Genomic DNA, 71,876 nt, shown 5'->3' with positions numbered 1-71,876 from the left:
TACCACTTGTTTCCCGCCGGCGCCGTCTCTTCCCCTGATGATGCCGTCTCAGGAGTGGACCACCCAGTCCCGCTGCATCCTACTGCTGCTGCCCCGATGCCTTTCCGTGGTCGATCAGGGACATGCCGTCCCGGGGTCTTCAGGGCCCCAGCGTCTGCCCGGGGTGTAACCCCATCTCACTCCGTCGGGCATTGCACCACCCAATGGCCTCGCCCCCCACACCAGAAACAGAGGCTGGATTTCTTCGGAGCCTCCCATTCCACTGCGGGTTGCCTTCGGCTGTTCCACCTCTCCTCTGCAGCTCCCTCGCCCAACTCATCTTTAGTCGGCTTTAGGTTCCTCGCTGTCTGCTTGATATGCTGCCATGCCGCCTCTGCCATCCCGGCCAGCCAGATCCACTCTTTTAGTGTGGTTGGGTCGTCCCGACCAAGCGCTCTCTCGAGAACCTCCAGACTGAGGCTGTTTTTGAAGTAGTCCACCCTCAGGGACTCCGGCCAATCAGTCAGTTTTTCAGTGAGGTGCTGGAACTGCAAGGCATACTTGGCCACCGACTTCTCCCTCTGCCTCAGGTATTGGATGTCGACTCTGGCCCACCTGGCACTCAGCATGTCTTCAAATCTATCCTGGAGTGCCTGCAAGAACTCCAGGAAACTCTTTAGCTCTGCCATGTCGGTATGGTACAAGCGGACCACCCAACCAGCGACTTGGCCCTCCAACAATTCCGCCACATAGGCGACTCTCCCCTCGTCGTTGGCAAACAGGTGCCTACTCTGCTTCATGAAATTCCACACTTGCATCAGGAAGCAGGGTAGTTGTTCGGGGTCTCCCGAGAACTTCCCGGTTAGACCCCGGAGTCTCAGTGCGTCTGCTGCCCCTCAATCTCCTGCTCTGAGGTGCATCCCCGGAGTCGGCTGGGTCGCAGGGCCAACGCTGGCATCGCCTGATTCCTCTTCCACCTGCGTCTCTGCCGTAGGGGCCGTGCCCCCCCAAAGTATGGCCTGCAGCATCGCCTGGACGGCGTCCATCCGCTGTTCGAACTTGGCCTCCAGTCGGGTGAGTCGTCCCTCCAGCTCCCGGGTCTTGGATCCCAAGCCACGGCTTGTTGTGACCCCCAACCCTGTCGACCTGTCAGGGCCCATGCCCACGGTAAATGACCACCTGTCCTCTGGAGCCTTCTCAACTACGTCCGTGCGCCCCTCACCCTGGGCCAGTCCTGCCATCGTGCCTTCGGGTCTGGGCTTCTCGTTGCCCCACTGGCTAGCACCTTCCCCGTCACTGGCTATCTCCTGGTGCCGTCAATTGGTTCTTCTCCAGTTCTGGCTACAGGGGAAAAGGTGAGCGCTCCTCGGTGTGTACCTGTTAATCAGTTCGCGGTTTCTCACTTCCCCTTTTCCTTTGCTGGTGCTCAGGCGGTGAAACTGACTAAGTGCAGCGGGGCAAGTCCCTAGCCGTGCCGCGCCGGCTGAATCTGACATACTTATGTTCTTGTTATCTCTTGTTCTTATATTAATTGCAACATACTGTATACAGAGCCTTAATCAACACTGGGTGATTTTTGAGCTTGCAGAGTAGTAACTAAGATCAAGTACATGGAATAGAAAGTATGCATCTTTAATCTTTTTTGACCCCTGCTTTCCATTTGCTCCTAGTCCAATATTGTCTTCTGTAGTACTTGAGGGCATTTGTATTTATGTCTGATTGTGTGTGTGTGTGTGTGTGTGTGTGTGTGTTTTAATGTTTTTTTAATCCATTCGATTCTGTCTGATTCTCATAGACTGCCTGGACAAGACTCTGCTGTTTTGTTAGCAAAATGTTTCAGAAGTGGTTTGGTGTTGCTTCCTTCCTAGGGCTGAGAGAAAGTGACTGGCCCAAGGTCACCCCATTGGTTTGTGCTTAGGCGGGACTAGAACTGTCAGTCTCCTGGTTACTAGCCTGATGCCTTAACCACTACACCAAACTGGCTCGTGTGTGTGTGTGTAAAATCTCACCCCTATAGGTAATATGTGTCTTCATCAGTCTCTGGTCCTCTACCAGAGGCCTGGGAGTTTGGGGGTTCTGTGCAGTATCTTAGCTGTTCCTAGCACTGCACTCTTCTGGACAGAGAGCTCTGATGTTGTTCTTGGGATCTGTTGGAGCCACTCTCCCAGCTTAGGAGTCACAGCCACGAGTGCTGCTACCACCACTGGGACCACATTAGTCTTGACTTTCCACGTCCTCTCTAGTTCTTCCTTCAGGCTCTAGTACTTCTCTAGCTTCTCATACTCCTTCTTCCTGATGATGTCACTTGGCACTGCTACATCTATCACCACTGTTATCTTCTGGCCCTTGTCTACTACCACAATATCTGGTTAATTGGCCAGTACCTCCCTGTCCGTCTGGATCTGGAAGTCCCACAGGATCTTGGCCCTGTTATTCTCCATGACTTTTTGTGAAATCTACCATCTGGACTTGGGAGAGTCTAGCCCATACAGTGTACAGATGCTCCTCTACACAATGCCAGCTACTTGGTTGTGCCATTCAGTGTATGCTGTTCCTGCTTACATCTTACACCCTGCCACTATGTGTTGGACTGTCTCTGAGGCCTCTCTCCACAGTCTGCACCTCAGGTCCTGTCTAGTGTGGTAGACCCCTGCTTCTATGGAACTGGTGCTGAATGCCTGTTCTTGTGCTGCTATGATCAGTGCCTCGGTGCTGTCTTTTAGTCCAGCCCTTTCTAGCCACTGATAGGATTTCCCAATGTCAGCCACCTCAGCTATCTGTTATTGGTACATCCCATGCAGGGTCTTGTCTTGCCACGGCCATTCCTTTGCTTGATCTTCCTCAGGCATTCTCTCAGCAGCTCATCTTTGGGTGCCGTCTTACTGATGTACACCTGGATGCTCTGGGCTTTGTCCAGAACAATGGCTTTGACAATCACCAGACCCCGCCTGCCCTCTTTCGGGCTGGTGTACAGTCTCTGGGTGTTGGACTTGGGATGGAAACCTCCATATATTGTGAGGAGCTTCTAGGTCTTCACATTGGCAGCCTCCATGTCTTCCTTTGGCCACTCACTATATCATCAGCATATCTGATGACTAGAAAGGCATACATATTGATGGCCTGGATCTTGTTCTTCTGATTGAGCTGGCTCTTCAGAACATGTCTTACCCTTTGGTGGTACTTGGGTGTTGCTGTCTTCCTTGCCTCCTCATTGTGGTTCCCATGTGACTGTGAAATACCAGGGTACTTATAGCTGGTCTGTATGTCTGCTATGTGGCCCGCTGGTAGTTCCACCCCATCCGTCTTAACTACCTTCCCTCTCTTTATTACCATCTGGCCACACTTATCCAGTCCAAATGACATCCCAATGTCCTTACTGTAGATCCATGTCAGATGGATCAGCGACTCAATGTCTTGTTCACTCTTAGCATACATCTTGATGTCATCCATGTAGAGGAGGTGGCTGATGGTAGTTCTACTCTTGAACTTGTATTCATATCCAGTCCTTGTGTTTATCTGGCTGAGGGGGTTCAGGCCTATGCAGAACAGCAGCAGGGATAGTGCATCACCTTGGTATATGCCTCACTCGATGGCCACTTGTGCGAGCTGTCTTGAGTTGACTTCCAGTGTTGTCTTCCACAGTCCCATTGAGTCCTTGAGGAAGGTCCTGTTGACTTTGTATAGTGCCAGGCATTCACACATCCATGTTTGTGGCATTGAGTTATAGGCTTTCCTCTAGTCAATCCAGGCTGTGCTCAGATTCGTCTGTCTAGATCTTGAGTCATGGGTGACTGTTCTGTCTATGAGCAACTGGTGTTTTGAGCATCTGGTGTTTTTCCTAATGCCCTTCTGAGCTGTGCTTGTGTATTGGCCCATATGGTCCTGTAGCTTGGCGGCTATGATGCCTGATAGGACTTTCCATGTTGTGGGGAGGGAGGTTATTGGCCGGTAGTTGGACAGTGCTGTTCCCTTGTGGGGGTCTTTCATGATCAGCACTGTCCTTCCTTGTGTTAGCCAGTCTGGGTGGGAGCCTGCTGCTAGCAGGAGGTTCATCTCTGCTGCTAGTCATTCATGCACTGCCTAGTTAGTTAGTTTCTTTAGCCAGTAGGTGTGGATCATGTCTGGGGCAGGTGCTGTCCAGCTCTTCATGTTTTGGACCCGCTGTTGGATGTCTGCTACTGTGAAGGTGACTGGTTCCTGTTCTAGGAGATTGCTGTGGTCTGCTCTCAGATCCTGCAGCCACTTTGCACTGGTGTTACACATCTTCTCTTTCTCCCATATGTTCTTCCAGTATGTTCAGTTTTTGCTGTTGGTGGCTTTGCTTGTTGTATTGCAGTTGGGAGTATACCTTGGATGGTTCTTTGGAGAACAGGGCATTTATTTTCTTGGCCCCCACTTCTCTAGTGTGTCTCCTTAGCCTGTTAGCCAACACTGTGACCCTTTGTTTAGCAGTCTCCAGGGCTTCAGTTGGAGTCAGTCTCTTGTATTATTTCAATAGCCAAATCTTATCCTTAATCTACACACCCTTCTGTAGTTCCACCAGCTGACTAGCTTCTCTCCGAGTTGCCTTGATCTTAGCCTCCAACATCATTTTCCGGGGAGGTGGAGGTTATGTACTGCTGTTCTTCTTGACCGTGTAGCCAAGCATCTCCAGGATTACAGCAGCTGTAGCATATTCCAGTTCATTGGTTTGAATTATGGTGGTTGTAGGGATTGTCGTAAGTGCTCTGGTGGCATCTTCTGGTATACTATCTGATGGTACTTCTCCACTGAGCCTTGGTAATCGCTTCCGAGGGTTGACTGTAGCTAGTTTATCCCTGATCTTATGCCTCATATCAGCTGCTGTGCTTTGAAATGGAGGGGCTGGCAGTGATGTTCCAGCTTCAGGTGTTGGTTGCACATCCAGTTGTTCTTCAGGATCTTCTTGAGTCCGGGATGTAATGTGTAGAAAGGGAAAAAAAGTAAAAGAAAAATAGAAAAGAAAGAAAAAAGATACAAAGAAGTAGCTTCCGATCTTCTTTACAGCGTATAAACGTATAAAATGTATTGAAATTTGAAGCAGAAGAATAAATGAAAGAATGTATGATAAAGTGGGCTAAAATTTTGGTTATGAGTACAATCATAAACTTACCTCTTACTCTGTGGTTACAACATAACTCTCTTCGTTCTATAATCTATCCTGTCTCATCATCAAAACCACAAATCACATGTTCATTTGTTTCTGTTTTATGGAAAAAGTCCATAAGGGGTTTCTAGTCAGCAATAAACATAGATATTGTCTTTTCTCTCATCAAAGAAGTCAGTTTAGCCATCTCAGCAGACTCCATCCTCTTCACCAGCCTTTCCTCCATTGTGGGTACTGCCGAATCTTTCCATTTTTGTGCATACAACAATCTTGCTGCAGTTATCACATACAACAACAAAGTTCCATTACTTTTTTCCAACTGTTTGTCCATCAATCCCAAAAGAAAAACCGCTGGTCTCAATAGTATATGAATCTTTAAAATCCTCTGAATCAGTGTGTGTATTTGAATTCAGAATTTTCTAGCTTTTTTACATGTTCACCAAACATGATAAAATACCCCTTCTTGTTGTTCACATTTCCAACATAAATTTGAAATGCCTTTATACATTCTAGACAATTTCTCTGGTGACATATACCAATTGTACATCATTTGATGAAAATTCTCTTTAAGATTATAACATACAGTACTGTAAATTTCAATCGTTTCAGCCATGTATTTTCCCATTGCTCCATCTGTACCTTATAACCAAAATTTTAGCCCACTTTATCATACAGTCTTTCATTTATTCTTCTGCTACAAATTTCAATACATTTTATACATTTTAGCAATTACATGTTCATCATTTGTACACAGTTCCATTTCAAACTCAGTCTTACAATGCTCAAAACCATGAATTCCTTTCTCTACTTTAAATCTTTCTAATAATTGTAAATAAGAGAACCATTGACAACTATATCCCTCTGCTACCCTCTTTTCTCTTGATTTTATTTTGTATTCCCCTTTGCAAATTTTCTAGGATCTCATGATAAGTTAGCCATTTGTGTTCGCCTATTATTTCTTGTCCATAAAATGCTTCTTGTGCTGAGATCCACAGAGGTGTTTTCGGGCACAACCTGGTTTTGTATCTATTCCATATTCTCAATAGGGCACATCTAACATAATGATTGTTAAAATCCCATTAACCTTAACTTATCATTCCACAAATATCCATGCCACCCAAATCGTTGGTCATGTTCTGTTCCTCAGCAACACCCACTCTTTCATCCAAATGAAACAGCCAGCTGCAAAATACAATTTCAAATCAGGTAGACCCAATCCTCCTCTTTCCTTTGCATCTTGTAACACCTTATATTTGACTCACGGTTTTTTCCCCTGCCACACAAATTTAGATGTATCCTTTTGCCATTGTTTCAATGGTGTATCAGTTGTCAAAACAGGTGTTGTCTGAAACAAAAACATCATTCTAGGCAAGTCATTCATTTTTATCACTGAAATTCACTGAAATACCACTGAAACGATCTTCCAGAACCTTTGCAGAAGTCATCTGCAAAAGCCCTTAACTTAAAAATTTGGGTACAATAAAGATTTTAAAATCTTTATTCCCATAATCCTCTCATCTTGTCTTATAAACAAGAGAGGAGACAGTGGGCATCCCTGTCTTCTTCTGTGAAGTATAAATTGATGTTATCCATTTTATAAAGCTCTCTCCAAAATTCCTATCTTCCAGAAACTTGAACAAGAAAGCCCAGTTCAAATTGTGAATGGTCTTCTCTGCATCTGAGAAGATCAACGCAGCTAGTTTTTCATTCTGTTGTTCCAAATATTCCAAAATGTCCAACACACTTCTAACATTGTCCTTTAACTGTCCTTTAGGTAAAAATCCTCATGAATACATTCCTGCAAAATTATTTTCAGTCTATCAGCTAGAATCGTTGTGAATAACTTGTGGTCATTATCCAATAATTATATCAGCCTACAGTTTCTTGTTAAAGTCAAATCTTGTCCCTCTGAGTATTATTGCTATATTGGCCTTTTTCCAGCTCTCTGGCATCTTTCCTCCCTGCAGGATAGAGTTCATCGAGTTTTCTAGAGGTTGTAAAAGTTCATCCTCCAAACATTCATAATAAGAACCTGATAATCCATCTGGTCCAGGCACCTTTCCAGGTTTAATCTTTTTTATGGCTTCAGAAACTTCCCTTATTGTTATAGGGCCATTCATGATCTGTCTCTGTTCCTCTGTAGTCTTCGGTAACTTTTGCTTCTTTAAATGTTCGTCTGTTCTCTCTAGAGAGGTGTCAAATCCTTTATTTAAATTGGAATAATATTGATGAAATGCTTTTTGTATGGCTGCATTGTCCATTAATGCTGTATCTTCTGCTTGTAATTTCAATATCATTTTCTTTTCTTTTTCTTTTTGTAATTTATACGCTAGCCACTTCCCTGGTTTATTTGCAAACTCAAATATTTTTTTTCTGCTTTACTTAACTCATGCTTATTTCCATTTTTCCTACTATTAACATACATAATTGTTGTGGTAGAAGCTTAATTTGTTGAGAAATAAATTCAAAATCTTCTCAGGAAATTTCTTTCATTCTTCTTCTTTTCTCTTTATTTCATCCAAAATAGCTGGTGTTTTCTCTTGACTCTTCTTTTTAAGTTGACTATTATGTTGTTTAAAATTACCTCTAATAAAAGCTTTTTCTCAGAAGTTCTGTCAGTTGTGGGGAATCACCCCATTCCAATCTCCTATCAAACACGAATTTTCATTAAAAAAAAAACCAACCTATTAATCCCTCCATAAGTCATTTATTAAACAATACGTTGTCCTTATGTGGGGCATAAATTCCCAGTATCAAAGTCTTAGTCCCATCCATATTAACTTCCACCCTATCCAATCTCCCATGCTCATCAGTCAATACAAGTTCTGGTTTAAGTTGGGGATTTATATACAAAACAACTCCTTTTTTTTTCTTTTTTTTCTTTTTTTTGTGCCTGCTGAAAAAAATTCTTCACCCAAATTTTTATAAATCAAATATTTTATGTCCTTTTTTTCTAATATGTGTCTCTTTTAGGCAAGTTATATCTTGTTTTCAAGATATAAATATGAAAATAATGAAAAAAATTAAGAAACTTTATAAAACCTTTTTTCTTTATTCCTTTTTTAATAATATTTTGTTAGTTTTCCATAGTTAAAAGCAAATACAGAATTAGAAAAGATATACAAACAAAGAAGAAGAAGGAAGAGAACAAGAGAAAGAGAAAGAAAGACATATAAAACATGACTCCCCCCTCCCTCCAAACAAGTATAAGCATTTACAGTAACTTCACACCTCCTCTGATATTACAGAAGAAAAAACTCCTCTTCCCATTTCTCATCGCTCAACAATAACCAAATTATAGAAAGACATATTGATCAGTCTTACTCAGCAAAAGCATTAAGAATACCAGCAGTAATAACCTATTTGTTTTCATCTTAAGCAAATAAATCTATTTTTCATTTTCACTTATAACTTTTTCTAATATGTAAAACATAAAAGACTTATGCTAGGTCTTGGATGGCGGTCAAAGAGATCCCAATTATCTTTTCTGCTGCTCTTACTACCCTCTGCACAGACTTTCTATGCGAGGCACTACAGCCCCCAAACCAGATGGAAATACAATTTGTAAGAACGCTGTCTATAGTGCCTCTATAGAAAGTAAGGAGAATGGGGGATGGAAGATGTACTTTCCTCACCCAGCGCAGAAAATGCAATCGTTGCTGTGCTCGTTTTACCAGGAATGTGGTCTTGAGGGACCAAGTCAGACTGTTCGTTAGCTGCACCCCTAGAAATCTAACAGTGCTGACTGACTCCACAGCTATGTCATTTATGAAAAGTGGAGTGTGGCTACACCGGTTCTTCCTAAAATCTATAATAATCTCCTTAGCTTTTTCTAGATCTAGAACAGGCTGTTTTTGTAACACCACTCCACCAAGCCCTTCACCTCCTCCCAATAAGCCCACTCATTGTCATGCCTGATAAGACCCACCACTGAGGTATCATCTGCATATTTCACAACGGAATTGGTGGTAGACCTAGCACAACAGTCACAGGTCAGCAGGGTAAACAACAGTGGGCTCAAAACACAGCCCTGTGGGGAGCCAATGCCCAGAGAGATAGCGCTAGAGACAGTATCTCCCACTCACACTGCCTGAGGCCTCTCAGTAAGGAAGTCGAGTAACCAATTACACACAGGAGTGCTGAAGCCAAGAAAACCCAATTTGTCCACCAAATGCTGGGGAACAATCATATTGAATGCTGAGCTGAAATCTACAAACAGCAGTCGCATATAACTCTTCTTCTCCTCAAGATGTGCCAGACTCGTGTGAGGAACAGAGCAGGCTGCATCCTCCACAGAGCGATTCCGCCAAAAAGCAAACTGGAATGGATCAAACGAAGGAGGGAGTCTGGAAACAATGTAGTCCTTCATCAGCCTCTCAAAACATGCCGTCACAATGGGCGTAAGTGCTATTGGGCAATAATCCTTTAGACCCACGATTGTAGATTTTTAGGTACAGGTATAATAGCTGCAGTCTTAAAGCCTACCGGGACCATGGCTTGGTGCAAGGACATATTAAATATATCTGTAAAGACACCATCCAGCTGCTCAGCACAGCCCCTCATTATTCCCCCACTCTGGAATGTTATCTGGGCCCGCTGCTTTCTGAATATTAATTTTTCTCAGGGTTCTCCGAACATCAGCTGTATCAGAGGTAGGTGCCTGCTCGTCAGGCTGAGATACAGCCTTCCTCGCAGGAGTATTGTTCAGTGCTTCAGACCTACCAAAGAACCTATTTAATTCATTAAGAAAATCTATATGCTGCTCACATGATGTGGGGTAGCCTTATAATCTGTAATAGTCTGGATACCCTGCCACATACGCCTGGTGTTTGTAAGGTCAAGAAAACGTTTCTGAGCGTTCTGACCATACGCCTGCTTTGCTGTTCTTGTAGCCCGGTTCAGGGCCGCTCTGGCTGTTCTACGAGCCCCCATATCGCCAGACTTCAAAGCGGCATTTCTCGCTTTCAGCTTCACATGTACTTCATGTGTCATCCAAGCTTTCTGATTCGCCTGTAAGATGATATTCTTAGTAACACTGACATCTTCCATACGCTTCTGGATATATGCAGTTACCGATGAAACGTATTCCTCCACATCCGTATGTTGATTATTCGTTGCAGCTTCCCTAAACATGTCCCAGTCTGTGCACTCAAAACAACCTCGTAGTGCTTCTATTGCTCCCCAAGGCCAAACTCTCACCTGCTTCACAACTGGTTTTTCTCTAGTTAACAAAGGCCTATGTGCTGTAATTAGCATTACAGTAAGATGGTCCGAGGAACCCAGTTTGGGGCGAGGATAAGCCCTAAATGCACTCTTGATGTTCAAATAGGCTAAATCCAATGTGTTTCTACTCCTGGTTGCGAAATCCGCATATTGATGAAAATGAGGGAGGACTGTTTTCAGATTAGCCTGATTAAAGTCTCCAAGTGCAATAAACACACCAAGGGGATGATCTGCAAGTCACTGATGGTGTGATAAAGGACTTTTAGGATCTCCTTTGTATTTGCACAGAGGGGTATGTACACAGCTATAATAATAATAATAATAATGGTGAATTCCCTAGGCAAATAAAAGGGTCTGGATCTGATAGTCAACAACTCCCCATCAGGTGAACAATAAGTAGAAACCACCTTTGAGTTGATGCATTAATATAGACGCATATGCCGCCACCTCGGGTTTTTCCACTGAGAGCAAAGCTCCTGTCCAGTCGGAACACCGTTAACCCCTCCATGCCAACGGCCTTCTCAGGAACAGATGACTTTAGCCACGTCTCCGCCAGCACTATAACGCGACAGTCCCTCACCTCACACCTTATTGCAAAGTCCAACTTCAAGTAATCCATTTGGCTCTCCAGAGAACAGACATTAGTGAACAAAACAGATGGAAGTGGCACTGTGTGTGAATTAGTGTCAGGCCTAGCCCAAGGAAATCCAGGAGACCATACAGAAATTATCCAGCAAGGTTTATTAGCTACAACCCATTTACAAGAATCTTCCCAGACTGAAGCCCAGTTCCCGGGCTCAGTCAGTTCACACCGATGGGATTTCTTAGGGAGGTGCCAATTTCCCCCGCTTATCTCTTCCTCGCTCCTCTGGAGATGAGAGCACATTCTTTACTCCCCTCCCACCATTCCAGTCCATCGCAATTAGCCTTCAGCCTCGCCGTTAGTCCTCCCCAGCTCCCCCACCTTCGCTTTCTATCACACCGCCTCTTCCGCCTCCGCCTCCTCCTCCTCCTCTCTCTCCTCCATCCCCTCGAAGACTAACCAATGCTGGCAAGAGACCCCACAGTCCCGCCCACAGGGACTTCAAACCCTGCCGATGCAGCAACCCAAGGCACGGTAGTCTCCCCACAACAGCAGGATGCCCGTTGTACGTCTGTAGTTCCAGTATGTGTTGCCCGTCATATATTAATCTAACTACACAACTTTGCTGCTCAGTCACTAAACTATTGAGAGCCAATGCAGCCGCAGCCAGACGAGGCACCGCCATCTTACTACTTCCTACATTTATACAATTTAACCCTGGTCAAGTAAGTCCACTTTGAACTCCTTTGTCTTCTTTTGAAGGGGGTTAATCTTCAGTCGCTTCTTCAAATAAAGTTCCTCATAGTGATTTTTTATCATTTTCTCTCTGTCTGTTTTCAGTAGCAACTTCAGAGATTTAGTGCTTCCCTTCTGTGGATCCAAAATAAGATAATTCTCCACGTCACTCTTCTGATTTATAATCAGGATATTCCCTTTACAGGTAATCCTCATCTAAGGTCCACAATTGGGACCGGTATCTCAGTAATTGAGCAAAGCGTTTGTTAAGCAAGATACCCGCATGACTGCTTTGCTCAATGACTGCAATCCAGGCATTCCCAGTTGCAGTCATTAAGCAATGTCCTGGGTTGTTAAGCAGATGGAGCGAAAGAGCTGCCTGCTGAAGGATTTCAGAGCTGACAGCTCTTTTGCTCTGTCCTCTTTCCCCTCCCCTCTCTCAGCAGTGTGCAGGAATAGAGCTCAAATCTTCAGGAAGCTGGCAGAGAGTAGAGAAGCTGGCAGAGAAGATTGCAAATGGTAATCACGTGATTGTGGGGCATTTGGCAATCAGTTGTAAAAGTGAACTGATTGACAAGTGCCCAAAATGCGGCCATGTGACCCCGGGAGGGCACGATGTGACATTTTATGATGGCCAGAAGTGCTTTACAGGCTATAAAGCACCTTTCCGAAGCCATCGTAACTTTGAAGCATCGTTAAGCAAACGGTCGTTAAGCAAGGACTACCTGTAATTGTTAAAACATACCTTGTATATCCATTGAAACTTCTTTCTCCATGTCACTCTTGTAGTCAAACTTTTTTAGGTTCATTTTCAAGTCCACAGCATCTTTTTGCATATCTTCCATTTCTCTTTTATAGTCTGCAATTCTTTAAAGTCCATTTTAAAATCCCTACTCAAATCATCCACAGCTTCTATTTTATCCAATAGAAACTTTTCTTCTTCTATAACCTTTATTAGACCCAATTTTAAAAATAAGACTGGAACACATTGTTCCCAAGCAGATTTAAATTCTTCTATAGTAAAACAACGTTCCTCCATTATATTAGGAAGTATCTTCTCTTTTAATTGCTCTTTGGATCCCTCTAGTTAAGCTTCAAAGCCCAGTCTTATCTTTTGTTTATTTTCAGAGCCACAACTTTCCCACAATGAATTTTCTTACAGTTAATTCCAAAATTATCTGCTACATTTTTATTAAATTTAAAACAGTCCATAAAAAAAGTATTCTTTCAAATCCATCTGGCCTCTTAACCGCCCACAGCCAACTTACTTGACTCCTTTTTGCTGTTTTCCAAAAGTTAAAATTTTTCTTTTTAATCTTTAAACTAACTTAATGCTTCTTTCTCCCAGAACCGAAGGAAATTGTCCCGTACACCAATTTGCCTTTCAGAATGTTTTTTAATTTCCAAGTAAATTACGAATAAGTAATTTCCTTGGTTAATTAAAAAAGGAAGTAAAAGCAAATCTAGTGTCTCTTTGGAGGCTCCAAACCGTGGCTTGGGCTGTGTGATTCCTAAGACTCCCAGAGCACTCAACCCACTAAATTACAATCTCATCACAGGGAGCCTCTGTAAGGAGTACTTGTGGGTGATGCGGTCATCTCCTTTGTCTGGAGATGGTTCTGAAGAGCCAGACTTTTCTCCAGCTCCTCTTAACTGCCCCGGTTGTTGGCTCCGCAAAAAACAGCCATCTTCAATCCACTCTTACTCACCCGGAAGTCCTTTCCTTATTCCTTTGTAATCCAGAAGAAGTAATAACTCAACAAGTGGAATTTTATCCTGCCCCTCAGAAAATCCCTCTTTAGCTATCAATTAGTTACATTCAAAAGTGGATAAGAAATGAGGCTCAGTGAATCTTATGTCCATATAGGCTGCATTATGACTGTGAGCGTAATTGAAATCCCTCGACTTCCAGCCACTCGACTCGCAGGTCAACCACAAAAACCTCAGTTCCTGCAGTCTACTCATGAGGCGCACCTCTCCAGAGCGCAAGTGGGCAATCTCACCATCTCTCCTTTTTCCAGAGAGATTTTGCCGGCCAGAATTTGCTGTTTGGCCACCGATCTCTGCCCTTCAGGGATGTCTAATTTGCCATCAATCCTCACCAGAAGCCAGTGGAAATTACTGTTTCTGACGATACGTTTTCTGTGGAATGCTACTATGCTCTTGCCCAATATACAGAAGCCAGGATAAAAAATTTATATACTGATATATTCTATTGTTTATTTAAAAACTCCACCGAAAAATATGCTAGTTCATCCAGTTATATATTCGAAACAAAATGCACATTATGAGTAGCAAAACATTCTTACACCAACTCCCATTGAGAAATGTAATGGAAGGGAGGAACAGAAAGCTTTGCAAGAGCATGTCTGGAGCAACAGAAGGTTAAGGGTGGTGTGGGTGGTTGCTAGAGATGTATATAAAGTTGTCTACAACATCTAACAGAAGGAAGAGGTGGAGTTGCTTCAACTTTCCACAGAAGAAACAGCACAGCCCACAAGTTAGTGGAACTCAATGTCCCCAGTGAGAATGCCCCCTCAGTCAGGAGCCAGTGCAGAGAAGCCAGAAGTTGAGCCAGGGGTCACCCGGCTTTTCACCTGGGAGGAGGTGGGGCTCCGCACAGGCAATGGAAACCTCAAGGAAGAGAGATGGCTGGTCATCGACCGAAAGGTTTATGATATCAGCCAGTTCTATTTGCGGCATCCAGGAGGGCCTCGTCTCATCAGACACTATTCTGGACAAGATGCCACGGTGAGTCCTTGCTGGGGGGAAAGAGACTTCAGAATGACCTGAGGGCTGCCACAAAGCACTTGCTTTGCATGCACACCCTTCTGGTTGAGGTCCTGTCTTCCCCGGCCATTCTCCAAGGTTCTCAGCTAGCAGAATGAGGGGAAAAGAATCCCTCTTGCCTGAAGCCTAGTCAATTTGGGTTGGACAGCCCAGTGATGTGACATAATGTAGGGAAGCTCCAGGTGGTGGCTGTGTCACTTGGCAATTTTGGAGGACTGAGTGACAAAATCTGACCAAAATTCAGAAGTGGCATTGGGAAGGGGATGGGGCAACTGATCGCCAGAGAAGCAGGTTGCCGTGATTTGCAGCCTCCTTTTCAGTTTCAGGTAAATGTCTGGCTGCAGTTTGGTTGCTTAAACCTCACTGACTTCTAGGAAATGTGAACAATTCCCCGTTTGCAAATGCAGCTTAGATCTGAAGGCCTGCTCTGAGGTGTTTGTGCAAAAGTATAGACACAGCTTGCATATCGCCTAAGCTAAATTCTCTCTGGCAGACTTTCTCAGCTAAGATATGTGAGTAATATTGGTAGCAAAGAAGTGTGTACTCTATCAAGTATTGTGGGCTTTTAGCACTTTTTAGTAAATTGAGTGGGGTCTGAATTCCAGGTAAGTTTAGGATCTGTAGCCTCTATTGTATGTTTCATAATACAATGGTTTATAGACCCAGAATATATTTAGAAGAATTATTTTGTTTCTATGTTCATATATATACGTACACACACACGAATATATAAAATTCCCCTCTCACCCCTACGGGTGGTATGTGTCTTCCAGAGGCCTGGGAGTTTGAGGGTTCTGCGCAGTATCTTCGCTGTTCCTAGCACTGCACTCTTCTGGACAGAGAGCTCTGATGTTGTTCCTGGGATCTATTGGAGCCATTCTCCCAGCTTAGGAGTCACAGCCCTGAGTACTCCTACCACCACTGGGACCACTTTGGCCTTGACTTTCCACGTCCTCTCTAGTTCTCCTTCAGGCCCTGGGTGTGTGTGTGTGTGTATATATGTATGTATGTATGTATGTATGTATGTATGTATGTATGTTTGTATATGTGTGTGTGTGTGTGTGTGCATGTGGATGGATGGATGGATGGATGGATGGATGGAGAGAGAGAGAGAGAGAGAGAGAGAGATTCAGAGACATCCTCTATATTCTTGCACATCTATGAGGGCTTTTGATCTTTGAAGCATCTGCAGCAGGTGGAAAAGGATCACATTTTCTGGAAACATGCAATACTAAAACCTCTAGACATGTCTGAGAAATACCTAATATATTCTGCCCTCAGATTAACCCCTGACAGAAGGCTCTCTTTATATTAAACCATCTCTTATGGGACATCCAGGTATTAGTGCCATACTTGTCAGCAGACCACCATTGATATTCTCGTGACATTCTACCTTGACATTAATCATAATTTTTGTGGTTTTATGAAAGGGAGAATTATACTGAATGGAGAATCCATACACGATCACTCTATGAACAAGAAAACCTTCTTCAAAGGAGGTCAGCAACATATAATTGCCTATAAGAACATCAGAATGATGCAATTTCCTTGTGAGATGGGCGGTGTCTAAATTTGAAATATAATTGAATGAATGAATGAATGAATGAATGAATGAATGAATGTGAATTAAAGAAATCACGTCAAAGCAATAGGAGTTTATATGCTACAGCTGGAGAATTGAGCTCTAGCTCACTTCATCAGATGCACAGAGTGGCTAAATTGATACAGGATTTATGTGCATGGAATGTGGCAGTAGGGAAGAAAGGAAAGTGGGAAAGGAAAGGGGAAACTGGGGAATTATGCAGATGAAGGTTCCTTGGGAAACAGGTTAGACAGTTATAATGGGTCAAAGCCCCACTGTCTTTGTGAAGGCCTTCTGAGTTAGCCTGAAACCTCTTGATGTACTGTCTCACACTTTGTCCTGCTGGTGAAGGTTCTTTGATTCCAACTCCTGCTTTGAGATCTATAATGGAATGTTCTGGAAGGCTGAAATGCTCTACTGTTGCCTTATCCTTCTTTTGAGTTCCGATGTCAAACTTGTATCCATTAACTCTTTTGTGTGAAGTCTGCTCTGTTTGTCTCACATAGAATCCAGGTGGGCATTGCTGGCAGATGATGGTCTGTATCACAACAGAAGAACAACATGTGAAGGAACCTCTAACTTTATCATGTTACTGTGGCTGGTGAGGATGTTGCTGATGTAAATGTAGGAGCAAAGTAGACACTGGGACCATTGTAGGATCTGGTTCCCGTTAGCATCATTGTCCTGTTGTTTCTTGTAGCTTAAGAGGAGTTGTTTCAGAATTCATTGAATAAGTACAGTATGCAACTATGGGCCTGCCACCAAATATCTAAAAAAGCTCTGTGTCTTTGTCCAGGATGGACTGTAGCTTATTTGTTGCACTTGAGCAGCTTGTGTTGTGAGCTGTAAATAACAGCCAGTGGTCCTCTGTGGTTCTGTTTTTGTAGATCTGTATTTCAATAGTTCCTCTCTGAGAATCAGTCTGACTCTATTGTTCTCACCGGGTGGGGAGTTTAGCCTCCTGAATGCCTGGTTTAAGTCCATCAGTTGAGCATCTCTGTCTAGTGGGTCAAAAGAAATTCAGATAACATAAGGCCTGGGTGTAGACCGTGGATTTGATGGTATATTCCGGATGGAAGCTGGAAGCAGGTAGGTATGCTTGGTGATCTATAGGTTTCCTGTATGGTAGGAAGCTGTGCTGTGTTGTCATCAGTTATTATCTTGATAGTTTGAAGTCCATATTTGTGAGCAATGTTGTGTATAGTGCCTCAGCATCCACAGTAGCTAAACGTTTTCACAAAAGGAGACCAAGCCACCCAGCCCAGAGTTGGCTTTTAAGACAGGCAGCCATAGAAACATTACAAATTAATAAATAAATACATAAATAAATAACCATATCTACTACATCAGCCCTGCTGTCTTCTCCTTTTTACACCTCCTTTCTTTCTGAATTTCTCAGGATGCTTTTGAAGCTTTCCACAAGGATAAGAGTCTGGTAAAGAAATATTTGAACTCACTGTTAATTGGAGAACTGGCACCGAATCAACCTAGCTGCGAGCCCACCAAAAATGTGAGTATTTCTCAGCTCTGCCTTTAGAACACAAGGCACCTCCACGTGGATCTGTGTCTGTGTCTGAGAGAGAGAGAGAGAGATGAAGAGAGAACCGAATCCATTCACATGTAGACAAAATCCTCTATTGCAGTTAGAGCATGGAGTAGACAGAACATGGCTAGGAATCCCCAAGTAGTTGCACTGATAGTTCCCGTAGTGACCTGTATCTAATTCTGCTATTTGCAGTACTAATTTTTGCCTTCCTGGGCAACAAGCGCCAACAAGCCATTTGTCTTCTCCTCAGTTAAACAACTGAAATGAAGAATGAAGTAGAATCGATCTCGTTACGCTTTCACAAGTCAAAGCATAGTCTGAAGATGTATAGCCTCCACGAACAACTAGTTTGGTATAAGAATAGATGTTTATTACACAGTATAAATATAAGCTGGAAACTTCCCTCGGCGTGTTCTCTCTTAATGATGATGCAGGAAGCCTCAATCGCCTTGTCCTAATGCTTTGAACTACCCTGTACAATTTTTGTTCTGTCTAAAGCGAAGATGAGGAGGCAGCACAAAGAATTTTCACATGTACCTGCTGAGACGTTGCCGCAGATCCAAGGAAGCAGCTGGATATTATTGTCACTGCCCTTGTGATCTCATGGAAAGGTGAAAATGCAGCACAGATTGAACAAGTTCTGCTTGTAAGGTTTGCCCCATTCGACAGAGAAACTCCCGTGACACGTGTGGTTCACAAAAGAGGTTTACTCATGCGTAACGTAGCAGTCACAAGCAAAGCCAGGACTGGCTTGGTACAATTGCATCACTCGTTATATTCCCCCCTTCCCGCGCTTTTTCCGCCCCGCGATCGCGTTACCGTTGCGGATTATCGGCCCCCCAATAATCCCTCTTAATTGTCCATGATGGCAGGTTCGGTCAGGGTCCATTGTCCTTGATTGACAGTCCCCCTCCGGCTTGGGTTGGTCCCCCCCCGTTACGTGCAAGCCCGAGGGTTCTGTGTTGCGCGGTGACCTTGTTTTGCTGCCTGCGGCCCCGTTCATTGTTGGCTCGCGCCGTTATCAGTGTAGAGTTAAAACTTCTGCTGCGGTTTTCCTGTTTGGCTGGGCGCAGGTGGCCCATTAATTAGCGGTGCTTTCAGTTCCTCTTTCCCTCGCTAGCTGCCGCCGGTGGAGTTCGCGTGGTCTGGCTGCGAGCTTCCCCGAAGCCCAGTGCTGACCGAACCTGACACTGCTAACCAGTTGCTGGGCGCTCTCTTAACTTGTCACCGTTCCTCACAGGAAAGGCTGGTACAGGATTTTCGTGAACTACGCTCGAAAGTGAAGAAGATGGGACTCTTGAAGTCCAGTTTTGCCTTTTTTACCTTCATGTTCCTGCACGCTTTCCTGCTAGACGTTACATCCTGGCTGACTATCTGGTACTTTGGAAAATCTTGGGTGCCTTTCCTTATTGGCGCAGCAATTTTCACCATTGCACAGGTAATTTACTATTATCACTATTGAGTATAACAGGATGTGAAATTATTCTTAAGTATTCCAAAACTAATAGTTAAGTCAATACTTCTTAAGATATTCTTGGTAAGCAATCAGTGTGTTGGTAATGCAATTTCAACCTTTTTGTACATATGAACACGGGAAATTATTTGATCCCAAATCAGACCTGGCTGGTTTGCTCGTTCTTCTAGCTCAGTTAGAAATGAAATGTTACATTCAGACGAGCAGAGGCCTGCTATATTCTGCCCATTCTTTAGGATGGAAAGTCTTTTATACCCAGAAAGGCGGGGGGGAGGAGAAAGAGAGAGAGAAAGAGAAAGGCATACATGAATATTAGTCAAATATAAGGAGATGGAGAGTCCCAAGTTTGGAGAACTCATTTGGGCATTTGGAAACAAGACTTCTCTCAATTCTGATTTTAAAAGAACAGAACATTTCCAGAGAATTAGATTATATTTACAGGCCAAAGCTTCTAGTGTTTGATGCGTTGAGGGACAGATGTGGGCCTGCATACACAGAACCCTTGAGAAAAATGCCTGAGGAAGACTTTGCACACAAATTGACAGTTCCTTTAGAAACAGTCCCTTGTAGCAATGAAAACCTCTTTTAGATGAATTGATATTCTGTGTCAGCACTTGGAACACAGATTGAGTATATAAGGGATCCTACCCTCAGGTCCTTGTCTCCTCCTCCTCCTCCTCCTCCTCCTCCTCCTCCTCCTCCTCCTCCTCTCCCTCACAAGATTTTACCCATGTTTTTATTTTCCACTACCACTATACTGTCACAACTGTATGTCTCTAGGGGCCCACAAATCTAAGTCCTAAAATAGTAAAAATATAAAACCACATCATAGCGTTCATTAAAAAGAACAAAATTAAGCTAGCCTAAGTGTGTGTCCCCCCCCCCACAAGAGAATGTACAAGCCAGCCAGACTTAATTGGAATGAATCCCTGTGCCCATATCCCGTAAGGCTTTTTAGGCTAAAACCGGCATCTTGAATTGTCCTCAGAAAACCTGGAAGCCAGAGGAAGCCATCTTACACCGTCAGCTTGCAGGGAGCTGAGTTGCACTTTGTGGATGGTTGAAGGGCAGCCTCAGGTAGAGTGCGTGGCAGTCATCCAATGTAGAGGTTGCTGTTGCTGGACCTCCCTCTCCAAAAAAGGTCACCACTGATGCACCAGATGCAAATGGGCTCACTGCCAAGTCCAGTCTGCCTCTTCATTAATGGTAGGGACGGCCTTCATTCCTTCACCTCCAACACTAACTTTTCTCTCCCAACCACAGTAGCAATGCGGGAAGTTGCCAGTTTCCAGTGATTCACTTATCCCACTTGTCTAACTTTCTTACATCTCTGTTGACTTTTTCTCCGTCCTCGTATACAAAATCTGAATCTTCTCCAGGTGCATGACTCTCTCCCCAGATGCTCTCACAGTTTCTCCATCCACCAGTCCACTTCTTGCCTCTAATGTTCTCCTTCACCTGACTTATCTTTCCTCCTTCCTTCTCCTCCTCCACCTCCGTCTTCTTTCCACACACTTTTCTGCTCATATTCTTTCTCTCATCCTCTCATCCTTCCACAATGGACCCTGAGCCTCAGTCAGAATCCAATTGTTCCTCAGTCTACCCAACTCCTACTCTTTCCATCTCTGACCATGCAGACCAGAATCAACTGCAGTTCCCATTGCCCACTCATTTGAAACAAAGAGGGGGAATCTCAATGTTAGCAGAGTCTGTGGGCAGAAATCTGCTTGGGCCACCATGGGGAGAGCTGACAAGTAGAATTCCCTCCTGTGTATGTACACCATATATGTATATGTACACCATACGTAAATATTACGGTGCAGCTGTGGGAGATCTTTTTCTATAACTTCATCCTGTCTCACTGCTGTAGCTTTTAAAGGCTAACAATAATGTAGTGGGGCCAGTTATCCCAACATTTATCATAAATGCAGGCCTTACTCTCTTGGAAATGATTATGTTCATGCTAAAAATTTGAGGAACTCAGCTTGTTCCTATGGCTGGTGGCCTGAAAGCTTTATAGTACCCCTGTGGGAATTCACGTGAATGTTGCTCCCAACCTGCTCCCATTTTATTTAAAATTTTCATGTAATTGAGTAGTTGTCTTTGAAGTGTAATGCAAAACATTCAACAGGCAAATTTTTAAATTATCCATTTTTCTGCAAGACGTGGCCTTATTGGGAGTTATAACAGTGTTCTTTCCTAGCCTTTTGGGAATCAGTAATGTTTAGGATGAAGATGCCTACATTGCTGTTTAACTTTCTTTGCTCATGTTGCTAATAACATAAATAGCTGTTATTACATTTCTCAATTTAAGTTCTTCCCAAAGGAATCCTTAAACAAAGCAACTGGTCCTTACAAACCAAGATCTTGTGCAGGGAAAAAGATCATATACACTTGCTGTTGCTTCTTGCCTTCCAGAGCCAATATGGTTTCCTTCAGCATGATCTTGGGCATATTTCAGTCTTTCGGAAGTCAAAATGGAACAGACTGGCTCACATTTTTGTGATGGGAATCCTAAAGGTAAGAATCACTCTCTGGGGGAGATGGGCAGCATATAAATTTAATCATAAATAAAATAAATAAATAAATAAAAAATAAAAAAATAAGAATCTAAAAGTGAGACTGGGTTTTCTCAAATCAACTTTGCTGAAGCTAAATTGTTGGGAGTCATCCAGAGTTGTTGGGAGTCAGGAAGCATATAAGTTTAAATTATTGCTGTTGATCACACAGTCAATGGTGATGGTGTTCAAGTGATGCTCCAGATGTTTTGGGGTTGCACCCAAGGGGCCTGTTACTATTGGCACTATCTTTGCTTTCTATGGCCACAGTCATTCTACTTCTATTTGAAGGTCTTTGTATTTTGTGATTTTCTCCAGTTCTTTCTCTTCTCTTCTGCTGTCTCCAGGTATTGACTGCAATGTCCATAATCCAGACTTTTTTGTCTCTCTTATCAACCATTTGGGTGTTGTGTGGCAGGTGCTTGTCCGTTTGAATTCTAAAGTCCCAGAGCACTTTAGCTTCTTCATTTTCTATTACTCTGTTTTGTGGTTCCAACAGTCCTTGCTGGCAGGCAAATGGTATTTCTTGCAGATATTCCAATGCACCATTGTTGCTACCTTGTCATGCCGTTGTTTGTAGTCAGTCTGTGCGATCTTCTTGCAGCAGCTAACTAGGTGGTCCACTGTTCTTCAGCTTGTTTGCAGAGGCGGCATTTGCTGTCTGTTGCTGTCTTCTCAATTCTGGCTTTGCATGCATTTGTTCTTAAGGCTTGGTCTTACGCAGCCAGAATTAGCCCCTCTGTCTCTTTCTTCAGCTTTCCTGCTCTTAGCCATACCAGGTCTTCTTGTTATCTGCTTTGCCTGCTCGTTTTTTTGTGTACTGGCCATGTAATGCTTTGCCTTGCCATGTCTCTTTTCTATTCTTCATTTGGTCTTTCTTATAGGCCAGTTTGGTTTCTTCGGTATTCAGTAAGCCTTAATGCTGTACTAGCTTCAGTGTATCTTCTTCACTGTGCTTCAGATATTCTTCCAGTGCCCCTTTTTTCTTCTTCAACTGTCTGGTGTATTTGTAACGTTTCACACCCACCTATGCTCCTTGCTGCTACTTTGTCATGCCATTGGTGGTGGTGGTGGTGGTGGTGGTGGTGATTTTCTACATCTGGCAATGTCTGCATTGTGTTCCCTGAAAGAAAGATAAGCTATAAATGTAATACATATATAAAAGCTTAACTTTTACATTTTGGAGATGATTTCTGATTCCTACTTTACACTGTAATGGAGACAGAAGGATGATTTCTGAGATTTGAATGATGAGGATGATAAATACAGCACAATTTAAAATTTATATAGTAGTTTTTCAGCACTAGCTTCAGTTACTTAATCTAATTTATCTTTGCAACTGTGCTAATTTACTCTCCTTTAGATACACATACACACACACACAGAGAGAATATGTATGTGTATATATATATACACACACACACACTAATTTTCCCCAGAGATAAAATTACCTTTCCAGACAGTAGGCCCAAAAGATCAGGAGGTGTAAGAAGTATACTATATGGTATTTCTATGCAAAACTCAGATTAAACAGTGTAACTACAGGAATGAGCCGCTTGAGTTAGCTACAGGAATTAGCAGCAATACTGCGGAGTGACATAATTTTGTTAGCTTCTAATGTAAATTCATCATCTGTAATGAGAAAAGAATCAGGCCTTTTTAGGGACCATCTTCCTCAATATTTCTAACGTAGCAGTTTCGCACTGGAATCATTAACTGAAGATGTTGAATAACTGTGACCTTTGTCCCATGAGCGTAATGCCCTTGAAAACCGAAAGAATGGCTCTAAGGTTTCCCCATTTGCTCAGTTACTTTTGTATTTCTATCCTTTTCTTTGGTGTTAGTGATGGGGGGGAGGGGGCAGGCAGGAGAAACCAGCTAGATCAGGAATAACTACATGGTAATTGCCCTTCCAAAGAACAAAGGAAAACTGGCATGTATGTATCTATGTATGTATATAAGTATGTATGTGTGAGAAGGCAGGGAGAAGTGAGGGCCTCAAACGAACCATGTTTGCTAGGGGAGAGCGCTGTGCACCATGGGGCAGCCTTGGGGGGGGCGGCAGGAGGGAGGATGGGCAGAAGGCACACTCGCACCAGAGTGGAGAGGGACGGCAGGAGGGAGGAAAGACTGCAGGCAAGAGGCACGTTCGCTCCAGAGTGAAGAGAAACGGCAGGGGGCGGCTGTCGGGTCAAGTGGGGATTGGAATGTGTATTGCGCTGATTGGATTCGGAAAGTGGAATGTCTGCGGTTTTGCGGTTAATTAGCGGCGCTCCGGGGCGGTAAAAAAGGTGAGATTGTGAGCCAAGCCCTCGTAGGAGGGGAAGGACAGATAGGGGGTATAAAAACCTGTCAGACCTTGCTTCGGGGTTCCTCCATTGCTGCGGGAGGGACCCACCTTTGCAAACGTGCCCAATAAAAACTTCTGTCTACTGGACAACCGAACCCGTGTCTGTCGTTTTCTGACAAAATTGGCGAGCCAGGCAGGAGTCCTCGACGTGGACCGGACTGTGGGGAACCGGTGAGTAATCGGCCGTAACACCCCGTTGAGGTGTCTCCCGTTTTCCCCGAAGTCGGGTCCGGGACGGGACTCCAATCGCCAGTCAGACAGAAGTAAAGAGGAAGTCGGCCGACGAGGGGACCTCTGGGAGGTCTGGTGAGTACAACCTACCCATAATCTCGGGGAGATTAGCGTGGTTACGAGGCGTTGGACGCCGCAAGGGGACAGAAGAGTCCGGGACCTTCTGTAAGGTGGGAAACGTAGTCAGGAAGGATGGGTAAGGCGCAGAGTAAGAGTGTAAGGCCAGGGGCCAGTGGGAAAAACGCAGTAGGGGGAATCCCCACGGATTCTCCATTAGGACAATTGTTGCAACAATGGGAGACACCCTGGTTGTGTCCATTCACCAGGGGTCTGGAAAAACCGACCATGATAACTTTGTGCACTAAAGAATGGCCAAAATATCCACTAGTGGACCCCGAATTCCCCTACCATTGGGATACTCTTGGAATCCCCAGTAATTACTGGGTGACCCAACTAAAAAAACTACATTGTAGAACATAAAATGTTAACACAGGAACTCTATGTAGAAGTCTGGTTCCATGTTCATTGGGAGGGGCCTCGACCCAAGTTAGCCAAAATTTTTGTCCAAAAAGAACAGGAGGATGAGGAGGAGGACCTCTGGCTGACTAGACCTCAATGGGGGCCGCCACCTCCTCCTCCTCCTCCTCTTCCTACCGCTCCCCCTCCGGCGCCCCCACCCTATCCCGGGCTGCGGAAAGAGCTGGACCAGCTGAACCAAGACATTCAGAACTTGCCCTTTATTCTAAGTTCGGCCAGTGCCTTCCCCGTCCTGGAGGTCCCGAACGGAACGAACGCACAGGAGGTGGCTGTCACCAGTTACTTAACGGTTCCCATCAAACCCAGTGAGTTGTGGAAAAAAAAAAAAAAAGAGACCCTCCCTCGTATGCAAGAGAACGCCCATACCGCCGCCGAACAATTGGAACTTTTTCTCGGCCCGGTGGAATACTCCTGGGGGAACTGAATTACATTTTAGCCCACCTCTATACGCCAGAAGAGAGGGGCCAGATTCGGCGAGCTGCGCTCGGGGCTTGGGAGCGAAGGAATGCAAATGTCCCAAATGCCCCGGCCGCGAATACTAAATTCCCTCTGGCAGACCCAAATTGGGATCCCAATAATGCTGAACATCGGGAGAACATGAGAGGAGTTTCCCCCTGTACGACTAGGGGGGTCATGGTTCCCCAACCGGGACCCACGGGGAACCCTTGGTAAACATCACGGTGGGTCCCACCGGCGAGGAACAGCAGTTCCTCGTGGACACCGGAGCCTCTCGAACATCGCTGTGCCAACCGGGACCCACGGGATTGCGAAATCCCGGGGCACGTCGGTATCGGTGATGGGGGTGGGAGGCTCTCCGGTCAAGGCAGATGTACTGGAGGGAGTGAGACTGGAGTGGAATGGGAAGGAGGTAACTGCAGATGTGTTACTGATCCCACAGGCAGGAGTGAACTTGCTGGGAAGGGATCTAATGGGTAGTCTAGGAATGGAGTTGTGGAATGTGGAACAGGCAGAAAGGATGTGTTTGTTGCGGGAGGCGGACGTGGAGGTTGTGAACCCTGAGGTATGGGCAGGAGAAGGGGGGGCGGGTCGGTTCCGCATCGCCCCAATTAGCATCCCCTTGAAACCGGGGGTGACTGGTTTGCGGCAAGCCCAATACCCGCTGTCCCGGGATGGGAGGCGTGGGCTGAAGCCCATCATAGATGGGCTGAGGCGACAAGGGCTGTTGGAACCGGCTATGTCCCCCTTCAACTCCCCTATCTTAGCTGTGAAGAAGAAGGACAATAGTTACAGGCTGGTGCAGGATCTGAGGAGGGTCAACGATTTGGTCTTGGCCCGGACCCCGGTAGTGCCTGACCCCTACACTTTGATGGGGAAGATCCCTCCCGGGGATCGGTGGTTCACGGTGATAGACTTGAAGGATGCTTTTTGGTCATGCCCTCTGGCAGAAGAAAGTAGGGATCTGTTCGCTTTTGAGTGGGAAGATCCGGAGACTGGGAGGAAGCAACAACTGAGATGGACGGTGCTGCCCCAGGGGTACACCGAGAGCCCCCTCTTGTTTGGACAGGCATTGGAAGAGAAACTCCAGGGGTTCCGGGCCCCTGGGGGTTCTCGGGTGCTGCAGTATGTGGATGATTTGTTGGTGTCTGGAGAGAAGGAAGTAAAGGTGAGAGAAGACTCAGTGGCTTTATTGAACTGGTTGGCTGAAGAAGGATTGAAGGTGTCAAAAGGGAAGGTCCAATTTGTGGAAAGGGAGGTCAAGTATTTAGGACATGTACTCCGGAAGGGCGAGAAGTTGATTGATCCTTCTCGTATACAGGGGATAATGCAGTTGAAGCCCCCTCATACTAAAACGGAGGTGCGACGGTTTCTGGGTCTAGTAGGATATTGCAGGCTATGGATAGATGAGTACATGAGCAAGGCTCAGTTTCTGTATGAGAAGTTGAAAGGATCATCTGACAGGGTAGAATGGACAGACAGGGACACAGAGAAGTGGGGGGAATTATGAAGGAGCCTGGTGACGGCCCCGGCTCTGGCTCTACCGAACTTGGCCCTCCCCTTTCACCTATATGTTACAGCCCATGGGGGAACCGCCATTGGAGTGCTGACTCAGAGACGGGCTGGGAAATATCAACCAGTGGCCTTCCTGAGCAAAGCCCTAGAACCGGTGGTGAGGGGATGGCCGACTTGTGTGCAGGCAGTGGCTGCCGCTGCTGTGCTAGTGACAGAAGGAAAAAAACTCACTTTTGGGAGCCCCGTGATTGTCCATTCACCCCATCAGATCTTAAGTGTGCTTAGTCAGCAGGTGGCTGCTTGGATGACAGAAGGAAGGATGTTGAAATATGAGACAGTTCTCCAGATAAGTCCTGATGTGGTGGTAGGAACAGACAGGAATTTGAACCCAGCGGAGTTTCTTGCGGGGGAGCGGAAAGAATGGGAGCCGGCGGAGCACGAGTGCTCCACCCTGTTGCAGCTGCAAACAAAGACCCGGGAGGACCTGCAGGAGGTCCCGCTGGAGGAGGGTGAGGTCTGGTTCGTGGATGGGTCTAGCCGAGTAGAGCAGGGACAAAGGAAGTCAGGGTACGCGATAGTGACTGCGGAGGGAGAGACAATAGAGAAGGGGGCACTACCAGCGGACTGGTCGGCTCAGCTGTGTGAAGTGCACGCTTTGAAACGGGCACTAGAGTTGGGAAAGGGAGTGTCCCTCACCGTCTACACAGACTCGCGATACGCCTGGGGAGTAGTGCACACTTTCGGGAAAATTTGGCTGGAACGGGGTTTACTCACAGCTGCTGGAAAGGGAAGGTTGCAGGGAGGAAGCAGGTCATTGGGTTACAATTGAGGGGACCCCAGTAGTGAACCGTGCTGACATGAGGGGGATGGTGGAGAAACTGCACGAAGGGTCTCACGGGGGGTGCAGGCTTTGGTAGACACTGTAAAGCTGTGGTACTGGAGCCTGGGGGTTCGATGGGAACTCCACACCCCTTGGCATCCTGACTCCAGTGGGAAAGTGGGAAGGGCCAACGGGGTGTTGAAGCAACATCTCACCAAACTGGGATTGGAAACAGGGCTACCTTGGACAAAGACACTTCCGGTTGCCCTGCTTCGAATGCGGACAGCCCCTCGCAAGGATGTGGGGGTCTCCCCATTCGAGCTGATGATGGGAAGACCTTTCCTGGCTCCAATGGGAGAGCCTATCCCCGAGCTAAAGGATGCCTTCCTGAGAAAGTATCTCTTGGTACTGTCACAATCTCTCTTGTCTCTAAGAAAACAGGGACTCCTCGCTCAGCGGCCCCCCTTGCTGGAAGACCAACACCCCCACAAGCCAGGGGATTGGGTCCTGATAAAGACGTGGAAGGATGAGAAGCTGAAGCCGTCTTGGGAGGGACCATACCAAGTTCTCCTGACAACTGAATCAGCGGTTCAGACCCGACAGGGGGGTTGGACCCACTACCATCGGGTTAAGCGAGCTCCCGACCCCCGACCGTGGACTGCCCAACCGGGAGACGGACTCAAAGTAAAACTTAAAAGGAACTGAACTAAGGCAGGGGAGGAGATGACCAACATAAAGGCGTAGAATTGGCACAGACAGCTTTGAACAGCACAACTTTTTGTGTGGGGCAACTCTTGACTGTGAATGGTGTCACCTCCACCTGTTTCTTTGGAATGCCCATCAGCTTGGAAGCATTGAAGAATGTTACTCAGATAGCGAATATTGATATCACTGGGGATGATCCCCGTGGGGGGGGATGTTCTATCATTTTGGGTCTTCTCCACACCAAGACCCTGGACTAATCAAAGGCAAATGGCTCTAAATCTCTTGGGGATAACCAATGCAACTCAATGTGTATATTTCAACAATACCCAGAACCGGACCCCCCATTGCCCTCAAAAGGTCCTGCTTTCACTTGTGGAGGGGTCTATAATATCCCTTACGCCTCAACCCCTCTATACCTACCTAAAGGTTTCTTTTTGTTATGTGGACATGAAGCTTACACCTATGTTCCAGCCTATAGTTCAGGGGGCCCTTGTGCCATAGGGCGCCTGACCTCTCTATATGCCCTGCCTCCAATGCAAGCGCACCCATCAAAAGAAAAAAGAAAAAGGGAGCTGCCATCTGATTGTGAGAGTGATGTGACACTCTTGTCCGAAACAGAAGCCATGGCTCTGGCCCTCTCCTTAGTAGGGGTTCCTGCACTAAGTGGAAGGGCTTACCTGGACCTAAGGAAGGTGGCCTGCCCTAAAAGTGTCAACCTCACATCCTCCCTTATTGCAGCTCTAACTGAAGAAGTGACTGATATCAGGACTGCAGTCCTCCAAAACCGGATAGCTATAGACTATCTCCTATTAAGGGCAGGACAAGGCTGTGAATCTTTTCAAGGTCTTTGTTGCTTTAACCTAACCAACAATGAGAACTATATTGAAGCAAAACTAGCCAAGTTGAGGACCTTAGCCTCTCGCATATCCGAGGATCCAGAGGGATGGAATTGGTCGTGGCTCACTAGTTGGTTACCTAACTTTGCTTGGTTAAAACAACTTTCTCTACTAGCTATTGGCTTCATTGCCTTACTGGTCCTAGTATGTTGCTTAATGCAATGCCTCCCTGCTTGTGGGAATTACCTGTCCCAGTGTGTGAAGCCCCGGGTCCGGGACGAGGGAGCAATCCTGTTAGCCAGGTTTGAGGCCCAACAGAGGCGTGAAAAGAAAAAGGGGGGATTGTGAGAAGGCAGGGAGAAGTGAGGGCCTCAAACGAACCATGTTTGCTAGGGGAGAGCGCTGTGCACCATGGGGCAGCCTTGGGGGGGTGGCAGGAGGGAGGATGGGCAGAAGGCACACTCGCACCAGAGTGGAGAGGGACGGCAGGAGGGAGGAAAGACTGCAGGCAAGAGGCACGTTCGCTCCAGAGTGAAGAGAAACGGCAGGGGGCGGCTGTCGGGTCAAGTGGGGATTGGAATGGGTATTGCGCTGATTGGATTCGGAAAGTGGAATGTCTGCGGTTTTGCGGTTAATTAGCGGCGCTCCGGGGCGGTAAAAAAAGGTGAGATTGTGAGCCAAGCCCTCGTAGGAGGGGGAGGACAGATAGGGGGTATAAAAACCTGTCAGACCTTGCTTCGGGGTTCCTCCATTGCTGCGGGAGGGACCCACCTTTGCAAACGTGCCCAATAAAAACTTCTGTCTACTGGACAACCGAACCCGTGTCTGTCGTTTTCTGACATATGTATTTCAACATTTTCTATGCAGGGCGGGGTAATGAACTGGTGGCTTGATATGCATAACCAGCATCATGCCAAACCCAACTGTTTCCGGAAGGATCCTGATCTCAATATGCACCCACTTCTCTTCAGCTTAGGGAAGCCCCTCTCTGTGGAGGTGAGTAAAGGGAAGGTCTTGGAGTGGCTAAAAGAATGTAAAGGACATAGAAATGCCTACCTTTAATTAGAGAGCATCTGGCAATTCACCTCCAGTTTCATTCAATTTTACATCTTCAGTCATGAGCACATACAGCCCTGTTTCAACATTGCTCTATGGCTAAAGAAATCGGTAATGTTGATTTTCTCCCAGATTTCCAACGTTTTCTCCTTAAATGTGCCTTGTATGTGCATTTTGATCTCAGAATTGCTCAATAATATTCAAAGGATTATAAATTCCTGGGCATCTTCCAATCAGAGACGGGTAGCCAATGCCTTGTGGGCTGCATGCTGAGCCTGGTTCCCCTTGTACTTTTCTTTTGGTTCCCCAACCCCCAGTTTCCACCACTGAGGTTCAGCAGCACAGGGCAATACAGGTGCTCTGGCATTTGCTACAGACTTTCACTAGGAGACCAGTGAAAAAATTCTTCCTAAACCTGCCCGGTCTGAAACTACTCTGCTAAATACAAAAAAACTTGAAAAAACTTGGCTAGTCTGATTTGTGTAGTATGATGATGTCATTAGCAACTCCTACGAGCTTCCAGCAAGACAAAAACATTACTGCAAATATTACTGCACTCTTCATCTTCTAGACATAGTAAAGTTGCCTATGCCCAGTATCCACTTTTCTCCACATGGGATCAGTTAGGTCACTTCATATTTAAGGTCACAGAAAACAAATTATTTAGGAATGTATTCATTTATATGATTTACTGAGCCGCCCATCTCACAGCAGTGACTTCCACGATGCCAAAAACACTGCAAATAAGCACTCTTCACCCTCCAGGAATAATACAGTTGCTTGTCCTATTTCCACTTTTGTCCAGACGGGATGGATCAGGTCACTTTATATGTAAAGTGCTCACCCAAAAATCCTGCCCTTAATGAGCAAAACCATCGTTTTTTACAGTTCTTGAGCTGAACTGTGAAGAAGAGAGGTTATTAGGTCTATCCTGAAGAGTGGTTTATTTGGCCCTGCACTAAACTGCTGCTTCTGTTGCAGCTTGGCAAGAAGAAAAAGAAATACATGCCTTACCAGCACCAGCACAAATATTTTGCCTGTGAGTACCTCTGCCGTTTTGCGCCAGACAGTTAATTCAACTGTAAAACACCAGCATCAATTCTTCCATCAACCTTGCAGATCTCATGGTGAGCCTGCAAGGTGGTGGTGTGAGGTTAAGTGATTGTTGTTCTCCTGCTAGCTTGGGGCTTTTCCTGTTCTCCTGTTCTCCTGTTTTTCTTTTTCTTTTTGTTTGATATTTCTTGAATGGTTATATGGTTTAAAGCTATGCTTGTAAGTTGCCCAGAATCATGCTTTGTGAGATGGATAGCTATATAAATTTGCTCAATCAACCAATCAAAGCTAAGCCAAAAGATGGCTTAGGAGAATATCTGGGATCAAAGGCTAAACTGCTTTGATAAATATATTCAGTTTTTCCCAGCTGGGTTACTCCAGATGTGTGACCATAACTCCCAGAAAGCTGGAGGTCTAATCCAGCATATATGAAAAATGGCAAGTTAGGTTGAATGGATAGTCAGTAGATAGAGGGATTCTGTAGCAATAATTAATTAGCCAATAGGAAATGGGAGAGGAAGGAGACTCTCCCAGAAATGCTCGTAATTTTGAGTGATTCTCACATATTTGTGTTCTTGCTTTCATTTTTTCCAGTATTGGCACCCTTAACATTCGTGGCTTTTGTGCAGTTAATCATATTGCGCTATGCAGTTCTGAGGAAAAGATGGAGTGTAAGTGACATACACACAAACACAACTGTTTTAGCTGTGTACATTTCTACTAATCTCACCCCTCACCAAGTGCCACAACCAAATTGCTCTCTCTCCTCCTTCTAAAATGAAAATCAAACTTTCTAGGTGTTTTTGGTCACAGAGCCATTTTGAGTCCTCTCTCTCCTCTCCCAGAGCTACTCTGGACCTGCAAAACAGAGAAATAGCTCCTTGGTAGAGTAATGCTTTCTTACTCTACTGAGCAAGTGGCTGTAGCGAGTGGCTCTCAAGGCTGGAAAACAATAAGCCATCCGTAGAAAAGAGACCTTCTCAGTTATTTTATTCATTGGATGCCTTTTTCTGGGCTATGATACAACAGGAAGTCTGTTGTGACCATGTTGTTGGAGCTATTATTGGAGTGGGAAGGGCACTGCTACGAGATAATTAGCTATTATGGAGACCCAACTGGGATTCGCAGCACTGAGAAGGCCTTGCATATGGTTTGCATGTACCTGGGACAGGTAGAAGAAAATGAACGGGTGGATGACTCCCCTTCCACAGGAGTTGAAATTCCTTTTGTTTTCTACTGAGTGTGGCTTTCTTCAAGAACTCAACTGGTCCATGAAACTTTACACTGATTGGTTTTGAGGCCTGCATGCCCCTTAGTGATATTCATTGTAGGACAGAACTGACCAGTGAATTCCTCTGCTGTTGTGCCATGTCACAGTGCAATGGCTTTCTTTTTAACATGATCTTTCCTCAGGGCATTTCCCTATATATTAAACGAACTAGTCTGCATCATACAACATCACAGATTTTAAAATCAATCCAACTGCAGAAAGCAATTAATAGACTGAAACTTACAAAACAACCTTTTCTCATCCGTTTTACTCTCCTTTTCTTTTTGCCAGGATATGGCTATTGTTTTGTTCTACAACATCCGTGTCTGTCTCATGTACGTTCCTCTAATGGGATTCAAGAGCTTCATGGCGTATTACTGGCTGGCCAGGTAAGGATCGTTCTAGAGAATTCTCAGCAGGGCTGCCGCTGCTGCCGCCTCTGCTGTGCATGGAGGAATGAAATGTGCCATCGGAATGAGGGAGACTTTGTGTGTGGCACTTCATTCCCCCGCGATCATGCCAGTCTGAAGGAGGGCATCACGCTGCAATGTCTTGTGAGCCAGGAATCACAAGGAAAACTGATTAGGTCCTTGACCTGGTTTGCCACATATTACATATATGACCTTGACACTGTAATATCTTAATGCAGCAGTGATCACAGCAGGGGGCAGAAACTAATCAGGGTCAAGCCCACTTAGTAATTGCACGAGAGACCACCAGGACATATCAGACCTGTCTACTAGAGTAGAAAGTTTTTTTAAGGACGTTTTTTAAACAGCATGTCAAAAGAAGGCAATGGGAAACCACTTCTGTATTTTCCCGTAGCCCCTCATCCCGCAAAGCACCTATATGTTCATAGAGTCACCAAGAGTCAAGATTACCTGGAGGAGACTTTGCATTCTCCCTTCCTTCTCTAAAAACCTGTGTTTCAGCACTAGCAGAAAGGTGATCCACAGACAATAAACCAACAAAGAGCCAGTTTGGTGTAGCGGTGAAGATGCTGGCTTAGGAACCAGGAGATGGTGAGTTCCAGGCCTCCCTTAGGCATGAAACCCAGCTTTCAGCTTTGGGCAGTCACTCTCTCTGAGCTGAACCCATCTCATAGGGTTGTTGTTGTGTAGAAAATAGGAGGCAGGAGTATTAGGTATGTTCGCCACCTTGAGTTGACATACCATACAAATATATATGCGGGATAAAATAATGATACCAACAGCACCAGCAACAGCAAATGCCACTTCTGCAAAGAAGCTGAAGAAACAGTGGACCACCTAGTTAGCTCTGCAAGAAAATTGCACAGACTGGCATGACAAAGTAGCAACAATGGTACATTGTTAAGATAGTACCAATAGTAATAGGTGCCTTGGGTGCAACCCCCAAATGTTTGGAGCACCACTTGAATACCATCGGCATTGACAAAATCACCATCAGTCAAATGCAAAAGCCGGCTTTACTTGCAACAACTTACATCCTCTGGCAATACCTTTAATAGCATCAAACAACATCTGCTTATCCCAGGTCCTTGGGAAGAACTTGATAGGTGGATAAAAATGCCAAATCCAGTCTGGCTGACTGTGCAACCAATAATAAAAATAATACTGTACCTGGTGAAGGGATAAGATGGTGCTCTGACATCAAGACTTCTATGGTGCTGATATCCATGGGAATTATAGTGCTCTGTGCATTGGGAGGCCTTGAACATTTGAAGTATAATTCAGTAAATGCCTCCCTGAGTAATAAACATAATGAGGCTCTGGAGTAATCTTCTTTATTCCCTCCCTTTTAGTTACCTGCCTTCCACTGGAAGATAAACACTGGAAAAAGTAGTGGACTTTGTAAAGGGAGAGACAGTAGATTATTGTTGAAAAATCCCAGAAGATGTTTGTCAGGAAAGTTCTGGGTTAGCCCCTTATGCAATTTCAGAAAAAAGATTTAAGGCAATAACCAAGCTTGTCCCAGATATCCTATTTAGAAATATCAAAACAATGAGTTCTTCTCAAATTGTATTTTATAATTATTATTGCTTTATTTCTCATAATTACTTATTTCCACAGGCTCCTAGAAAGCACATGGTTTCTCTGGGTCTCTCAGATGAACCACATCCCAATGAACATCAATTACGACCAGAATTTAGACTGGGTCTCTGCCCAGGTGAGAACATTTCCATTTCTGCTGGGAGGCACCACCTTTCTTTCACTTAATCCACTCATTTATAAATGCTTTGGGGCACCTGGCCTTTGACCAGAGGGCTTTCATGACCATCACTAAAGTTCTCTAGTCACCATAATCTTTGGGGGAAAGCAGGAGCTTGATTGTTTGCATGGATTGGCTTCCTGTCTTATCAGCTAGAAAAAGGGATTCTATTGCAAAGGAAAAAGAAAGAGAAAAAGGATTGAAGCAAATATTCCTGCAGGAAATCGTTAATGCATAGGAGAGACTCTCAGAGAAATGAAAGAAGACAGGCAGTCAACGCACACAGAAATTCTTGAGCAGGAGGATGCTGAAGCCAGTGCAGAAAGTAATAGGAGAGCAACTTAGATGTCCACTATATTAGCACCTCCTGATCTGCAGCTAAAGCAAAAGGGTAATATTTTTTAGTGCTTCATATATATGGAAAAGACTAGCCAGTGCAACTATTCTCACATTACAGAAAATACTAACTTGCCTTATGCTACCGGCTGAATTGTTACCAAATGCTGAGATGTGAACCAATAACACATCTCACCTTCCTGGGAACAAATCCCTTTGACATCAGTGGGGCTCACTGCCAGGTAGGCATGTATAGCAGGGATTCACATTGTTGGAGATCTGAACTGAGCAAGATCCAGGTTAAAGGATGCGCTGAGCATATGCAGAGTAATAATTAGAAGAATGATATTGTTCACAACATTATTGTCTTGGATGCCCTGGCAAGTTTAGCCCAGCTCTCAATGAATGCTAGCAGTTCACAGTTCAATTTATTGGGGGGGGGGAAGCCTCCCTTCTACCTGAAGTACACCTGAAGAGAGGCAGGCACAAGAGAGAGAAGAGGAGAAAACTCCCTAAACACAGACTCTCATTTAAGTAACCATAGGCCAGGGGAGAAACAGACACAGGGGCAGCAGGTGAAGACCCTCCCCTTCTCTGTCTGCCACCATTTGCCCCAGTGGTCAAAAGGCTGTCAGGTGCAAAGAGAGAGCGCCGTTGCCAACACCACCTTCGAATGGGCTGATCCCCACACTTGGCCTGTGGGTGGTGTGCTGGAAGTTGCATCTCAAAAAACTGTAGGCGGGGATCAAGACAACACCTACATTTGATGTCATTTCATTTGGTGTCTGTGTGTGTGCCTTTGAGTCACTGTTGCCTCCTCGCGCTTGCCTGGACAACGCCCTGCAGTTTTCTTGGCAAGGTTTTTCAGAAGTGGCTTGCCCTTGCCCCCTTCCTAGGGCTGAGAGAGAGTGACTGGCCTGAGGTCACACAGCTGGCTTTGTGCCTAAGGCAGGACTAGAACTCACAGCCTCCTGGTTTCTAACCTGATGCTTTAACTGCTACAGAAAAATGGTTCTCTCTTTCATTTACTTTTACTTAAAAGCAAAAATAGTTTATATGCCTCCTTTCCAGTCTTATATTTAAAAATGTTGTCTTCCTTTTCTCCTTTTCTCCTGTCAAATTAAGATGACAATTTGCTATCAACCTGCAATGACTCTTGGCACCATCACCAAGGCTGTAGGGGCCCTGTGTGGTCTCGGACCCTCAGATTGTGCACCTCTGATGTGTAAGATTGCACTGCCACTCTCTTAGCTACTAGGTAATGGTACAGGACACATTGTCCATTAGAGGTGGCCTGGGTCAAAAAGGTTTACACTTGGATGCTTAGAAAACAAAGAAAGAGAAACCCAACACACAAGCATGAGTTACTCATTATACAGCCTCCCTATGATAGGAATCCACAGCGGCTGGAAAGAAAGGGACCGACTGGAGGTCTCTACCTGCTCTCTCTTTCTCCCTTAGCTCTCAGCAACATGTAATGTTGATGGTTCCTGGTTCAATGACTGGTTCACTGGGCACCTGAACTTCCAGATTGAGCATCAGTGAGTATGACCTGGAGAAAAGGCCAGGCCATAGAAATGTGAGGGGAGGGGCGAGACCTTCATGGCAGCCACAAACCACACGCAGCTGATCTTAAGCAGGGCTGCAATGTTTTGGACCTGCCCAAAGTTCTGGGATAGTCACCTGACACCATCTCTTCTTCTCGCAGCCTTTTCCCCACCATGCCTCGACACAATTACTGCAAGGTAGCTCCTCTGGTGAAATCTCTGTGTGCCAAGCACGGTGTTCAGTACGAGTGCAAGCCCCTGCTCACTGCTTTTGCAGATATCTTACGGTGAGTTCATGGCTGACGGAGGCTCCTCTTGGTCACTGGCTTATCCAGTGATAAGGCAGGAGCAGCACAGAAGCAACTGCCATGGTGAAGAGGCCCTCGCTGCCATAAATCCCCTTCTCCTTCCCCTTTCTCTTTCTGCAGCAGCCTGAAAGAGTCTGGGCGGCACTGGCAGGAAGCTTACCTCCATGCATTAGGAGAGGAAGGCACTCAGACAACAGAAATAAATTAACTTGGTAAGAAAGGATGACTTTTAATTAAGGAGAGAATAGGATTCTTCCAATGAGGAATGGTTCACCGCTCTGTTGCGCTTCCTTAGCACAGACATCAGGATTTGGCCACCTCTGCATGTCACCATTTATGAATGGGAGACAAGCAGTGGGCTGGGCCTGAGAGAGAAAGATGTTCAGGCAGACCTCTGGGGGTCTCTCTCTTTGGGTTGATTGGTACCAAAAGTAGGAAAAGGGAAATAACACAAAGAGTGTTTTCCTTTAAGAAGGTTGGGAGCATTGGCAAAGGAGTTGATAAACATTCACATTTACCTTCTCTGACTTGCCTACTGTTGCCATTCCTTGCAGACCATGGTAACTGTATCTTTTGTACACCAACCAAGGTCTTTCCAGTGAGACACCACCACGCAAATTTGGAGTTAGAGATCATTATACTTTGCAAGATCCAACTTTGTGCAATGATCAGCAATCATTATGAAGCACTTCCGAATGTAAGTTTCTTTAATGAGTCTTTTTTCATTTCTTGTCAGTGGTTCGTTCAGTTCTCACGACTGCCTGCCCGTGTTCATTTGAAGAACTGAAGACTGGTGGAGACCTTCCTCCAGGACCCTTCCCATTAGACGTTAAGTCAGGACCATCTTCTTTGTGTGCTGCTACCAGAAACATGCTCCCTTTCTCTTTCCTTCCTCCTATTCCCAAGTCAAAACTTCGGTTTTCTTACAGCTTTTGGAAAGCCATTTGACAATTCCTATTGATATTCAAATTTATTGTATTCAGTACGTCTATTATTTATATGAGATATTATTGTAAATTATTTTATTGTAATTTATAGGTTTTTTTACAACTCTCTGAGGTGGGAAAGCAGAGATGAGTTGAGGTGAAATTTGAACTTCTGATTTGATCAATCTCTTGTAATAATGAAGAGTCCACTTTTCATGTCCACTTTTAATCAGAGTGGTGGACATGAAATCTCTCAGGTGGGGCCATGCTGAGACTCCCGGCATCCTCCTTAGTGGCTATGCTGGCTGGCAGGGGCATCCCCAGCAGGTGAAGTTGGGGTAAAAAGAGTGAAGATGGTGCTCTTGACCACACAGTCTTGCAACTGCCCAGGGCTTCAGTTGCAGTCATGGTTAACAACCTGTCTTTTTTGAACCCCTTCCCCCCCTCTGGTGCAGTCACCCCTGCTGACAGGGGCTGCTGAGAGTTGAAATTCAACGTTATCTGGAGGACCGTGGTCTTCTCAGGCCAATCACTGCTCAGCATGTGCAGTTGACTTCTCATTTTCCTGCTCTGAAGGGAGGCAGTGGGAAGTAGTACAGCAAATTGTCTTTTCTTCTTACTGACCGTGTGTTGATCTTCCAGAGAGTTTCTCTTCATTGCCACAAGTTATTCTCATTCTCCTGCCACACAATTCTCTTCTCCTCTTCCAGCTGCCCCAACAGTTGAGCCCTTTTCTGCTGATGAATGAATTCTGCAAGTGCCTGAATGCAGACAAATTAAAGAAAAGTATTGGATTTTGCTGGTTTGTTCCTTGTTGCACCAAACGTCCCCAACTAGTGGGCAAACATGCACAGATCCTTTTCCTTAGGCTGGAACTGGGGAGGAGGAAACATGCAAAGAAAGAAAGCTTGATTGGCCCTTGTGTGGATGGGTTTTTGATTGCTGCCTGTTTCTTTCTCACTAGTCACTTCTTTCCTTTTCCCATATCTTTGTACACATGGCTGCCTTCAACACCTCCCTCTCCACATTACCCCCTTTATACTAACACAGTCCATTTCTCCGTCCACAAAGTTAATGAATGAAAGAAAACCAAGGCTCTCTCAAGATAGCCTATTATTACTATTACTTCCCATGCTTCCTGCTCTACATCAAATATTTGTGCAGGCACAATGGGTGGTCGGTGCATAAGTTGTTTTCTGTGCTAGGGCTTGCATCAGTCTGTGATTGCTCTGGTGATTTAAACCTTCTGCTGCTTACACCACGTGAGCCTCTGGCCCATAGTGGTTTGGTTGACAGATGACCAGGATGTGCTCCTAGAAACTGAATCATCACTTTAAAACCTTTCCTGGGAAAACTGATCACCTGCTTTCATTCCCAAAATCCTAAGAAACCATTTCACATCAAATGTGTTGCTGAACAATTGGTGGGACAAACATACGTTCAAAGTAACATCTGGCTGAACAGTCCTACCGAATCAGTTTTTATTAATGTTCTCACAAATCCACCCTATGTGCTTGTCCAAGAATAATGATGCAGCAGTATGTTTTTTCTCCATGGAATACCCTTCCAGAGGAAGCGTTTGTGGGGAGGGGCGGAGAGGGGGATGAATTATTTGGCATTCACCTATCTACTTAGTCTGAGTTACTAACCCTCTTAAGCCAAAGAGAAGTGAATGACCTACAGCCCAAAAGATCAAGCCTCCATTTTCTCAAATAGACTTTGTCTACAGTTAATCTCTAAACTGCTTCTTCTATGTAACCTTATTGTTCCAAAGAATATAGATAGATTGGAACATGCCAAGATAGCTTGTACCTCAACTGAAGGTCTATAAGGCCACACACAGCATGTAAAAGACTTAGAAAGAATGAAGTTGAAACTGGACTTTGGTGCAAAAGCATATTTATATTACCCTATAGAGAGGAATACCTGCACCATGGGGTGAGTGAAGATAACTGCTAAGTTGGAACATGTGAAGTTAGTTATGGCTGGTCTAAGAGAGCTCATGAAAGTGTGGACCATAGAGAGATGGCTACTGGGTGGAGTGGAAGGCTAAGGGATCAAATGTGGCCTCCCAGGAAACCCTTGCAGTCCCCAATATACTGAGATTATGCTACATAGATTAAACTGGTCACCAGAATAAAATTTCTCCTGGATGAAGGAAGATGGCTGGTACTGTCTGTCAGAGGAAATGACATCACTTTGGATTTCACTCCTTTGTTGACCTGTTTTGATATGTTCTGTCTGGACTGTGATTTTCTGTCCTGTGTGTATGTTCCTCATGAGAACAATGAGATATTCCGGGATTCCCATTTTTCGTAGCACATTCCACAGCTTGACATGGTTAGCATAACAAGCAATGAAGCACATACTGATTTATTTTTGTTATTCTTTGGTTTTCTTAATTATCCAGTGTACTTCAGCAATAATGTCTCTTGTTCCTCAGCCTTTTCTGAAACTAGCTTGAATATCTGGCATCTCCCTTTTCACGTAGTGTCCTCTCTCTCTCTCTCTCTCTCTCTCTCTCACACACACACACACACACACACACACACACACACAGAGGAGTTCAGTTGCCACGCTTTACTCTTGTTTGTGCAAGGTATGAGCAGCAGGTGCCAGGTTCAGCCCAAGAACTACAACGAGGTCATCCAGTACAGTTCAGATGCTTTATTAGCTTGTATCTAGTAGACAGAATCTCGCCAGACTAAACCTATGCTAAAGCAACTTGTGGATATCCCCCAGGAGACTCTAGGGAGGGGTCAGCCTCAACCTCTTCGTTTTCCCACAGTCTTGTTGCGGGCTGAGGCGGTGCTTGCCCTGGAATGCATCTCCCCCCTCCTGACAACCTTGAAGCTCCATTCCAGAATATTCCCCACTCATGCCATCCATCACATCAGGATGTGTAATCAACCGCACACACAGTTCAAACAGATCCAAATCTCTTGGAAGGTTGCCTGTAAGGATTAGGGTTAGGGTTATTTCCAGTAGTCAAGGTCCAAAGCAGCAGCAGAAATATCACTGGGGAACAGTCCAAAAGCATCATGGTAGGTTGTCAGCCAGTCCAGTTCCAAAAGAGCAGAGTTTATTTATGTACATACATACACACATCTTTTAAAAGAGAAGATAAAAACTAATACAAACTAATATGAAGAAAAGAGAAAAAGAAAGAGAAGAAAAGGATACAAAGTAATGGCTTCCAATATTCTTCACAGCAATTATAAGAACAATTATATTCTAACCTTTCTCTCTAAAATTACCTCATAATACTCTTTCTATAATCTATCCTGTCTAATCATCAAAACCATAAATACATTAAAATCCTTTAAAATAGCATTTCCCCCTCTTCTTAATTTCAAAAAGAAGGCACTTACTGAAAGTCTTTGATCTTCACTGCCATTTGAAATATCTCTCTTAGCTTCTAAAGTAATAAAGCCCTAAAGTGTTTAAGAAGGTGAGGCTTTTGTCAGTCAAATGTCCATTAAGGTTGCACAGCGGTTAAGGGCGCCTTGTAAATCCCTCAGCTCCCATTTATGTTTGCTTATCATTTCTCATCTATAAAATGCTTCTTGCACTGAAAGCCACAAAAGTGTTTTTGGGCAGAACCTAAATTTATATTTATTCCATACTCTATGAGTAGCCCACCTGACATAATGATTTTTAAAATCTACATTCACCTTAGCTTTGTCATACCATAAATATCCATGTCGCTCTAATCTCAGATCATGACCTGTTCTAAATCCAATAACCTTGCATTTCTTAACAACACTTACTTCTTCATCCAAACTAAACAGGAGGCAGCAAAATATAATTTCAAATCTGTTAAGACCAATCCTCCGCTTTCCTTCGCATCCCGTAGTACCTTATATTTAACTCGTGGTTTTTTCCCTTGGCATACAAATTTGGGTATATCCCTCTGCCATTGTTTAAATGGTACATCAGCTGTCAAAACAGTTATTGTCTGAAACAAAAATAACATTCTAAGACATTCATCTTAATCACAGAAATTCTACCCAACAGTGACAATTGTAATTTGTTCCATCTTGACATATCGTTTTTAACGTTATTCCAAGTCTTAACATAGTTATTTTGAAATAACGTACAGTTCATATTTGTCATAGTAATACCCAAATATCTTACCTTCTTCTCAATCTTAAAAACCTATTTTATTCATCAATTCTGTTTGACCTTGTACCTTCATATTTTTGTTAACATTTTTGTCTTCTGTTTATTAATCTTGAAACCTGCTAATGCCCCAAATTAATTTACCATGATATACTAGAATTTTCTCAAGGAGATTGTAAAATAAAATCTAGAGAAGATTTAACAATAGAAGGATACCCTTGTCAATGGTTTTCTTATGTACAATTGTTAGAAAGATTTAAAGCGGATAAAAGATGTTATGGTTTTGTTCAGTGTAAAACTGATTTTTGAAACAGAATTATGTACTAATGATGAGCATGTTATTGCTAAAATGTATAAACCTTTCTTGAAATATGAGACAGAAGAAGAACAAGTGAAAGAATGTATGATGAAATGGGCTAAAAACTACAAACTAAAAACATATACAAATGGGACAATGGGAAAACATGTGGCTGAAAGGATTGAAATTTACATTATGTTTTAACCTTAAAGAGAACTTTTATAAAATGATGTATTGTTGGTATTTGTCACCAGAAAAGTTGTCTAGAATATACTATAAAGTTTCTTTGAATCTTTGCTGGAAATGTGAACATCATGAAGGGACATTTTATCATGTTTGGTGGATGTGTAAAGAAGCCAAAAAATCCGGACACAAACACATATATTAATTCAAAAGGTTTTAAAGATTAACGTACAACTGAATCCAGAGACTTTCCTTCTGGGACTAATGGAGAGGCAACTACAAGAAAGTCATGGACCTTTGTTTTTGTATTTGACAATTGCAGCGAGACTATTATATGCTCAAAAGTGGAAAGGTTTGACACCACCCACAATGCGGGAATGGTTGGTGAAGACAATGGAACCTGGAGAAATGGCTAAATTAACTTCTTCGATCAGAGAAAAAACAATATTTACATTTGTGGCTGACTGGAAACCCCTTGTTAGACTTTTTGCATGAAACAGAAAAAAATGCACTTATGACTTGTGGTTTTGATGATTAGAAAAAAAATGGATAATAGAAAAAAGAGAGGGTTTTTTTTGTAATCATAGAGTAAGAGATTGTTTTGTAATTGTATTTATATTTGCTGCAAAGAAAATTGAAAACTTTCTATATCTTTTTATTCTTTCTTTGTGCACTTCTATTTTCTCCTTCCTTCCTTCCTTCCTTCCTTCCTTCCTTCCTTCCTTCCTTCCTTCCTTCCTTCCTTCCTTCCTTCCTTCCTTCCTTTTGTGTTAGTTGTGAATGACCACAAGAAACTCAATTCCTGTGGCCTCCTCATGAGGAACAGCTCTTCCAGAGCGCAAATGGGTGATCCTGATGATCTCTCTTCTTCCAGAGAGATTTTCATCAGCCAGAACCTGGCTCCTGGCCAATGCTTCTACCGCACTGCTGTCCCCGCGCATGGAGTTGCTCGCAGGGACATCTAACCACCATGAGTCCTCACCTGGAAGCCCCAAAGAGCAGAGTTTCTATAGGCAGGAGTTCAGGGCACAAATGGGCAGAGTCTCCATTAAGCAGAGTGGTTGTTCCCAATGAACGAAGACAGGCTAGCAATAGCTTTTAAACAGCCCATGCTGGTGAATTCAATCAAGACTGGGAATGCTCCTGGTGTGCAAGGTGATGCACTGAGTCCTGTGGCTCTACTCTCTGTTGCACATGGTGCTCTTTGGGCTGGATGGTCTTTCCAGCTCCAACTCTTCATCCTTTGACAGCAGGTGCAGCTGCTCCTAGTGATTACCAGGTGGATCAGCTTCAGGTAATTGAGTGCTCAAAGTTTCCTCTGACTGAGGTCTAACTGACTCTCCCAGAGTAGGTTCCTTTGTGTCAGACTCCTCTGAGTCACAGCTGGTCATGACACTATCCCTCCCCCCCAGGGCTCTCCTCTCCTGAAACCAGAGGCTTCAGCTTCTGGAGGTAGTGCTGATGGAATTGCTGGATGAGCGTAGGTGTATAAGCATGGTCAGCATCTTCCCATGAGTCTTCATCAGGTCCATAGACTTTCCAATCTACAAAGTACTGGAGATACCTCTGGGGGAAGCAGTCCAAAATGTGGCCTACCTCATACTCAGGTTCCCCTTGTACAATAATGGGTAGCGGTGGAGGTGTGAAGGAGCAATGAGGGCTCAGAGATGAAGCAGGGACCACTAAGGAACAATGAGATACAGAGTGAACACAGATATTGGATGTATTGTCGAAGGCTTTCACGGCCGGCATATGATGGCTGGTGTGGGTCTTCCGGGCTGTGTGGCCGTGTTCTTGCAGTTTTGTTTCCTCAGCTTGACAGGTATGGGAATATACGTGATCTTAAAATCAAAGTGGGCAAAGAGTAATGACCACTGGATCTGCCACTGATTCAGTTTTTGCACAGTCTGTACATATTCAAGGTTCAGGTGGTCAGAACAGACTTCAGCAGGGTGCCATGTACCTTCTGGGAGGCATTGCCACATTTCAAAAGCTACTTTAATTGCAAAGAGCTTCTTACCCCAGATTATGTAGTTCTGCTCAGCCTTCGTGACTTTCCGGGGGTAGTAAGCACATGGAAAGATGAATGAGTGCTGGCCAGCCTGAAGTAGCACTGCTCTAATGGCCGCGTCTGAGGCATCTCTTTCCACTATAAATGGTTGTGTGGGACCTGGATACTGGAGAATGGGTTCAGATACAAAGATGGTCTTCAGTCTCAAATGCTTATTGTGCATCAAACACTCATTGAGCAGCAGTTGGGTCAAAGATGCTATGAGATCTGCAAAGCTTAGTATAAATTCTTGTAGTAATTGGCAAAGCCAAGCAGGCATTAGATGTCTTTAGCCCTGCATGGGGGTTGCCAAGTCAGGTGCTTTTTCACCTTATCAAGGTCCATGGTAATGCCATCAGGGGAAATGTGGTGGCCCAAGAACTCAATGGAGTTTTCTTCAAATTCACATTTCTCAAATTTGGCAAAGAGATGCCAAATCTCTTCCAGAGGCATTCCAACACAGTATGGACATGTTTCTCATGGTCGGAGAGAGAAGAGGAGTACATAACAATGTCATCCAAATAAATATAGATATATTGGTCAAGGGGATCCCAGAAAGCATTGTTCATAAAATTCTGGAGGACCCCAGGATGTTTAAATAGGCCAACAGGCGTGACTGTGTATCCGAAATGGTCCTACTGAGTGCAGAATGTGGCCTTCCATTTGTCACCCCTCTGGATACACACCAGGTTATAAGGTCCACATAGGTGAAGTATAGTAAAGACTTTCAAGAGCTCTGAAATGAGAGACAAGGGGTAGCGATTCCTGATGGTACTCTGTTTTAGTCATCACATAATCTGGGCTCCCCGATTTCTTCTTGACAAAACAAGACAGCAGAGCCAGTCAGGTTCAAGACAGGAGTGGCTGCAGGTGGGTAAGGAAGCCTTATGAAACCCTTAAGATTTTTTGTCACGTGGCAGCCAGGTGACCTTGCCCCCACAATATTAACATGGCCCCTCACGCTGTTGCTGGTTCTTTTCAGCAAGGGTGAATTGGGGCTGGGCACCTCTCATTTGCATGGATTCCTCAGTAGGTGCCTCACCAGCAGCAGGGGGCACAAGTGGCAGTTGCATTAGGGGAACGCAGGGTCTGGCTCTTTGTTGCTGGAGACACCCGTCAATGCGCAGGCATAAATGGATGAGTGCCTGCAAGGACTCTGGACAATCTATGGGCTAGTTCATTAAGGATTTCAGCAAGCAGTTTTTTGCTGAAACTGGTCTGAAAGGGCTGCATCATTCCAAGCCAGATCCTAAGTGACTAAGCAAAATTTGCTAATATATTCAGCCACTGGGCAGTAACCTTGCTTCAGTTCCCTGATGAGCAGATTTGCAGTTTGGGTCTTTATGGATCCTCCCATATGGCTTGAAGCTGGCTGCTGAATTCTACAAAATCATCCAGCAGAGGGCTCTGTAATAACAGGAAATGTATAGTCCAGGGTGTGGCAGAGCCAGTCAGGAAGCTGATAATAAAACCCACATGGAAGTGGTCAGCTGCAAAATCCTTGGGACACAAATTCATATAGTTTGCACTGGGCAAAGAACACAGGGAATTGAGCCAGGCTCCCATCACACTTCTCCAGAACCACAACATGGCATTTTTGTCATTGAGGAGAAGTAGTGGAAGTTGGTGCTTGCTGGGATTGAAGTTCATTCAGCTGGGCAGTAAGGAGGGTGACTTAATGTGAAAGTTGGGTCTTTTCTGTGAGGACTTGCTCCATCTTAAAAGTGGTGACAGAGCAAACAACAACCTCCTTTCCGCTAAGTGAGGTGGGTTGGTTGGAAACAAGCTATCCGCACACATACCCAAAGGAGTTCAACTGCCAAGCTTTACTCTTGTTTATTGAAACTACAAGCAGCAGGACATGTAATCAATTGTACACACAGTTCAAACAGACCCAAATCTCTTGGAAGTTTGCCTGTAAGGAATATCCAGGAGTCAAAGTCTAAAGCAGCAGGCAGAAGCATCAGTGTGGCACTGTTCAAAAGGTCTCAGTATCATGGGTAGGTCATCAGCCAAGTCTGGGTCCAAAAGAGTAGAGTTTTTACAGGCAGGAATTCAGGGCATAAATGAGCAGAGTCTCATGAAAGTGGAGTGGTTGTTCTGACAAAGGAAGTCAGCTAGCAGTAGCTCTTAAGTAGAGCCCATGCTGGTGAATTAAATCAAGGCTGGGAGTATCCCTGGTGTGCAAGGAGATGCGCTGAATGCTGCTACTCTGCTCTCCATTGCGCATGGTGTGCTCTGGGGCTGAACAGTCTTTCCAGCTCCAATTCCTCATGAGCCAGCAGGCACAGTTCCTCGTGGTGATTGCTGGGTGGATCAGCCTCAGGTGATTGAGTGCTCAAAGTTTCCTCAGACTGGGGTCTGCTCTGGGAGAGCAGGGTGGACCTCAGTTGGAGGAAACTTTGAGCGCTCAATCACCTGAGGCTGATCTTGTGTGTCTTCTGAGGTCTTGTGTGTCAGACTCCTCAAAGTCAGAGCTAGCCATGATATGTAGGGGTCTACTCTGCGTTTGATGATCCTAAGCATTATTTTTCTAGCATATGACATTAAGGATATTGTGTAATAGTTTGCACACTCTGTTAAATCTCCTTTCTTTAGTATTGGTACATAGAATGACCTCTTCCAATCTCTTGCCCATTGTGTTGTTCTCCAGATTTGCTGATATTGTTTAGTTAGAATCTTTATGGATTCTTCTTCTGTTGCTTCTCATATTTCTATAGATATTCCATCAATACCTCTATTGATGTTGTTGTTGTTTAGTCGTTAAGTCGTGTCCGACTCTCCGTGACCCCATGAACCATACTGCGCCAGGCCTTCCGGTCCTTCACTGCCTCCCTGAGTTTGCTCAGTTTCATGCTCATTGCTTCAGTGATGCTATCTAACCATCTCATCCTCTGCCGTCCTCTTCTCCTTTTGCCTTCAATCTTTCCCAGCATTAGGGTCTTCTCCAAAGAGATCTCTCTTCGCATTAGGTGACCAAAATATCTGAGCTTGAGCTTCATTATCGATCCTTCCAATGAGCAATCAGGTGATGTTAGTAACCATTGAAGTGCTGATCTACCTTCATTTCTACTACCAGAGGTTCTGATAAAAAGGAAATAACTTCAAAAATATTATGGGCATTGCTGACATTGCTACTATACAGAATTTCAGTATACTCCTTCCATTTTTGTTTGATCTTCTTTGAATCAATTGCTAATCTGCCCAGCAGCATCCTTTAGCATACCAATTCAATGTTGGAAACTTCTGAGTTCAGTTATCTTTTGGAAAACTTTCACTATTTTTCTGTGTCTGTTTCTATCTTCTGTGTTGGCGTATGTGTTTCTGCATATATATGATATACATATTTTATGTATATTATGTCTTCTGGCTGTAACACCACAATACTGATTAAGGTCTCTGATGTCTTTACAGATGTCTCTGTGTTGTTGTTGTTGTTGTTTAGTCGTTAAGTCGTGTCCGACTCTTCGTGACCCCATGAACCATATTGCGCCAGGCCTTCCTGTCCTTCACTGCCTCCCTGAGTTTGCTCAGTTTCATGCTCATTGCTTCAGTGATGCTATCTAACCATCTCATCCTCTGCCGTCCTCTTCTCCTTTTGCCTTCAATCTTTCCCAGCATCAGGGTCTTCTCCAAAGAGATCTCTCTTCGCATTAGGTGACCAAAATATCTGAGCTTGAGCTTCATTATCGATCCTTCCAATGAGCAATCAGGGTTGATTTCCTTTAAGATTGACTGGTTTGACCTCCTAGCAGTCCAGGGGACTCTCAAGAGTCTTCTCCAGCACCACAGTTCAAAGGCATCAATTCTTCGGCGCTCGGCCTTTTTTATGGTCCAGCTCTCACAGCCATACATTACTACTGGAAAAACCATAGCTTTGACTATGCGGATCTTTGTCGGCAAGGTGACGTCTCTGCTTTTTAATATGCTATCTAGGCTTGCCATAGCTTTCCTCCCAAGGAGCAAGCGTCTTTTAATTTCATGGCTGCAGTCTCCGTCTGCGGTGATCTTGGAGCCCAAATAAATGAAGTCTGTTACTGCTTCCATTTCTACCCCTTCTATTTGCCAGGAATTGATGGGTCCAGATGCCATGATCTTAGTTTTTTTAATGTTGAGTTTCAAGCCAGCTTTTGCACTCTCCTCTTTCACCCTCATCAAGAGGCTCTTTAGTTCTTCTTCACTTTCTGCCATTAGGGTGGTATCGTCCGCATATCTGAGGTTGTTGATGATTCTCCCTGCAATCTTAATTCCGGCTTGTGATTCTTCCAGCCTGGCATTTCTCATGATGTACTCTGCATATAGGTTAAATAAGCAGGGTGACAGTATACAGCCTTGTCGTACACCTTTCCCTATTTTGAACCAATCGGTTGTTCCATGACCGGTTCTAACTGTTGCTTCTTGGCCCGCATACAGATTTCTCAGGAGACAGGTAAGATGGTCTGGTATTCCCATCTCTTTAAGAATTTGCCACAGTTTGTTGTGATCCACACAATCAAAGGCTTTTGCATAGTCAATGAAGCAGAAGTAGATATTTTTCTGGAACTCTCGTGCTTTCTCCATGATCCAGCGAATGTTGGCGATTTGATCTCTAGTTCCTCTGCCTCTTCGAAACCCAGCTTGTACATCCGGTAGTTCTCGGTTCATGTATTGCTGAAGCCTAGCTTGTAGGATTTTGAGCATAACCTTGCTAGCATGTGAAATGAGTGCAATTGTGCGATAGTTTGAGCATTCTTTGGCGTTGCCCTTCTTTGGAATTGGAACGTAAACTGACCTTTTCCAATCCCGTGGCCACTGTTGCGTTTTCCAAACTTGCTGGCATATTGAGTGCAGCACTTTAACACCATCATCTTTTAGTATTTTAAATAACTCAGCTGGAATACTGTCATCTCCACTAGCTTTGTTGTTAGCAATGCTTCCTAAGGCCCACTTGACTTCACTCTCTAGGATGTCTGGCTCAAGGTCAGTGATCACACCAGCGTGGACATCAGGGACATTAAGATCTTTCTTGTATAGTTCTTCTGTGTATTCTTGCCACCTCTTCTTAATCTCTTCTGCTTCTGTTAGGTCCCTGCCTTTTTTGTCCTTTATCATGCCCATCTTTGCACTAAACGTTCCTTTCATATCTCCAATTTTCTTGTAGAGATCTCTGGTCTTCCCCATTCTATTGTTTTCCTCGATTTCTTTGCATTGTTCATTTAAGAAGGCCTTCTTATCTCTCCTGGCTATTCTCTGGAAATCTGCATTCAGTTGCTTATATCTTTCCCTTTCACCCTTGCTTTTTGCATTCCTTCTTTCCACAGCTATTTGTAAAGCCTCATCAGACAGCCATTTTGCTTTCTTGCATTTCTTTTTCTTTGGGATGGTTTTAGTTGCTGCCTCCTGTACAATGTTACGGACCTCCGTCCATAGTTCTTCAGGCACTCTGTCTACCAAATCTAATCCTCTAAATCTATTCATCACCTTCACTGTGTACTCACAAGGAATATGATCTAAGTCATACCTGAGTGGTCTAGTGGTTTTCCCTACATTCTTCAATTTAAGCCTAAATTTTGCAGTAAGAAGCTCATGATCTGAGCCACAGTCAGCTCCTGGTCTTGTTTTTGCTGTCTGTATAGAGCTTCTCCATCTTTGGCTGCAAAGTATATAATCAATCTGGTTTCGGTATTGACCATCTGGTGATGTCCATGTGTAGAGTCGTCTCTTGTGTTGTTGGAAAAGAGTGTTTGCTATGACTAGCTTGTTCTCTTGACAGAACTCTATTAGCCTTTGCCCTGCTTCATTTTGTACTCCAAGGCCAAACTTGCCTGTTATTCCGATTACTCCTTGACTTCCTACTTTAGCATTCCAATCCCCTATGATGAAAAGGACATCTTTTTGGTGCTAGTTCTAGAAGGTGTTGTAGGTCTTCATAGAAGCGGTCAACTTCAGCTTCTTCAGCATCAGTGGTTGGGGCATAGACTTGGATGACTGTGATATTGAATGGTTTGCCTTGGATACGCACTGAGATCATTCTATCGTTTTTGAGGTTGTACCCCATTACTGCCTTTCCCACTCTCTTATTCACTATGAGTGCAACTCCATTTCTTCTAAGGGTTTCTTGCCCACAGTAGTAGATATAATGGTCACCCGAATTAAATTCACCCATTCCCGTCCATTTCAGTTCGCTGATTCCCAAGATGTCGACGTTCAATCTTGTCATCTCATGTTTGACCACATCCAGCTTGCCTTGGTTCATAGATCTTACATTCCAGGTACCTATACAATATTGTTCTTTACAGCATCGGACCTTCTTTTCGCTTCCAGATACATCCACAGCTGAACGTCCTTTCGGCTTTGGCCCAGCCGCTTCACTCTTTCTGGAGCTACTTGGAAATGCCCTCCGCTCTTCCCCAGTAGCATATTGGACACCTTCCGACCTGAGGGGCTCATCTTCCGGCGTCATATCTTTTAGCCTTTTAACATTGTCCATGGGGTTTTCTTGGCAAGGATACTGGAGTGGGTTGCCATTTCCTTCTCCAGTGGACCACATTTTGTCAGAACTCTATGTCATGACCTGTCCGTCTTGGGTGGCCCTGCACGGTATAGCTCATGGCTTCACTGAGTTACGCAAGCCCCTTCGCCACGACAAGGCAGTGATCCATGAAGGGGGTCTCTGTGTTACTGATTCCTATCTTTTCTAACAACTTTCTGAAATCCTTGTTAGGTTGCTTCCTGAGATCTTTATCTTTCTTGGCTTTGGCTTCTTTTTTGGAAATTTCTCTTCCTGATAATTTCCACAATTTATTCTGACATCCCATTTGCTTTCTTCTGTTCCTTGGTCTTTGGCAGTCTCTTTTTATATATATACAGTATCTTTAACAAGTTCTTTGAATTAACTCCATAGGTCCTCTGGTTTCCTATCAATGAGGTGGTTTAGGACTTCCAAGCAGTTTCTGATGTTCTCCTTGAAAATGGAGATATATTCTCAAGATATCATGGCAAATGGTTGGCTTTATTTTTCCTCTTTAGCTTGACTTGAAAACTGCACATGAGCAGTTATGATCTGTTTACTATCAACCCCTAGCTATGTCTTTATTGTTATAATTGAACTCTTCCACCTCCTTGTGCCAATAATATAGTCAATTTGACTTTTGTGTACTTCATCTGATGCTATGCACGTATATATGCATTGTTTTGATTGTTTGAAGATTGTGATGATCCAGAGAAATTCAGAGAAGTAACTGGATTGAAAGAAACTGATGAACCATTATACCACTTCATTTCTATTTCCTAAACAATACAGTCCAATTATATTTCCCTTCTTACTGTTAACAGTTTTGATATTCTAGTCTCCAACCACAGGTAACATATCCAATTTCTGTCAGGACCGAAGTTGACCACAAAACATGTCAATCACCTCTTCTGCATCAGAGGTTGGATCATAAACCTGGATAACTGTCATTTTAAAATGTTGTCCATGAAGTCTAATGGACATTATTCAGTTCCTTGACTGCATTGTACCCAAGTACTGTCCTTGCTGTATCTTTCCCAGTTATGAAGGCAACTCTGCTTCTTCTTTGTCCTGAATAGTAAACAGTATGATCTTCTGACTGAAAACATGCAATTCAAGTCTGTAACTGTCTTTGCAACTTTGGAATTTCTTTCACTACATGGCAACATTGCAACTAGACATCTAGAACTGTTTAGGCTAGCTGCCTCATAAGGACTATAAGTACAGCTCTTCCTCCATACCATGTTGACTGCTATCTGACCTGAAGGGCCCATCATCTGGCATTATATTGTTAGTCACTTTATCTGGTCTATCCAAATGGTTTTCAACTGCATTCTCTTACATAGTATGAAACGATGCCTTTGTCATTGTCACTAAATGATAATTTACCTTCAACATCTTATATTGCTGTTGCCTGGTGTAGGTACCTCCTTGTTTAACTGGGGAGCTGAGATGACATTCATAGGTTGGTTGACTGTAGTAGAAGTACATAATCTTGTATAGTCCCAGGATTCTTCACCTATTCCTTCCAGAAACATTGCAGTCCCCCACCCCACCACCACAATAAGGCAGCAGAACAGGACTTGAGGTGGGGAGAGAGTCAGGATCTAAAATTCAACCTTCACCCAAGTTCATGGCATTTTAGCAGTTTTCTAGATATTTTTATAGTTGTTTATTATTCTGTTATTAATAAGTTAAAATTAATATCCTTGCTTATCCAATTTTATGGTCTAATAAAAGTCTGTACTGTCTGTAAGAAGAGTTGACTCCTAAAACACTGTGGGGGAATAAAGCAGGGGAGGATCAAGAAGCTTTACAAGCTCTTTTAATCCCTGGCTATTGACCATGCTGGTTGGGACAGACACTCATAACACAAAGCTTCAAGACGGCAGAAAGTTGCTTGCTCTCCTCTGTTTGATTTACATCTTTTTTGTTTAATTCACAACCAGGCTGACATAAGTGTCTCTCCCATTTTGAAAATGCATTGGCATCGGGAACGAAATTAGAGGTGACTTGAAAAAGTGAGTGGTAGGAACATTCCCATGACTGGAAGGAGATATAGCTTTGGAAGCAGCTCTTATGAAATGCTGATTCTTTGCAATATTTCTGTCCCTGAGTAGGTTTCCTAATTCTCCGCTTTTCTGCTTTTGGTAATTACAAAAGAAAGCCCTCTAGAAGTGACTGTTGGTGATGATGCCTGCTAGACTCCTATGGAGAGCTGTCATGGTTTTTACAGAAATATTTTTACACAGAATAAATATTTTTATAGTTGTTTATTATTCTGTTATTAATAAAAGTTAAAATTAATATCCTTGCTTATCCAATTTTATGGTCTAATAAAAGTCTGTACTGTCTGTAAGAAGAGTTGACTCCTACAACACTGTGGGGGAATAAAGCAGGGGGAGGAGCAAGAAGCCTTGCAAGAGCATATCTGGATCAACAGAAGGTTAAGGGCGGTGTGGGTGGTTGCTACAGTGATATATAAAGTTGTCTGCAACATCTAACCAGAGGAAGAGGCAAAGTTGTTCAGAGGAGAAACAGCACAGCCCAGGAGTTAGTAGGACTAAGTGTCCCCAGTGAGAATGCCCCCTCAGTCAGGAGCCAGTGCAGGGAAGCCAGAAGTTGAGGCAGGGGTCACCCCGCTTTTCACCTGGGAGGAGGTGGGGCTCCGCACAGGCAATGGAAACTTCAAGGAAGAGAGATGGCTGGTCATCGACCGAAAGGTTTATGATATCAGCCAGTTCTATTTGCGGCATCCAGGAGGGCCTCGTCTCGTCAGACACTATTCTGGACAAGATGCCACGGTGAGTCCTTGCTGGGGGGAAAGAGACTTCAGAATGCCCTGACGGCTGCCACAAAGCACTTGCTTTGCATGCACACCCTTCTGGTTGAGGTCCTGTCTTCCCTGGCCATTCTCCAAGGTTCTCAGCTAGCAGAATGAGGGGAAAAGAATCCCTCTTGCCTGAAGCCTAGGGAATTCCTGACATTACAGAGTAGTAATTTTGGGTTGGACAGCCCAGTGGTATGACATAATGTAGGGAAGCTCCAGGTGGTGGTTGTGTCACTTGGCAATTTTGTAGGACTGAGTGACAAAATCTGACCAAAATTCAGAAGTGGCATTGGGAAGGGGATGGGGCAGGGACATGGCAGCTGATCGCCAGAGAAGCAGGTTGCTGTGATTTGCAGCCTCCTTTTCAGTTTCGGGTAAATGTCTGGCTGCAGTTCAGTTGCTTAAACCTGATTGACTTCTAGGAAATGTGAACAGCTCCCCGTTTGCCAAAATGCAGCTTAGATCTGAAGGTCTGCTCTGAGGTGTTTGTGCAAAAGTATAGACACAGCTTGCATATCGCCTAAGCTAAATTCAGCCTGGCAAACTTTCTCAGCCTAAATATGTGAGTAATATTGGTAGCAAAGGTGTGTGTGCTCAATCAAGTATTGTGGGCTTTTAGCACTTTTTAGTAAATTGAGTGGGGTCTGAATTCCAAGTAAGTTTAGGATCTGTAGCCTCTATTGTATGTTTCATAATACAATGGTTTATAGACCCAGAATATATTTAGAATAAATATTTTGATTCAATGTTTAAATGAAGTTGATTATGACTATTTTATACACACACACATGTATACATTATTATTGCTTCAGTATATAAATAAATAAATATAAACTAAATAAAAAATTCCCAAGGCAGAGATGGACTTTTTTACTTACCTGTTATAACATGCACACACAAGCATCAGTAGCTGAGGCTCACAGACATCTACTGTGTTCTTGCATATCTATCAGGGCTTTCAATCTTGGAAGCATCTGCAGCAGGTGGAAAAGGATCACACTTTCTGGAAACATGCAACACTAAAACCTCTAGACATGTCTGAGAAATACCTAATATCCTAACTGCCCTCAGATTAACCCCTAACAGAAGGGTCTCTTTATATTAAACCATCTCTTATGGGACATCCAGGTATTAGTGCCATACTTGTCAGCAGACCACCATTGATATTCTCGTGACATTCTACCTTGACATTAATCATAATGTTTGTGGTTTTATGAAAGGGAGAATTATACTGAATGGAGAATCCATACACGATCACTCTATGAACAAGAAAACCTTCTTCAAAGGAGGTCAGCAACATTTAATTGCCTATAAGAACATCAGAATGATGCAATTTCCTTGTGAGATGGGCAGTGTCTAAATTTGAAATATAAATGAATGAATGAATGAATGAATGAATGAATGAATGAATGAATGTGAATTAAAGAAATCACATCAAAGCAATAGGAGTTTATATGCTACAACTGGAGAATTGAGCTCTAGCTCACTTCATCAGATGCACAGAGTGGCTAAATTGATACAGGATTTATGTGCATGGAATGTGGCAGTAGGGAAGAAAGGAAAGTGGGAAAGGAAAGGGGAAACTGGGGAATTATGCAGATGAAGGTTCCTTGGGAAACAAGTTAGACAGTTATAATGGGTCAAAGCCCCACTGTCTTTGTGAAGGCCTTCTGAGATAGCCTGAAACCTCTTGATGTACGTAGGTTCAGCTGTCTCACACTTTGTTCTGCTGGTGAAGGTTCTTTGATTCCAACTCCTGCTTTGAGATCTATAATGGAATGTTCTGGAAGGCTGAAATGCTCTACTGTTGCCTTATCCTTCTTTTGAGTTCCGATGTCAAACTTGTATCCATTAACTCTTTTGTGTGAAGTCTGCTCTGTTTGTCTCACATAGAATCCAGGTGGGCATTGCTGGCAGATGATGGTCTATATCACAACAGAAGAAGAACATGTGAAGGAACCTCTAACTTTATCATGTTACTGTGGGTGGTGAGGGTGTTGCTGATGTAAATGTAGGAGCAAAGTAGACATCTGGGGCTGTTGTAGGATCTGGTTCCCATTAGCATCATTGTTCTGTTGTTTCTTGTAGCTTAAGAGGAGTTGTTTCAGAATTCATTGAATAAGTACAGTATGCAACTATGGGCCTGCCACCAAATATCTAAAAAAGCTCTGTGTCTTTGTCCAGGATGGACTGTAGCTTATTTGTTGCACTTGAGCGGCTTGTGTTGTGAGCTGTAAATAACAGCCGGTGGTCCTCTGTGGTTCTGTTTTTGTAGATCTGTATTTCAATCGGTCCTCTCTGGGAATCAGTCTGACTCTATTGTTCTCACTGGGTGGGGAGTTTAGCCTCCTGAATGCCTGGTTTAAGTCCATCAGTTGAGCATCTCTGTCTAGTGGGTCAAAAGAAATTCAGATAACATAAGGCCTGGGGGTAGACCGTGGATTTGATGGTATATTCCGGATGGAAGCTGGAAGCAGGTAGGTATGCTTGATGATCTACAGGTTTCCTGTATGGTAGGAAGCTGTGCTGTGTTGTCATCAGTTATTATCTTGATAGTTTGAAGTCCATGTTTGTGAACGATGTTGTGTATAGTGCCTCAGCATCCATAGTAGATAAAATGGTGTTGTCAGTCCAGTTGCCAATGAATTTCAAATTTCTTAGGAAGTATGTGGTGTCTCTTATATAGGTGGGAACACTGATAGCATAAGGTCCCTGAAACATAAAAATCCAGGTGTAATGTTTCCAGTGCTTGAAACAACAGGACAGGATTGTCTGTTTTATGTGTTTGGGATAGAAGGTAGCAGATTCTTGGTCAGGGCTCCTGTGGTGACTGTATATTAATTCATCTTGTATGTCCTTAGGAAATTCTTTGATGTGATTGCATAATTCTTTCTGATATCTTGGGGTGGGATCTGAGGATAGAAGTTGATATAATGCAATTTTGGAGAGTTGCCTTTTAGTTTCATGAACATAATTAACCTCATTCATAATGACATCTGCCCCTCCTTTGTTAGCTTGTTTAATTACAAAATCATTGTTGTTTTTAAGGCCTTAGATGGGATCTTGTTCTTCCCTTCTGAGAGTACTGTGCGCAGGGCATTTTTTTTACTGATGACTGTGGTTTATTGGTGAAAGCACTCAATGTAGAAATCCAGCTCAGTGTTGATCTGGGGATGTCTATGTGAATGTGCTGGTTTGTTTGTTTAAAGCATTAGTTCTCAACAGGGGCGGTACCGTCCCCTGGGGGGCGGTGGGAGGATGCTGAGGGGCGGTGAACTTGTTTTGGGTGATAGGGGGGTGGTGGGCATGTTTTGGGTGGTAGAGGGGCAATGAGCATGTTTTGGCATTCGAACTTAATTTTAAAACTCCTCCCAAAAATTATTAAATTGATTATCCGGTTTACACCATTTGTACCAGCGATAAAACGAACTTACGCGACGGCTGCCCTCATGCACTTCTAAGAATGGTGAGACGAATTTGTATTCTAGGTAGGATGACCTTGAAGAACTCGACACTACGATTCTTCTCCAATCCCAACCAGCACAGCGCATGCGTCAGCTGTTTTCCCGTGCGATTAATCTCAGCGCGTGCGTTGAGCGTCCTTTCAATATGAATGTTTGATTTGACCTGTGTTTCTTGAGTTGCTTTTCGTTCACTTCATTTCTGTTTTTTCCCCTCAGTTTCGATTTACTTTCATTGTTTATTTGGCCAGTCGGCTAGGTAAGTGCGCTTATTAGTTCTTTATCGTGGTCGTGAATTATTAATTTTGAGAAATAGTTATCTTTCCCTCATCATATTTTGCGGCCGCCAACGATGTCGGTTAATAAAAAGAAGTGTCGTCAATACAGTTCCACGTACTTGAAGTTCGGATTTGTTCCTTCGCCCTCGAACTCGCAACTACCCATGTGTTTACTTTGTAACAAAGTGTTATCTAATGAGGCAATGAAACCGTCTCGTTTGCAGGAGCATCTGCAAAAAATTCATCCTGACAAACAAAATAAAGATTTGTCGTTTTTCACGAATATCAGGGACAAGTTTCTGAAGGCACCGTCTGTCTCAGGCTTACTAGCATCCTCATCAAAAAAATGTGACGATGGTTCGATAGCCTCTTATAATATATCAAAATTCATTGCTGAATCGGGGAAAGCTCATACCATCGGCGAAGAGTTGATACTGCCGGCTGTCAAGGAAGTTTTAGAAACGGTTTTACACCATCTAGCCGCATCCAATGTTATAAAAAAATGTCCCATTAAGCAATGATACAGTGCGACGATGAATTGATGAGATGGCTGAAGATGTTGAAGCTTCCTTATGCAAACTTTTGATACCCACCAAATTTTCTCTTCAGGTTGATGAATCAACCTTGCCAAGTACTAATGAGGCTTTACTGTTAGCGTACATCCGGTTTGTGAAGGAAAGAAAAATTATTCAAGAGATGCTTTTTGCAAGAAGCTTGATTGCAGATACTAAAGGTGAATCTATTTTTAATACTGTCAAAGATTATTTTAAAGAGAAAAATATTCCTCTTGCGAACATTATGTCTGTTGCTACCGATGGAGCTCCTGCAATGGTGGGTTGTCATTGTGGGTTCATCGCCCTTTTGAAGAAAGAGGTACCAGGTATTTTAGCTGTTCACTGTGTGATTCATAGACAGCATTTAGTTGCAAAAAACCTCAGCGACCGTTTGTATCAGTCATTACAGTATGTCATCTCTGCTGTGAACAAAATTCGCAGTAATGCTTTCAACGATCGATCATTCAGGCAGCTGTGTAAGGACAACGATGAAGAATTCAATCGCTTGCTTCTACACACCGAAGTTCGCTGGCTTTCCAAAGGCGCCTGCCTCAGTAGGTTCTGGAATCTTTTCGACTCTGTACTTGAGTTCCTTGAAGAGAAAGATGTAGCTCTGAGAGACAGATTGCTACAATTTAAGATTGATGTTGCTTACATGGCCGATTTATTCGCAAAATTCAATGGAATTAATTTGCAGCTTCAAGGCAAAGAGCTCAATTTGATCACAACAAAATCTGTTATTTCTGCCTTCCTAAAAAACTCACTTTGTGGAAGCAGAATTTTGGTCGCAACGAGTTCAGCCAGTTTCCAATCTTGTCGGATCTGCATAAGAGCAGTGAAATCCCCTTCGATGAAACACAAGTTTACTGTCAACACCTTGAGTCTTTGCACAAGGACTTTTCTGAGCGTTTTGAGGATATTTTGTCCCTGGAAGTCCCTCAATGGGTCATGAACCCTTTTATGAATATTGAGACAGCAGAGGTTCAGATTCAGGAGGAATTGGCCGAACTTTCAACTAATGAAACTTTGAAAGCCAGCTTCCAGAATGGTGATCGTCTCACAGAATTTTGGCTTCAAAGTAACATCAATTGCCTCTACCCAGGACTGTGGACTATCATCAAAAAATGTTTAATTGCCTTCCCTTCCTCCTACCTTGTCGAGCGAGGATTCAGTGCTGTGACTGATCTAATTACAAAAAAGAGAAGTCGACTCCAAATCGTGGAAAGAGGGGACTTGCGCCTTCATCTCTCTAGCAATATTGAACCGAACGTTCAGAAACTGGCTCTGAACCATCAAGCACAACCATCCCACTGACATAATCAAGCATGTTTCATTGATATTACTCTTTTAGCGCATTTTTTGCTGTTTTTTTTAATTATCTAATTAAGAATAAAAAAATTTTAAACATTAAAAAAGCATTTGCAAAAAAAATTAAAAAAATAAAATTAAAAATTAAAAAAATTAAAAAACGAGCATCAAAAAAATAAATAAACGTATTTACAGCATTTTGAAATAAACGTATTTACATAAAAGAGCATTTAAGCATTTTTTTTGCATTAGTCATTTTAATTTTAATAAAAGGAATGCAATTACCTTCCAGGGGAAAAGTATCGAGTTAAATCGAACAAATTTGGTGTTTAAAAATTATTTAAAATTTTTGCTTTTTATAATTCAATAACTCCCCCCCTCCCTCCCCATACCCTAAATTACAGGATTTTCACAAAGGGTGGCGTTGAAAAATTTTCCGCTCCTTAGGGGGGCGGCAGCTTCAAAAAGGTTGAGAATCACTGGTTTAAAGCATTTAGGGTTTGTTGAGATCTGTAGTTGTGTGTTCTACCAGCATTTGTTGGATTGATGATGGCTGTATGTCTGTATCCTGTTTCTTGTCTTGAAAGTATTCCTTAAGTCTCAAGCAGTGAAAAAATATCTCAAGATCCTGACAGAATTGTATCATTTGTGTAGGTTTAGTGGGACAAAAGGATGAACCTGATAAAAAAATGCACTGCACTGTTTGGCTGAATGATTGGATAAGTTCACAATATTGTGGAGAGTCTCTGGACTCCTCCCACTCTGTAAGCGGATCTTTGTAGAGCTTGGATAATTTGTTTTCTTTCTTTCTTTCTTTCTTTCTTTCTTTCTTTCTTTCTTTCTTTCTTTCTTTCTTTCTTTCTTCAAGAATATGAGTTCTGTAGTGCAGGTTTGTTGTCTTGTCTTGGTGAAATCCTGATGTTGTTGGAGTTCCAGGTTATTGATGGCATTGGTAGAACAGGTACAACCTGTGGAATCAAAACGCAGGACTCAAAGGCAAAATAATCAAGGCTTCACTGCAGGTTTATTAGACAGTACGTACTGGAGGGGGACCCCACCAAAGGTTAGTGGGAGACTCTCCCCTGTAGGCAAAATGGATGCCCTGATATTTATACAGTTCTACAAGAAGGGGAAGGGAAAAGAACACATAGGTATACATATTTATATAAAGATGCTGGCATACCTAAATGAGCAATACTTCTCAAGTTCCTTTCTGTCCCTGTTCTTGGCTGCTATCTACAAGGACGGAACAACTACTATCTGTAAGGAAAGCAATAGTGTCAGAGGGGAAGAAACAAATTGTTTAAGGTGCCACCTGCCAGGAAGAAGGCATCCTCCCTTACGTTGCCATGGGGATGTTTGTGATAAGGGGTTTACCATTAGCCTAGTTCATGTCAGCTTCAAGGGTGCTGCACATTCCTTTATGTTTCAATTTTATTAAGGTAATCCCATTCATCTGAGGCCTCTAAAAACTTGCTTCTTTTACCCAAAGATTCACCCAAAGATATATTTTCCTCATTTTCCTCACAAACCATTCCAGCACCCTTGACTCACAAGGGCAGGCACACTCTTCATAGGGAGACCTAATAGATCAACCTTCCAGCAAAGCCAGGGAAAGATCATTTGGACAAACCTGAATGAAGGATCTGTAATAGTCCAAGTTGGACTGCTTCAGTCCTTAGTGATCAAGAATCTTGCTGACCAAGATTAAGTCTCCAGAGCTGAATTCAGTCCCCAGAGCATCGTCAGTGTCTAGATTAAACTTATTTTGTCATTCGACATCCCGAACACCCTCTTTAAGAAGAAGCCAGATTGATCATCGCCCATTCAATTTTAAGCATTTCCTTGATGCTTAATAGATGCCTCCAATTTTTATATATATACATTATGTAAGAAGATGGATTTAAGAGTAAGATGTAATCACCAGGGGAACCTTTCCAACTATATTAAGGCTTTCAGAGATGTGAAGCAAGTTTAGCCTCTCTGCTTTTTAAAATTTATATAAATTCACTAGTAAAAACACTTTACTCTATGGACATTCATGCCTCAAAATTAACAGAAGAATTCCAATTCTTGTGTATGCAGATGATAAAAGTAATATTTTCACAGACAAAAATTGGTATGAGGTGACTTCTGAAAACCTTGCCACGCTTTTAACAACTGTTAATTGTGAAAAAAACAAACAAAAATAGTGTTTTCTAGTAGCATGCAAAGGGACAAATGGTCAGTTAACAATCATACCATCAAACACATTAACCAGTATAAGTATCTAGTGATTAGTTTCTAGTATCTAGTGATTAGTTTCTAGTATCTAGTGATTAGTTTCTAGTATCTAGTGATTATTTTTCAAAGCAATAGGAAATTAAAAGCTCAAATTACTTATTCCACCTTGAAGGTACAGAGAAGCACCACAGCTTTTTTTTTTTTTTAACAGATATCAGGAAGGAAATTTGATTAAGCTATTTCAGGCCAAACATATACTTAAAATGATATAAGGAATATAATTATGTCCACAATGTTGTTGTTGGTTAAATATAAAGGCAACTGACAATTAGTTTACCAGCATATAGGTTTTCAACTGAATACTTAAGTCAATTGAAATATGAGGATGTCATTAAATGTATTTACATACCCATAAATATATATGACTTGACAGCGTGTTTGGCGTAGTGGTTAAGGCATCATGTTAGAAACCTGGAAGCTGTGAGTTCTAGTCCCATCTTAGGCGCAAAGCCAACTTGGTGGCCTTGGGCCAGTCACTCTATCTCAGCACTAGGAAGGAGGCAATGGCAAGCCACTTCCAAAAACCTTGCAGAGAAAACTGCAGAGACTGTTGACTCAAACGCACACCCACACACATATCTATGATTTAGAATTAGGGTTATATATTTATGGCTGCTTATTGTATTATTTTATTTTTATTTCATTTTATGTACTGGTCACTGACCAGCAGGAGGGGGAATTATTTCACCTCCCCTTGACCTCCACTCTTTCCGGGTTCTTGGTTGGCTCTGCTGGCATAACTAGTTCACTTCGCCTCATGGTGCTTTTGGTTGTGTGATTCCTTCTCCACCTGCAGCCTCCGATTCTCTTCTCAGCCAGGTTAGCCCTGCTTCTGCATGTTCTAAATCTCCTCCTCCTCCTCCTCCTCCTCCTCCTCCTCCTCCTCCTCCTCCTCCTCCTCCTCCTCCTTTTTGGAGCAGAGGGGGAAAATGCAGTTTCTTTCAGAAGAAAGAGCATAAGTCTGCCATAGTTCCTCCATAGGAAAGGAGGGGAAAAAAGTCATTTTCCTTTATCATGTTTTCTTCTTGCTTTCATACTCCCACTTTCTCCATTTTTGCTCCTGACAGACAGCCATGTAGTTTCATTCCTTTTTCTTTTTTCCTCCTCTTCCTTCTTTCTCACAGTCAGCCTTGAACTCCTTTGTTCTTTCCTTCCAGCCTTCAGGCCTGAGAGCTCCAGAGGCAGCTGCATTGCCAAGCTTTGTTTCTCAGACACAAATGCTAGACATGCCTCTGTTCTTCTTTTTAAGGGAAAGAAATAACCCTTAAGGGTTTCCTTGATCCTGGATCCCCTAGAAAAGAACAGTAATCGCAGCCCTAGAAAGCAGTTCCTGTAGGAGCCTCTTCATCCGGCAGTTTCATATAGAATACCAAACCAGAGTGGGTCTACTTTTAGGCTGCACTCCCTTGACGTACCCCGTTCTGTCTCCCCATCTCCCTGGCTCTCATTTGGAGAAACCATCTTTTCTCCTGTTATGTTGGAACTGGAGATTTTGTGCTTATTTCTCAACTCCTGGAATAAGACCAATCCTTTCTAGCTGTGATGCCTGAAGGATAGCAGGGCAGCCCTTTACACCCAGGTGGTTTTTCACAATAGCTGTAACCATGGTTGTGCACTGCAGGGGAGAGGCTCTGTATGAAGCAGGGGAGAGGCAAATGGCTCAGGGGGGCCCAGCGGATGGAAAGTAGATAAGGAAAGGGTTTGATGAGCCCAACTTATGAAACAGCTGGGCAGGGTTTTTTCATAATCAGAAGGGTTAAGATTAGGTTTGCCCATAAGGTGCCCTACCCCCTGCTCTAATATTGCTAGACTGTAGCAGATGCTGAGCAAGATCTTTGCGGTGACCATTCTCAGAGGCGGGTGAACCCAGACAAAGCCAGTAGAGAACCAGACCACCCCAAGGCCCCAGCACGGCAGGGGAGGAAGTCTCCTGCCTTGCTCCTCCTTCAGATGAACGAAAATAATTGTCATGGAGCTGGGTTCCTCCAGAGCCTCAGTGTCTGTGGAGAGGCCCTCAGGGGGTTTCATCTTTTCACAGAAGCGCACCAAGCCACCCAGCCCAGAGTTGTTTTAAGACGGGCAGCTATTCAAATGTTGTAAATAAATAGACAGATAAATAAATGGCCATAACTACCACATCAGCCCTGTAGTCTTCTCCTTTTTACACCTCCTTTTGTTTCTGAATTTCTCAGGATGCTTTTGAAGCTTTCCACAAGGATAAGGGGCTGGTAAAGAAATATTTGAACCCACTGTTAATTGGAGAGCTGGCACCGGATCAACCTAGCTGTGAGCCTACCAAAAACGTGAGTATTTCCCAGCTCTACCTTTAGAACACAGGATGGGTACACATGTATCTGTGTCTGTGTCTGAGAGAGAGAGAGAGAGATGAAGAGAGAACCGAATCCATTCACATGTAGACAAAATCCTCTATTACAGATAGAGCATGGAGTAGACAGAACATGGCTAGGAATCCACATGTAGTTGCACTGATAGTTCCCGTAGTGACTTGTATCTAATGCTACTGTTTGCAGTACTAATTTCTGCCTTCCAGGGCAACAAGCACCAACAAGCCTTTTGGCTTCTCCTCAGTTAAACAACTGAAATGAAGAAAACTCTCCCAAAAGTTTATATTTGCATATCAAAGAAAATGTGCTTAAAATGTGTGCAAACTCCAGTTCTGGGACTGAACACCAACTCATAGGATGAGCATGTGCTGGGGTTTTTGGAGGGGAAACAAATAAATATTAGCCCTGTATGATCTGTTAGCCTTTAGTTTTGCAGCTGATAAGAATGGATGTATCTAGATAGATCTGAAAATGTGCCCGTTCGTGCAAATCAAAGTCAAAGCACATCAGGGCAATGATGACCTGAGCTGCAGGATTCTTTCGTAGAGCCACAACCTCCATTGTTTTAGACATGCAAGACCTATTATTTCTTTTAATTGTTTACTTAATTTATATTTTACTTGCCTAATCAAGCTGAAACCACAAGGAAATTTCAATCTAAAAATAATTTTAGAAGCATATGTATATGTTTGTGTGTTAAATATAGTTCTGCATGCTTGCTTAAGAATAAAGTAGAATCGATCTTGTTACACTTTCACAAGTCAAAGCATAGTCTGAGGATGTATAGCCTTCAAGAATGACTGGTTTGGTATAAGAATAGATGTTTATTACACAGTATAAATATAAGCTGGAAACTTCCCTTGGCGTGTTGTCTCTTCATGATGATGCAGGAAGCCTCATTGTCACTGCCCTTGTGATCTCATGGAAAGGTGAAAATGCAGTACTGATTGAACAAGGTCTGCTAACCAGTTGCTGGGCGCTCTCTTAACTTGTCACCGTTCCTCACAGGAAAGGCTGGTACAGGATTTTCATGAACTACGCTCGAAAGTGAAGAAGATGGGACTCTTGAAGTCCAGTTTTGCCTTTTTTACCTTCATGTTCCTGCATGCTTTCCTGCTAGACGTTACATCCTGGCTCACTATCTGGTACTTTGGAAAATCTTGGGTGCCTTTCCTTATTGGCGCAGCATTTTTCACCATTGCACAGGTAATGTACTATTATCACTATTGAGTACAACAGGATGTGAAATTATTCTTAAGTATTCCAAAACTAATAGTTAAGTCAATACTTCTTAAGATATTCTTGGTAAGCAATCAGTGTGTTGGTAATGCAATTTCAACCTTTTTGTACATATGAACACGGGAAATTATTTGATCCCAAATCAGACCTGGCTGGTTTGCTCGTTCTTCTAGCTCAGTTAGAAATGAAATGTTACATTCAGACGAGCAGAGGCCTGCTATATTCTGCCCATTCTTTAGGATGGAAAGTCTTTTATACCCAGAAAGGGGGGGGGGGGGGAGGAGAAAGAGAGAGAGAAAGAGAAAGGCATACATGAATATTAGTCAAATATAAGGAGATGGAGAGTCCCAAGTTTGGAGAACTCATTTGGGCGTTTGGGAGCAAGACTTCTCTCAATTCTGATTTTAAAAGAACAGAACATTTCCAGAGAATTAGATTATATTTACAGGCCAAAGCTTCTAGTGTTTGATGCGTTGAGGGACAGATGTGGGCCTGCATACACAGAACCCTTGAGAAAAATGCCTGAGGAAGACTTTGCACACAAATTGACAGTTCCTTTAGAAACAGTCCCTTGTAGCAATGAAAACCTCTTTTAGATGAATTGATATTCTGTGTCAGCACTTGGAACAAAGATTGAGTATATAAGGGATCCTACCCTCAGGTCCTTGTCTCCTCCTCCTCTTCCTCCTCCTCCTCCTCTCCCTCACAAGATTTTACCCATGTTTTTATTTTCCACTACCACTATACTGTCACAACTGTATGTCTCTCGGGGCCCACAAATCTAAGTCCTAAAATAGTAAAAATATAAAACCACATCATAGCGTTCATTAAAAAGGACAAAATTAAGCTAGCCTAAGGGTGTCCCCCCCCCCCAAGAGAATGTACAAGCCAGACAGACTTAATTGGAATGAATCCCTGTGCCCATATCCTGTAAGGGTTTTTAGGCTAAAACCGGCATCTTGAATTGTCCTCAGAAAACCTGGAAGCCAGAGGAAGCCATCTTACACCGTCAGCTTGCAGGGAGGTGAGATGCACTTTGTGGATGGTTGAAGGGCAGCCTCAGGTAGAGTGCGTGGCAGTCATCCAATGTAGAGGTTGCTGTTGCTGGACCTCCCTCTCCAAAAAGGTCACCAATGATGCACCAGATGCAAATGGGCTCACTGCCAAGTCCAGTCTGCCTCTTCATTAATGGTAGGGACGGCCTTCATTCCTTCACCTCCAACACTAACTTTTCTCTCCCAACCACAGTAGCAATGCGGGAAGTTGCCAGTTTCCAGTGATTCACTTATCCCACTTGTCTAACTTTCTTACATCTCTGTTGACTTTTTCTCCATCCTCGTATACAAAATCTGAATCTTCTCCAGGTGTATGACTCTCTCCCCAGATGCTCTCACAGTTTCTCCATCCACCAGTCCACTTCTTGCCTCTAATGTTCTCCTTCACCTGACTTATCTTTCCTCCTTCCTTCTCCTCCTCCACCTCCGTCTTCTTTCCACACACTTTTCTGCTCATATTCTTTCTCTCATCCTCTCATCCTTCCACAATGGACCCTGAGCCTCAGTCAGAATCCAATTGTTCCTCAGTCTACCCAACTCCTACTCTTTCCATCTCTGACCATGGAGACCAGAATCAACTGCAGTTCCCATTGCCCACTCATTTGAAACAAAGAGGGGGAATCTCAATGTTAGCAGAGTTTGTGGGCAGAAATCTGCTTGAGCCACCATGGGGAGGGCTGGCAAGTAGAATTCCCTCCTGTGTATGTACACCATATATGTATATGTACACCATACTTAAACATTACGATGCGGCATTGGGAGGTCCTTTTCTATAAATTCGTCCTGCCTCACTGCTGTAGCTTTTAAAGGCTAACAATAATGTAGTGGGGCCAGTTATCCCAACATTTATCATAAATGCAGGCCTTACTCTCTTGGAAATGATCATGTTCCTGCAAAAAATTTGAGGAACTCAGCTTGTTCCTATGGCTGGTGGCCTGAAAGCTTTACAGCAGCCCTGTGGGAATTCACGTGAATGTTGCTCCCAACCTGCTCCCATTATTTTTAAAATTTTCATTTAATTGAGTAGTTGTCTTTGAAGTGTAATGCAAAGCATTCAACAGACAAGTTTTTAAATTATCCATGTTTCTGCAAGACGTGTCCTTATTGGGAGTTATAACAGTGTTCTTTCCTAGCCTTTTGGGAACCAGTAATGTTTAGGATGAAGATGCCTACATTTCTGTTTAACTTTCTTTGCTAATGTTCCAAAGAAGAAGATCATATCCACTTGGTGTTGCTTCTTACCTTCCAGATCCAATATGGTTTCCTTCAGCATGATCTTGGGCATATTTCAGTCTTTCAGAAGCCAAAATGGAACAAACTGGCTCACACTTTTGTGATGGGAATCCTAAAGGTAAGAGTCACTCTCTGGGGGAGATGGGCAGCATATAAATTTAATCATAAATAAAATAAATAAATAAATAAATAAATAAATAAATAAATAAATAAATAAAAAATTAAAGATAAGAATCTAAAAGTGAGACTGGGTTTTCTCAAATCAACTTTTTTTTTTTTTTAATCTGCGCTCAGTCGTTACCGACCCTGCAGTGACTGCTTTGGTCGAGTCCTTTGCAGTTTTCAAGGCAAGGTGTTTCGGAAGTGGTTTGCCAGAGCCTCCTTCCTAGAGCAGAGCCCAGCTGGCAAGAGCAGGAGGCGGGGTTTCCGTTGCTTCGCGCCTTTTTTCGGGCGAGCGCGGCTTCCTTGCTACCGGCAACTGCTCCTGACTCCTTTTGCAAGGCGCCTCCAGCATTTTTCCTCCCACCGGAGTGAGAGTACCCATTTATCTACTCATGTGAGTTTTCAAACTGTTGGGTTGACAGGAACTGGGGAGGAAACAGGAGCTCACCCTGTTAACGCGAAGGCTGGACTCGAACCGCTGAAGCGTCGACCATTTCTGGCCATCAACTTTCAGCGTCTGGGAGTCGTCCCGAGTTGTTGGGAGTCAGGCAGCATATAAGTTTAAATTATTGCTGTTGGTCACACAGTCAATGGCGATGGTGTTCAAGTGGTGCTCCAGATGTTTTGGGAGTGCACCCAAGGGGCCTGTTACTATTGGTATTATCTTTGCTTTCTATGGCCACAGTCATTCTACTTCTATTTGCAGGTCTTTGTATTTTGTGATTTTCTCCAGTTCTTTCTCTTCTCTTTTGCTGTCTCCAGGTATTGACTGCAATGTCCATAATCCAGACTTTTTTGTCTCTCTTATCAACCATTTGGGTGTTGTGTGGCAGGTGCTTGTCCGTTTGAATTCTAAAGTCCCAGAGCACTTTAGCTTCTTCATTTTCTATTACTCTGTTTTGTGATTCCAACAGTTCTTGCTTGCAGGCAAATGGTATTTCCTGCAGATATTCCAATGCACCATTGTTGCTACCTTGTCATGCCGTTGTTTGTAGTCAGTCTGTGCGATCTTCTTGCAGCAGCTAACTAGGTGGTCCACTGTTCTTCAGCTTTTTTGCAGAGGCGGCATTTGCTGTCTGTTGCTGTCTTCTCAATTCTGGCTTTGCATGCATTTGTTCTTAAGGCTTGGTCTTACGCAGCCAGAATTAGCCCCTCTGTCTCTTTCTTCAGCTTTCCTGCTCTTAGCCATACCAGGCCTTCTTGTTATCTGCTTTGCCTGCTCGTTTTTTTGTGTACTGGCCATGTAATGCTTTGCCTTGCCATGTCTCTTTTCTATTCTTCATTTGGTCTTTCTTATAGGCCAGTTTGGTTTCTTCGGTATTCAGTAAGCCTTAATGCTGTACTAGCTTCAGTGTATCTTCTTCACTGTGCTTCAGATATTCTTCCAGTGCCCCTTTTTTCTTCTTCAACTGTCTGGTGTATTTGTAACGTTTCACACCCACCTATGCTCCTTGCTGCTACTTTGTCATGCCATTGGTTGTGGTGGTGGTGGTGGTGATTTTCTACATCTGGCAATGTCTGCATTGTGTTCCCGGAAAGAAAGATAAGCTATAAATGTAATACGTATATAAAAGCTTAACTTTTACATTTTGGAGATGATTTGGAGACAGAAGGATGATTTCTGAGATTTGAATAATGAGGATGATAAATACAGCACAATTTAAAATTTATATAGTAGTCTTTCAGCACTAGCTTCAGTTACTTAATCTAATGTATCTTTGCAACTGTGCTAATTTACTCTCCTTTAGATACACACATACACACACAGAGAGAATATGTATGTGTATATATATATATACACACACACACACAGACACTAATTTTCCCCAGAGATAAAATTACCTTTCCAGACAGTAGGCCCAAAAGATCAGGAGGTGTAAGAAGTATAGTATATGCTATTTCTATGAAAAACTCAGATTAAACAGTATAACTACAGGAATGAGCTGCTTGAGTTAGCTACAGGAATTAGCAGCAACACTGCGGAGTGACATAATTTTGTTAGCTTCCAATGTAAATTCATCATCTGTAATGAGAAAAGAATCAGGCCTTTTTAGGGACCACCTTCCTCAATATTTCTAACGTAACAGTTTCACACTGGAATCATTAACTGAAGATGTTGAATAACTGTGACCTTTGTCCCATGAGCCTAATGCCCTTGAAAACCGAAAGGATGGCTCTAAGGTTTCCCCATTTGCTCAGTTACTTTTGTATTTCTATCCTTTTCTATGGTGTTAGTGATGGGGGGGAAGGGGGCAGGCAGGAGAAACCAGCTAGATCAGGAATAACTACATGGTAATTGCCCTTCCAAAGAACAAAGGAAGACTGGCATGTATGTATCTATGTATGTATATAAGTATGTATGTATTTCAACATTTTCTATGCAGGGCGGGGTAATGAACTGGTGGCTTGATATGCATAACCAGCATCATGCCAAACCCAACTGTTTCCGGAAGGATCCTGATCTCAATATGCACCCACTTCTCTTCAGCTTAGGGAAGCCCCTCTCTGTGGAGGTGAGTAAAGGGAAGGTCTTGGAGTGGCTAAAAGAATGTAAAGGATATAGAAATGCCTACCTTTAATTAGAGAGCATCTGGCAATTCACCTCCAGTTTCATTCAATTTTACATGTTCAGTCATGAGCACATACAGCCCTGTTTCAACATTGCTCTATGGTCTAAAGAAATCGGTAATGTTGATTTTGTCCCAGATTTCCAACGTTTTCTCCTTAAATGTGCCTTGTATGTGCATTTTGATCTCAGAATTGCTCAATAATATTCAAAGGATTATAAATTCCTGGGCATCTTCCAATCAGAGACGGGTAGCCAATGGCTTGTGGGCTGCATGCCGAGCCTGGTTCCCCTTGTACTTTTCTTTTGGTTCCCCAACCCCCAGTTTCCACCACTGAGGTTCAGCAGCACAGGGCAATACAGGTGCTCTGACATTTGCTACAGATTTTCACTAGGAGACCAGTGAAAAAATTCTTCCTAAACCTGCCCGGTCTGAAACTACTCTGCTAAATACAAAAAAACTTGAAAAAACTTGGCTAGTCTGATTTGTGTAGTATGATGATGTCATTAGCAACTCCTACGAGCTTCCAGCAAGACAAAAACATTACTGCAAATATTACTGCACTCTTCATCTTCTAGACATAGTAAAGTTGCCTATGCCCAGTATCCACTTTTCTCCACATGGGATCAGTTAGGTCACTTCATATTTAAGGTCACAGAAAACAAATTATTTAGGAATGTATTCATTTATATGATTTATTGAGCCGCCCATCTCACAGCAGTGACTTCCACGATGCCAAAAACACTGCAAATAAGCACTCTTCACCCTCCAGGAATAATACAGTTGCTTGTCCTATTTCCACTTTTGTCCAGATGGGATGGATCAGGTCACTTTATATGTAAAGTGATCACTGAAAAATCCTGCCCTTAATGAGCAAAACCATAGTTTTTTACAGTTCTTGAGCTGAACTGTGAAGAAGAGAGGTTATTAGGTCTATCCTGAAGAGTGGTTTATTTGGCCCTGCACTAAACTGCTGCTTCTGTTGCAGCTTGGCAAGAAGAAAAAGAAATACATGCCTTACCAGCACCAGCACAAATATTTTGCCTGTGAGTACCTCTGCCGTTTTGCGCCAGACAGTTAATTCAACTGTAAAACACCAACATCAATTCTTCCATCAACCTTGCAGATCTCATGGTGAGCCTGCAAGGTGGTGGTGTGAGGTTAAGTGATTGTTGTTCTCCTGCTAGCTTGGGGCTTTTCCTGTTCTCCTGTTTTTTCTTTTTCTTTTTGTTTGATATTTCTTGAATGGTTATATGGTTTAAAGCTATGCTTGTAAATTGCCCAGAATCATGCTTTGTGAGATGGATAGCTATATAAATTTGCTCAATCAACCAATCAATCAATCAATCAATCAAAGCTAAGCCAAAAGATGGCTTAGGAGAATATCTGGGATCAAAGGCGAAACTGCTTTGATAGAAAATATATTCAGTTTTCCCTAGCTGGGTTACTCCAGATGTGTGACCATAACTCCCATTTGAAAGCTGGAGGTCTAATCCAGCATATATGAAACATGGCACGTTAGGGATTTTTGAGTGGATGGTCAGTAGAGAAGAGAGGATTCTGTAGCAATAATTAATTAGCCAACAGGAAATGGGAGAGGAAGGAGACCTCTCCCAGAAATACTCTGTAATTTTGAGTGATTCTCTACATATTTGTGTTCTTGCTTTCATTTTTTTCCAGTATTGGC

General features: G+C 43.4%; 2 protein-coding genes across 2 annotated transcripts; both read left to right on the top strand.

Moving 5' to 3' along the window:
• The first annotated feature begins 14,174 nt into the window (after positions 1 to 14,174).
• On the top strand, positions 14,175 to 37,013 carry LOC148213684 (acyl-CoA (8-3)-desaturase-like). The gene is made up of 12 exons (XM_088131083.1): positions 14,175 to 14,396; positions 17,417 to 17,527; positions 18,804 to 19,001; positions 21,456 to 21,557; positions 29,913 to 30,041; positions 31,083 to 31,140; positions 31,749 to 31,825; positions 32,716 to 32,813; positions 34,476 to 34,572; positions 36,412 to 36,491; positions 36,659 to 36,784; positions 36,926 to 37,013. Exons 1-12 carry the CDS (start codon positions 14,175 to 14,177, stop codon positions 37,011 to 37,013), a joined length of 1,386 nt encoding a protein of 461 aa, XP_087987209.1.
• A 16,443-nt stretch (positions 37,014 to 53,456) lies between these two features.
• Positions 53,457 to 71,235, top strand: LOC148213683 (acyl-CoA (8-3)-desaturase-like; the record flags this gene model as incomplete). Its single annotated transcript, XM_088131082.1, has 6 exons — positions 53,457 to 53,678; positions 63,781 to 63,891; positions 64,942 to 65,139; positions 67,477 to 67,578; positions 70,007 to 70,135; positions 71,178 to 71,235. Coding segments are annotated over exons 1-6 (820 nt in total), but the record flags the coding sequence as incomplete, so codon positions are not given.
• Positions 71,236 to 71,876: the final 641 nt, after the last annotated feature.

This window comes from Python bivittatus, unplaced genomic scaffold, assembly GCF_059951505.1.
Source record: "Python bivittatus isolate LINGU-HERP-01145 unplaced genomic scaffold, Pbiv_v1 ctg000900_np1212, whole genome shotgun sequence".
Classification (NCBI taxonomy): domain Eukaryota; kingdom Metazoa; phylum Chordata; class Lepidosauria; order Squamata; family Pythonidae; genus Python; species Python bivittatus.
The sequence above is the reverse complement of the archived record's forward strand: the minus strand, read 5'-3'. Positions and strand labels throughout refer to the sequence as shown.

Coding starts and splice junctions, on each gene's coding strand:
- LOC148213684 (XM_088131083.1), top strand. CDS start 14,175: ATGCCCCCTCAGTCAGGAGCCAGTGCAGAGAAGCCAGAAGTTGAGCCA. Junction 34,573..36,411: donor TAGACTGGGTCTCTGCCCAG/GTGAGAACATTT, acceptor TTTCTCCCTTAG/CTCTCAGCAACATGTAATGT. Junction 36,492..36,658: donor AACTTCCAGATTGAGCATCA/GTGAGTATGACC, acceptor TTCTTCTCGCAG/CCTTTTCCCCACCATGCCTC.